The 72089-nt window shown below is 39.5% G+C and overlaps 1 protein-coding gene across 1 annotated transcript; it reads right to left on the bottom strand.

Moving 5' to 3' along the window:
- Positions 1–28125: 28125 nt before the first annotated feature.
- Positions 28126–47952, bottom strand: LOC149156406 (zeatin O-xylosyltransferase-like). The gene is made up of 3 exons (XM_089446051.1): positions 47409–47952; position 46315; positions 28126–29181 (listed from the first exon to the last, which is right to left on the bottom strand). The coding sequence occupies exons 1-3, from the start codon at positions 47814–47816 to the stop codon at positions 28181–28183; spliced, it is 1410 nt and encodes a 469-aa protein (XP_089302177.1). The 5' UTR covers positions 47817–47952; the 3' UTR covers positions 28126–28180.
- Between the last annotated feature and the right edge of the window lie 24137 nt (positions 47953–72089).

The following is a 72089-nucleotide window of genomic DNA, read 5'->3' as shown; positions in this document are numbered from 1 at the left end:
GAGCATCAGATTGAAATTTTGTATAAAGGTAAAGAAATAGGGAGGCTTGTAGTTTTTGGTGTATAATTTTCAGGTCTAAAGGTTGAAACTGTGATATGTGGAACTTCGTACAAGTTCGCTCTACTGAACCAGTCTATAATAAGGTCATTGTGGGAGATTTGGAATAAATCTTTCTTGAATAATACAATATTGATCAGACTTACAGGGTTGGAACAAGGACTTAGAGGGATACCTTATGAGCCTAGGTATTGCAACAAGAATGTTGCAACTCCCAGGGCTACCAGCTTTACTTATGAACCTAGGGTTCGTACAAACTTGAAGGTGACAGTGCTATATGCACAAGTAAAAGTGAAGGTCCTGCCTGTTGTCACTGCTCATCTGGCAAGAGACACTAGGGGTTCTAAGCGAGACTTCTATAGGGTCATAAGAAGCTTAATTCTTTGATGGAATAAGAGAAAATATATTCTAAGAGAGAGCTACTCTACTGCAGTATTGAAGAAAACAACATGTATTTCTAACCCACAACATAACCTAATTAACTAATTAAACAGCTATGCTAATAAGAATTGCTAAATCAATCAGTAACCTAATGCTGCTATCTAAGTTGCAGAAGTAAAGAGCTTCAAAACCAGACGAAGGTGTAAGAAAGGAAACTAAGCTAAATCAGTTTTCAAGCAGAAAAGTAGTCAGAGATCGAAATTGGTGAAAGCAGGACATAAGGACATAGTAGTGCATAGGGACTGTTGGATCAATCAATGAACAGAAGATGGATGGGGGAGATCTTATCACGAGGGCTTAAGTGAATAGATGGATGAATAGGGTTAACGAATAGGATGAATGACGAAGATCTTATCGCGGGCGATTTAGTGAATAGGTGAACGAACAGGGTTAACGAACAGGATGAATGACAAAGATCTTATCACAGGGAACTAAGTTAATAGATGGACGGACATGATTAACGGAGAATGGATGGTAGAGATCTAATCACGGGAGAAACATGAGGAAATGATGGAGTGGGTTTTTAGAGGCAGTAAGCAGTTTCTCTCACGCCCTCAATGATGTAAGTTGTATTTCTAAATTTCATGCAATTCGTGTAACTGGCGACACGTAGCATGGGAAAACTACTTTTCTTGCGTGCTCTCAGTCGGATAACAGTCGTACAAGAATCTCCATGAGATTGCGTGATAGCCGTCGAATCAAGCAACGTAGATCAACGGTGGAGGTTGGCCAAGTTAGTTGGCGAGCGGGTGATGCGATAGCTGTCAGATCAGGCGAGGCTGATCAATGATGGGGATTTAAAGTGTATAAATTAGGTGGAAGACTTCACGCGAGGTGTATGTTTGATAAACTAATGAATCAGATGGTGATTGGTCAAGTTTGTTGTGGATCAGACGGTAAGGAAATTATGCATGAAGAACTTGTTGAAGGAGGTTTCAATGAAAACGATAGAAACACTAGTGAGGGTGAGGGTGGACCGAGAGTGAGGGAAAATGATGAAAATGAAATGAAACAAGTAACTGCATCAAACAACAAACTTCGAAGCTCATGCGAGAGCTAGAGACCTATGCTTTTTGGGTTGCTGAGGGGTCTCTTCCTCAAGTCATGATCCCAGAGAGAGGAGGTGAGGCCGAGATGCCTGTGGACAACCTTATGGTGATCTTCTTCTCCTAGCTAACATGTTAATTGAAAGAAGGCGCAAATGGAAGTAATCTAAAGCATAAACGATCTACTCTACACCATTATAATGGGAATGTAGCTACTTAATAAAAAGAACAATTAAGCCATGAATTATCTACGGTATACTGCTGTAATGGAAATGCAACTAATTAAGCAAATGAATAGTTAAACCATGAATCGTCTATGCTATACTATTGTAATGGAAATGCACCTACTTAAGCAAATGAACAGTTAAACCTAAATCATCTATAATATATTGTTGTAATGGAAATGCAGCTACTTAAGCAAAAGAATAGTTAAACCATGAATCATCTATGCTATACTGTTGTAATGGAAATGCAGATACTTAAGAAAATGAACGAAAAACTAGGAATCTATGCTATCATACATGTACAATAAAGAGGATATTTGGCTTCTCAGGTTGGTCCCTAACCCAAGAGCTTCATCCCTCTGAGTTAACTCAGTGCTAGCACAAAACGAAACTCCTTCTTATTATCAAAACCATGGATTACATAAAAAACTGTCACAAGTCTTGCAGCTCAAAAATAAAGTAGAGTTTTTCAATCGAAAATCCAAATTCAACTGAGGTCCTAAGCCTCTCTACTTATACATTTGAAGTCTCCAACAACTTCCTTCAAATTAGGGAGGCTTGGATCCCAACTCAAGATAAACTGGCTTATGTCACTTTCACTTTCTCAGCTATCTTCTAGTCCTCAAAGTGATGGTTGTTTACACTTGAAGATGATGGAGGAATATTTGAATGGAGGGGTAGTAAATGGGGAGGATTTACCTCCTATAATTCCTCTACCTTGTCCCATTCGATTTTTTACCAAGGTCTTTGCCACAGTTCCTTTCTTTTATCCTTTATTCCTCCTTTTTTCCTTGCTTTTATCCTTTGTTCCTGCACTAAATGCACATTAGAACACAAAGCAAAATATCCAACCCTAACTCATCTCATAAATAAAATATGATCAAAAGTATGCAATAATTTGTGAGAATAGTTGGTTTGATTATGCTAGGAGGTGAATTAAGGCCCATATTATCACCCAATGATGAGGCTCATCATCAGCCCCCTACTGAAAGTGTTGCTCATCCTCTAAGCAACTTAGTCAATGTCCATGTCCTTCATGGCTCTGGTAGCCTCTCTGACATCCCATGCTTCTGTTGTGGTCTCTTCTTCTTGTTCATAGAAGCCTGCTTTCCTTTCTACTTCTTCCCACTTCCTCTTTTCCTCTTCTTCTTTTCTCCCTTCTAGCATCCCTAGGGGTAGTGGTGGACTGAGTTTTAGGCCTATGCAATTGACCTTGAACCTTTGCATTGATTTCTTATACACAGCTGTCCTATTGAGTGCCTCTCTCAACCTTTGAGGGGAGTGATATCCGCTGATCTTCAAGCTCCGTGGCATTGTGTTCCATCTCCTTTGGAAGGCATGTATATTATCATCTCTTAGCAGCCGAAACATATCCTCAAAATGTGAAATTTCTTGCTCTTGGGTAGCAAGATATCTAGGAGCCAACTGAGGATCATCTGCAATTAGATTATGGGTGTTGATTAGGGCCATGGGATTTGATTGTTCAGTTCTAATGAAAAGAGGTTCATTTTGCTCTATGGCCAATATTATTTTCATCTCTGTAGCCCTTGACTTCTCATGGTTCATTGATGATGCCAAAGCCATTAATTGTAGATCTCCTAGTTCTCATCCTTGGGCCACCTCACGAGGTTTTCAACCAAAATATGGGACTCAGGCACCTCATGTAGGTTTTCACCTAAATCCTTATTCTTTTCTCTTTTTCAATGACCTGATGAGGGAGGAGTTGGAACTTGCTCCACCATCATCACTGTCTTATTGATATTGTCAATGAACTCTTGTTTTGATAAAGGCCTCTTGTACATTTTCAATCAGCGTCCATTAACAAGCAATGGAATGGCTTCTTCATCTATAGTTCTGATTTGCACTGAACCATTGTCATGGCATCTTTCCACCACATAAGGTCTGAGCCATCTTGTCCTTAGATTTCCCTTGAAGTATTTATACCTAGAATCATATAACAATTCCCAGTCTCCCTCTTAAAATTGATTATCCTTAATATGTTTGTCATGCCAGATCTTCCTCTGAAGCTGAACTATCTTAGTATGTAGGAGGGCCTTCATTTTGAATTCATCGAAACCATTCAAATGGAACAATATTTCTTTCTATGCATGAATGAAATTCAAATCTAGTTGAGTTGCCATCCTCAATGTGTTATATTCAAAATCAATGAACAACAAAGCCTTTTTCCCATAGACCAGCTCATAGGGTGTAAATATAGTGGTGGTCTTCCATGTTGTATTATAGGCCCAGGTGTCCTCAACTAGTCTCTCTGCCCAATCCTTCCTACTGCTCCTCACTACCTTGGATAGGATGCTCTCTAGTGCCATGTTGGTCACCTCCACTTGCCCATTAGCTTGTGGATGATAAGGAGTGGAGGTCTTATGCTTGATTTTGTGATGGCTAAGCAGTTCTTCAATCATGTTGGAGGTAAACTCACTGCCTTGGTCTGTGACTAGCTCTCTAGGGTACCCAAAATTGTAGAATACATTCTCCCTTAGGAGCTCAACCACCTTATCTTCTATTGTTGCCTTAATCACCTTAGTTTCAGGCCACTTAGTCAAATAATCAGTGCACATAATAATGTACTACTTTTTATTTGAAGGAGGGTTGATAGGCCCAATGAAGTCCATGCCCCACTTGTCAAATGGCTCGAAAGTCACTTGAAGTTGTAGGGGCATTTCATCTCTTGGAGTAGGCTTTCCCATCCTCTGGCACCGATCACACTGACTAATGTACTTTTTCACATCCCGATGAAGAGTAGGACAATAATATCTTGCTTGCAAAACTTTAAATGTTGTCCTATTTTCTGTAAAGTGACCTCCACAAGGCCGATCATGACAGGTCAGAAGGATGTAAAAGACTTCCTCTTCCCTTACACACCTTCTCAAGATTTGATCTAGGCCATGTTTGAATAGATTGCCCCCAATCCAGGTGAAGGGGGCACTTTTCCTAACTAGATCTTTTCTTTGGGGGGAAAGTTTGATGGGAACTGTGATGATACGAAATAGTTTGCTATATAAACAAACCATGGGGAGAGAAATGAAATAGCAAAGAAATGCTCATTTGGTAGCTGGTCATCCACCATTCCTTCTTCACCTGCAGGTAGATTCATCCTTGATAGAAAGTCTGCAACAACATTTTCCTTACCAGGCTTATCAGTAATAGTTAGATCAAACTATTGTAATAAAAGCAACCATCTTATAATTCTAACATTCACATTTGGTTTGTTCATTAAATATTTGATTGCAGCATGGTTAGTATGCACAAATGTCTGATAGCCTATAATGTAATGCCTAAATTTGTTTAATGAATGCACACTAGCCAGGAGTTCCTTTTTGGTCATAGTATAATTTATCTCAGCCTTTGACAGGTTCTTACTGGTAAAATAGATGGCATAGGGAAATTTCTCCTCTTTCTGACCTAACGCTGCTCCTATGGCTTTATGTGAGGCATCAACATGAATATGAAAAGGGAGGGCCTAGTTTGGGCCTTGAAGAATTCGTGCAGTGGTTAACTTATCCTTTAGAATATCTACGGCCTATTGACAGCTCTTTGACCATATAAACTCAGAATCTTTGGCCAACAACCCAAACAAAGGAGAGGCCAACTTGCTAAACTCCTTTATGAACCTTCAGTAGTATAACCCCAAGAAACTCCTGGCATCACTCTACTTTTTTGGAGGTGGGACCATTTGGATGACTGCTATTTTGTTTGGGTCCACTTGCACTCCTTGCTGAGATATTGAATGACCTAGCACAGTCCCTTCAGCCATTAAGAATTCACATTTTTCTAGACTGAGAGAAATATTCATTTCAATACATTCGTGTAATACTCTGCCTAGGTTAGTTATGGCTTCTTGAAATTCATAGCCATAAGGTGTAAAATCATCTATATAGATTCCCACAACATCATGTAGTAATTCAACAAAAATACTCAATATTGCTCTCTAGAAGTGGCAGGATCATTGCATAGGCCAAAAGGAAGGAACCTATAGGAAAAATTACCCCAAGGAGAGGTGAATGTGGTCTTATTCTAGCCTTCTGGGCATATTAGATTTGGTTGTACCCACTCAATCCATCTAGGAAGGAAAAAAACTTCTTCCCTGCTAGGCCATCTAGCACTTGGTCAATGAAGAGTAGGGGAAAATGATCCTTCTTTTTGGATTTGTTAAACTCCCTATAATAAACACAAATCCTCCACTTACCATTTTTCTTGGGAACTAACACTAAAGGAGAGACCCACTCACTGTTTGAGATAGGGTAAATGAATCCTGCATCTAGCAGTTTTTGCAGTTCTTCTTTGACTATGTCTTTAAGAGCTGGATTCATCCTCCTTTGTGGTTTTCTGAAGGGCTTGCAACCTTCTTTGATCTATATGTGGTGAGTACACACTGAGGGGTGTGCTCCATTCATTTCCTTATAACTCCAAGCGAAGGGTTCTAGGTTTTCTCTCAACATGATGCATAGCTTTTCCTCTTCTAAAGCAAAAAGAGATGGATTAATTTTCAAAGTTTTCTCTGGGCCAAATTATATGGTTTTGACATGGAGTGGGTTGGAATTGGCCAAGCATAAGTCAATTGGATGATTGTTCTGGGTTTCCCTTACTTCTTCTTCTAATGGTAGTGAACTAGGAGTTGGACTTTGGAGCAGGTGTTCAATTAAGTCATCCTCATCTTGTTGTCCTCCGCCTATGGTTGCTTCCAAAGTATAAACTTAGGTAGAATAAACCTCATCTTCTTCCTCCTTCTCCAACCATAAAGGTAAATCATGCTCTAGAGTAGGTTGAGCAAGAGGGTATAGGACTAACTGTTTGTACATATGCCCATTCTTGATGGTCATATTCCTAGCTCTACAACTAATGTAAGCATCAGTTGTGGCCAACCATGGCCTCCCAAGGATGAGATGGTAACCAGTAAGCTTAGCCTTAGGCTGGAGAACTAGAAAATCTGTAGGGTACTCCCAGGAGTCAATGGAGACCATCACATCCTCCACAATTCCCTCAGGGGTGACTGTGGAATGGTTTGCAAGTTGCATAACTGTTGTGGTCTTCCTCAATGACCCTTGTAGGTTGAGCTTGAGCATGGTGTCCTTGGTCATCACATTAATGGTAGCCCCAAGATCAATCAAAGTGTGTGGGACAATGGTGTCATTGATGTGCACATCTACTATAGGGCTTCCAGGGTCCAAATATTTTGGACATATTACCTGCCCCGGCATTAAGTCAGACAACTGCCCAATGACATTAATGGTAAGAGCATCCCTTTTTCTTCTTCCTGGATGCTTGAAGCACTTCTCCTTAATAAAATTTTTGTAAATGGGAACATCTTTGATTGCCTGGAGAAGGGGGATATTTACACATAGATTTTTCAATTCTCCCAGAAGTTCAGTTTCTTCTGGGGTAGGTTGGAGTGGTTAGGCTAATCTCTCAGGAAAGGGGTGGATTTAGTTTAAGGTTCCTTTCCTCTCTTTCTTCCTCAACCTCCCTATGTGGAGAGGGAGGTTGGTTATCAGGGAGAATTCTTCGAAACCTTAGGTTGATCTCCTAGATTTCTACATCATAAGTTGGGTATGATGTCTCTCCCCTGTATACTTGTTGAGCCTTCCTATTGTTTGGGTTCAAATTTGGCTGGGAAGGCATCTGGGGTTGCTTGGGTGGAGCAGAGTGCAGGAGTTGTGGTTGGGTAGCTGGTGGAGGCAATAGGGCTGGAACATTGTTGAATTGTGGCCTCCACCCCTCGAGTGGGATATTCCACTAATGTTTTGGCTGAACATAAGGTTGAAATGACTAGCTAGCTGGATGGGAATGATTCTAAGATGTATAGGACCAAGGAGGGTGTGTAGACCAGGAAGGATGAGTAGGGGGTCCCTAAGAAGGTATAGTTGTGGTTTGGTTGGAATTGTAATATGCATGGGATGGCCCTTGCATACCTTGATGGTATGGTCTAGGCCCAGGAGGTCTCCTCTGGTTGATTTAGAAAAGCTACTCAGTGACCCCTTTAGCTCCTTGATATATAGCTTTGAGTCCAGGAAAAGAAGGGCACTTGTCTGTGCAGTGGTTTTCTTCACAGACTGAGAAAATCTTAATACAGTTCAATGGACATTCATTCCTAGGATGCCTCCTGGTCTATCTAGGACAATATATGGTTAGGGCTCTTTCTTCTTCCTCTTGATTCCTTTTGATGTTCATGATGTCCAATTTCAAGGCAAGGGTTTGCAGCATATCACTTTTGAAATCTTCCATCATATTTCCAATTTCACCCTTGATGGATGAGTTTGAGGATGATGTACTGGCCATAGGTTGACTACCCCTACCCTTTTTCCTGGTTTCCCTATAATGGTTTTTAAAGACAGTCTTAATATCATCATAGGGTAATTAGTAGATATCTCCTCCTGCTATCATATGTAAGGTATCCAAAAGACCCTCCCTTACTCCTCTAAGCAGGACCAACCTTAGTGACTCAGGGTCGAGTGTGCACCTGGCCCTTTTGTAACTGAGCTGGAATCTTTCGTCATAGTATTCTAAGGATTCGTTGTGGCCTATGATCATCCTGAAAATCTCTTTTTTAGTGTCCTTTTGACCTACATTAGTCCCTATATTTGTTGTTAAAATCCTGTTGCATCTGAGCCCAACTTGTGATGTTATATCTACGTAAACCCTCAATGAAACTATGACCTATCATGGGGGCTTCCCTCAATGAAACTGTGACCTATCACGTGCATTCATGGAATATTAAAATATACCCCTAATTTGACTACATATTGGAAAATAACCCTAAAAATCACATTATTTAAACCTGTAACAATATGAACACAATACACCTTACCAATTTAAAAATCCCCTACTTCCACTAGATAGGTATATGTTTTTCATGAACTTTTTTTACACCCCTTTATATTTTTTCGTTAACTTTGAACTCCATTTTTTTATATTTGCCAATATAAAAACCCTCAATATATTATGTCATTTTTTCCTCAATATATATCCCCCAATATGAACCCATGTGGTATGGTATTGCTCCCCTAATGAAGCCATCATGTCTACATATTAACAAATAGGCATAGTGAAAAATAATATATAAAGGATGAAAATACATAATTACTAGTACCATTGCATGGGGTGTTGACATGAAAATTATATTAGTGTATGAAACAACACTAAGGCACTCTACTTCAAGTTTTCTCTTTATGTCATCAATGACTTGGAACCTGACTCAATCGAGGATTTGGAAATGCATGTTTATTGTTGGTATTTTATTAATGATTGTTGCATTGCCTTTTACTATAGGTGTTTGTTGTGGCCACACCACCACCCTATTAAAATTTGCACTGGTAGTAATTTTGAATGGGGTCCCCCTAAAAGTTGATCTTTCAGCCATCTGAATGATCTGTGCTATCCCAGGATTTTAACTCTTTGTCAAGTCAAATATTCAATGCCTAACGGATAAGCCCCTTGAATAAACCTCTCCTGAATAAACCTCTCCTGCATGGTTCATTCATGACACAGCCTAGTCCTTCGTTCATTCCCTCATCGGGACTTTTCAAATCTTCAAAAACATTCATGGTACATTACATATAATCACTCCCACCCTTATTATAATTGTTTGTGTGCTTGACCCAAAAAATATTCCATCGAGTCTTTATTCCCATCATAACTCTTTATAATCAGAATACTACGCAAAATACACATAACATTCCTTTTCACTTATCGCATGCATCATTGGCGCGCAGTGCATACCATGAGGCATTGGACCCGACAATGTTATAAACCATAATTCATATATTTTGGGTCCAGAGCCTGTTGCATATCGTAATCAGCGGTGTCCATGGCATGAACATAAAGCGTAGTCCAATATGGCAGACCCGACGGGGCTATTAACCTCAGCACATATGTATTTCGGGTCTGCCTCCCCAATCACTTATCGCAATCGGCGAAACCCGGGAATCATATATAAAATAAAATGCAATATGGCAGACCTACCGATCCTATTAAACATAATATATATATTATCGGGTCCGTCCTACCCATCACAAATTACTATCGGCGGAGTCTAGCACTCATGCATAAGGTGCGACACCATATGGTGGACCCGACGATGGTTATAGATCCAGTACATAATTTTTGAAGTCCGTTATACGGCCTGGCCATGGGGTATTTCCATGTTTTCCTCTGTATTCGAAAAATTCTGTGGCCGTGGTTTTTAATAAAAAAATCCCATATGGCAGACCCGATAGGGTATAGGTTCCCACCTATAGTCTTTCGAGTCTAGATTTCGGATCTGATTATGTGTTAGGCCATGATTTTCAATGTAAATCAAATTTACATTCACGGGACTTAATTAGTGCATAAATTAAAAAGAAGGGGGGATTCTTTCACATTTGATGTTATAAACGAAATATTCATGTTTTGTAGGCATGTTTTCCATATTTCTCATAGTCATAGCTGATATGAATTATTTTTGCAGGCAAATTTGAGCACACTTGGTAACAAATAAATGTGAGTTATATCAAGATGACACCTCTGCTCCACCAGTGTCAGTATTGCAAAACACTCTCTGCTAAAGAGAATACGGGCTGCCATAGTGCATGATGGAGGCACTCTCTGTATTCAACAAAAGCACTCACGACAGCAATGATCCATCAGGGTGTCATTACTTCCAAACACACCTTCAGTCATGCCAAATGTGGGATGATGAGCGTAGTGTTTTCAATTGGGAAAACGTCCACTCTACATAGGTGCGAAGAGATGACACGCGGCCATTCTCTTTCAATCAGCATCAATTCATTCCCTAGGAAACGAAGCACTCCAAAAGATATACCCTTCACATGTCAATTGTTACACTGACTGTGCTACGTCAGCACATTTTGATTTGTATAATAAAAAAAAGGGGGAATTGAAGAGCTCGTGGGGAAGACAAAGGGTCAGGGCCTAAGGCATAAGTATTACTTCTAGATAGGAGAGGAGGGATTTTTGTTTGTAAAGAACAGCTTTGATTATTGTGAATAAAGACAAACTGTTTAGCTCACTAAGGAGCCGGTGTTTTAGATTGATTTTCCTCTTTTATCATGTTTTTTGATCAAGATGTTGTCGCTGGTATAAATGCGAATGTATATATTTTTTGTGCATATTGATAAATTACAATTCATGGTTAGGCCTGGTTATTTGAATATGATTCAATATCATGGTTAAATCATGAAAGGTTGCTAACTCAAAACTCTGTTGGACATTAGTTGCAAGCTTTTCTTCCATAAAATGGAATGTGTATTATTGTATGAATGATTGGATTGTAATTAAGAATTAAAGAAACCTTGTTCTTATGAGAACCAATAATCGATTCACTTATACTTGGTATTCATATATGATTTTTAACCTCTCTTTTTTCATGCTCTTGTAGGATAGATTATGATAGTTAAGACATAGAGTAGAGTAGTTAAAAGAGGTGTAGATAGGATTCAATACATAGAGGTTAGTTGTTTTATTTAGTTGATTTAATTGAAGTCTTCTTCTTGGAAGCAATCTTTCAACTCATTTAACAGTTACAAGGTCCCTTAAAACCCGTTGGAACTAGCCATTACAAACGAAATCAGGCCTAATTGGGGCTTGCGATCAAGTTAGTTCCCCTTGTTGGTATAGCGAAAACTCGCCTTGTCAACAAATTGGCGCTAGAAGGAGGGCCTGAACCGCCTTCCACAACTTTTCAAGATTACACCTATAACTACCACATATGGATTCAAAAGGATTAATGTATGGATTGTAAAGGTCAAAAAGGTCATTCTGCCCATTTGAAAGAGCCTCATTTTGATGAAAAAGAGGCCCTTCTCAGTCCCGTGTCTGAGTCATCCAAAGAAGAAATATTGTGGGAGTATCCTGTCACTTAGGAACAACCAGTCAGAAGACTTACTCGAGCTTACGCTCATTCCCTATCACAGCTCCCTATTTTTCAGTCTTTACCTCCAACAACAGAAAGGAAGCCAAGGGTCTATCACATAAATGAAGAGACATTTGCAGCCCCTTCTCTTGAAGATATTGTGATCGATTCTTTGTGAAGTATCGACTCTCCTTGGGAAGAAATTCCCGAGGATTCCCTTTCTGAGGGAAATCCCTGGCCTGATTTGGAAAAACCTAATGAAGAAACCCTCAACCAGAACCTCTGTATACATAACATGGCTAACGTTCCTCCTCCAGGTGGGAATCAACCTCTACTTCCCCCTCCTCTAGGTGGGAATCAACCTCCACCACCTCCTCCAGGTGGGAATCAACCCCCACCTCCTCTAGGAGCACTCCCTCCTTAGCTTGCATAGGATGTCCTAGCGGTACCTGGACAGTAGCAGGCCTTACCCAAGAATGTAGAAAGAGTACTGCCTAAATTCGACGCCAAGCGGGGGGACACTGTTGATAACCATATTCACTCTTTCTTCCTAGCCGTTTTCATGTTGGGGGTAGCTGATGAGGATATGGTATGTCGCTTGTTCCATTTTACTCTGATTGGTTCGGCTTCCACTTGGTACTTTAGCTTGAGAATAGGATCAATCACCTCATGGGTTGCCTTTCAGCAGGCCTTACTAGACAAGTTCAGAGATGAAAAAACACCTACGGCCTTAGTTTTAGAGCTATCCCGTTTGAAAATGGACACCAAAGAGAGGGTGAAAGATTTTAACATCCAGTTCAATACTTTGTTCAATAGAATCTCGGCTACCACTAGACCTACTGATGAGGTGCTCATGGAAATTTACATCTCTACTCTTCCTGTCCCTACTGCGATGTGGGTCAAGAGAAGTAACGCACAAACCTTACAAGGTGCTATCGATGAAGCCATAAAGGTAGAAAATGAAATGATCAGTCTCACAACATGTCATCATACGACTGAAGGAAAGAAAGCCTCTCAGTCATCCAAGAAGAATAGTGGGAATGATAACAAAGTGGCTGAGGGCAAAGAAAGGGGAACACCATGGATGTGGAAGGCTTACATAGGATCATTAAGAAACTAACAAACATAGTCATCGATATGAAAAGGAATGCTGGAGAGAGTGGAGAAGAGTAGAACAACAGAAAACCCTTCAAACCTTTCTATCGCAAGAAGACGAAAGGTGGTCATGGTCAACTTGCATTACCTGCTCCACCCAATGAAGGGAATTTAAACATGGAAGTGTTGGCTCTTATTGGGTCGCTCCTTAACAAAGAAGAACCTATAGTGGAGCTGGAGCCAGAATAAGAAAATGAGGAAGAATATCTAGTAGAAGATCCCTTGGATGAAGAGTCTCAAATCAATGTACTGTAGGATTTCCATACAAATGAGGATGATGATGATGAAGAAGATAGCACGATTGAAATCCACACTAATGAAATCCACACATGAAGTAAAGGGCCACTTGTAGAAGTGATGAAGCCTGTAGACCGGACTAAGAAAGATGTTCACCCTCTAAAGGCACCTGCTCCCAAAGTTCCAGTTGAGAAGGGTAGGCGTAGTGGGCAGTGCAAGAATACCCTAGTTGCAGACCATCCAGAGAAAGACAATACATCTCCCACTACAACAAAGGTGACTCAAAATGGTAAACTCCCACCTAAGAACAACAAAACTGGTATGTTTACTCTACCCTATGCTATTTATAACATTGATTACAATATTGTGGATGATCTTAAGAAATCTAGGGCTAACATCACATACTTTGATTGGCTAAACTAACGCAACAAAGAGATTTGTTGTTGAAAGCTATGAATGAATGGAATTGCAAATCTCCTACCATCTCGAGTAGCCAACCGAAGAAGTCGGTCTCTAGACCTATTAGTACCCCTAGTACAGCCCAAAAGCCAGCATCCATGGAAGCCACTCTATCAAAAATGAACCGAAACCCCCAAGATTTCAGTGCAGCCATGATAGGCAGGCAATCAAAATCCATGACTCCTCCTTTCCTTATCACATTGGAAATCCTCAACATGAACGTGCACAATTTCTTGGTAGATTCCGGTGCCTCATCCACTATTATGCCTTATGCTGTTGGTAAAAGACTTCATGCAGTACCCAAGAAAACTGGAACTCAAATTATGCAACTTGACAGAACAAATGTAAAGGTAAGTGGAGAGCTGAAAGATGTGCTGATTCAGATGTTTGCTAAACCACAGTACACACAAGTCATTGACATAGTGGTAGTAGATATACCATAGGCTTATGGAATGTTGCTTAGTAGGGACTGATCAACAAAACTAAATGGATATTTATCAACTAATTGGTCCCATCTCTTGCTGCCTCAAAAGGGAAAAGGTGATATGCTGAGAGTTGATCAAGAAAGATATATGAAGTATGTGGTAACGGAACTGAATGGTCTCAGTGAACCTGTAATGTTTGCGAACTCCATCCTTCGGAACTACAGTTTCAATGTTTATTCTACAGAAACCTGTTTTGGGGAATTCCAGGTAGAAATAATTGAAGAAACCTTGACATACACACAGTTGGAAGCTCCCTCCCATAATCCAACTGATGAACTATCCTGTATTATAGTAGATGATAGGACTAATTTCATAGATAGTAGTTCAATTGATGTAACATTAGATTCTTTATTTTGGACACTCTATTTTGATGGCTCTAACTGCCTTGAAGGTGCAGGTGTTGGGAGCATTCTCATTGACCCGCAAGGGAACCAACATTTGATGGCCAGACGGTTGGAGTTTGCATGCACCAACAATACAATAGAATATGATGGCTTGTTGTAAGGCTTAAGGAAAGCCATTGATATGAAGGTGAAAAATCTTAAAGTTTTTGGTGACTCACAGATAGTTGTGGATCAGGTAAGGAAAAGGATACACTGCAATTCACCACACCTGGTAAGGTACCAACATGAGGTATGGAGCTTAATTGACAGCTTTGATTCTTTCAATATCACATATATACCTTGAGGGAAAAACCAGGATGTTGATCTAATTGCTGGTATGACTACAAAAGTTTTCCTGATTTTAAATTTAAGAAGATAAATGTTATATTGAATTGATTTTCAGACCATCCATGCTTGATAGCATCTCAAATTGGTAGGTGTTCGAAGATGATAAGAAAATCCTTGAGTTCTTGCACTACAAGAAGACATTCAAGAATGCAGTCATTGATGAAAAGGAGCACGACAGGCTTATGAACGAAAGGGAATGTGAGTAAAAGGATAGCCCAATGTGATTCCCAAGACCGTTGCCAAGATGGAGCACTTGTATGACCTGCATGATAAATTCAGGAAGGCAACTAACTGTAAAATGCATATCTCATCCATGAAGTATGAATTGGTCAAACTTGGAACCAAAAAGGACCCAAAAAATTTCAATCTGGGCTTGGGGTGCTCTCCACAAGAAAAGGATGCATTTTTCAAGCTATTTAAAGAATACAAGGATGTCTTTGCATTAACATATGGGAACCTGAAAACCTTTGATACCAATGTTATTCAGCATGTAATTCCTTTGGAAAAGGAGGCTAGGCCCTACCAACAAAAGCTTCGTAAGATGCATACAAGCCTAGAACCGTTGGTGAAGAAAGAATTAAACAAAATGTTGGATGGTAAAATCATCTTTCCTATCAGACACACACACTGGGTAGCCAATCTCATGCCAGTAAGAAAGAAAAATTAGAGACATCAGGCTGTATATCGATTTTAGAAACCTAAACAAAGAATCGCAAAAGGATAACTATCCTATCCCTTCTATGGAACACATCCTTCAGTGTGTTTCTGGGTCTAAAATGTTGTCCCTGTTAGATGGGTTTTCAGGATATAATCAAGTGTTGGTATCTAGCGGGGATCAGTTGAAGACAACCTTCAACACTAAATGGGCCACTTACGCATATCGTAAAATGCCTTTTGGACTTATTAATGTGGGCGCCACATTCCAAAGAGCTATGGACATAGCTTTCCAAGGTTTGATCAATAGATTAGTAGTAGTGTACAGGGATAAAATCACTGTGTTTTCATATCTCAAGAGGGATTATATCTATCACCTGAAACAAATTTTCGAAATATGCCAAAGGTATGGAATATCATTGAATCCCAAGAAGAGCATCTTCACAGGCACAAAAGGGAAGCTACTGGGTCATATCCTCTCCAAAGAAGGGACTGTTATTGATCCTGAAAGAATAGAGACCATCATGCGAATACAACCCCCTCCAAATAAAAGGGCAATGAAATCTTTCTTTGGGAAGATAAATTTCATTAGGAAATTTGTCTCAGGTTTCGCAGAAATAGTGTGCCCCATGCAGCTAATGATGAAGAAAGATGTTGTGTATAAGTGGAGTGATGAGGCCAAGAAAGTGTTTCAACGAATTAAAGAGGCCATCGCAGAGGCCCCTGCGTTGGTCAGTCCCAATTTTGACAAGGAATTCCTCTTGTACACTTTCGCTTCTGATGTTTCATATGCCACAATCCTCACCCAAAGAAATGACGAGGGCAACGAAGTCCCTATCTCTTATATGGGCTCTAACCTTCAAGGGGCAGAACTGAACTACCCAGACGTGAAGAATCAAGGCTTTGCAGTTTTTAAGGCCATAAAACACTTCCGCCCTTACTTATTAAAAGTCAAGACTAAAGTAATTGTCCCCCATCGTGCTATAAGAGCTCTCTTCATGCTGAGAGAAATGGGTGAGCGGAGAGGGAATTGGATAACCGCACTTCAAGAATTCGACATCGAAATAAAGCTGGCAAAGATAGTTCGTGGGCAGGGATTGTGTAGGCTAGCAGTAGAAGCCTTGAAGGATAAAGAAGGGGAATCTAAAGAACCATAAATGTAGAGCATGCAAAATGAACAAGTAGAACTCAGGGAGGAGCCCCTATGGATTAATGAGACGTTTGTATATGAACACGAAACATCAGAAGCCCTTTTGGATCCTGAGTCATGGTATTACGACATACGCTTCTATCTGACACGGGGATCATGTCCAGAACACATGGATGCATCACAATGGAGAGCACTCAGATTGAAGTCTAATCAATATCATTTGGCCAACAACACATTATACAGAAAAAAAATTGATGGGATCTGGCTGAGGTGTTTGGAAAAAGATGATGCTGATCATGTTTTAAAGGAAATGCATGATGGCCCAGCAGGTGGTCACTACAGGGGAGATACCACTGCTCACAAAATATTGAGAGTTGGATATTATTGGCCCACAATGTTCAGATACTCACACACATATGCTTGCAAATGCAAGGTGTGTCAAACCACTGCAGGATGAGAAAGAAAGCTAGCTGTCCCCCTTAGGCCCGTTATGACTTACCACCCGCCTAGATGTCATAGGCGAGATCACTCCAAACTCTTCACAGCAACATAACTATATACTCACAACGACCGACTACTTCACTAAATGGACCGAAGCCATCCCGCTTCAGAGAGTAAACGAAGATGAGGTAATATCATTTATTGAGAGATTCATTATCAATAGGTACGACATCCTTGATGCTCTCATATTTGAAAATGCTTCTTATTTTTCATCACTGAAACTGACTGAATTTGCTATCGATAAATTAATTCACATAAGGTATGCATCAAACTATTACCCCCAGGGTAATTGAGTTGCAGATTCCTCAAATAAGAACCTCATATGCATAATTCGTAAATCTGTCGCTGACAATTAGAGGAACTGGCACAACGCCCTATCAAATGCTCTTTGGCCCGATAGGTTCACCCCAAAAGTGTCCTTAGGAAGCTCCCCATACTTCCTTGTCTATGGATAGGAAGCCATCTTGCCTCCCAATGTTACTCTTCCCTCTCTACAGCTCTCCCAAGCTTCAAGAGGAACCCCTTTTGCCTTACTTCAAGAGAGGATCAACCAACTGATGAGGTTGGAGGAATTAAGAGATAAAGCCAGAAATAAATTCATGAATCACCAAATGATTGTAAAAATATGTTTTGATCATCATCTGGTAGGAGATAAAGACTCCAAGTAGGAGAGATAGTCCTGAAATAGGACAAGTTGAGTGAGCCAAAAGGTAAACACACGAAAATCCAACACTTATGGCTGGGCCCATTCCAAGTTGTGGAAAAAATTGGTCAGGGAACTTACAAATTGAAAACTTTACAGGGAGAAACTGAAAAACTCCCTGTTAATGGCTAGCATCTCAAAAGATACTTCCAGTAGCCACCATATGGTGGTTACCTCCTGAGCAGATTAGAATTCATTTTCATTTCTGTTGTTAGTTTAGTTACATTTCGGTCTTTTCCTCATTTTGTTTTTCTGCATAGTTCATTTTCTTTCTATTTTGAATGACAACCCTTTTTCATCCATTTGATTTTAGTCCTCCAGTCTTGTTTTTACCTTTTTCAGGTTGCCTTGATTCGCCACCTTCAGCTCTTTCCTCCCTCATTAACCTGTTGATGAGTCTGCTGATCCTAAGTCCATCATTACCTTGCAAACCAAAGAAATTTTCAATGAATCCATGAGAACTGGAAAATCATAGGTGGAATTCAAACCGAAGCCATTCATTAGCATCTGTTGGGAACTAAGTGAGATCTGTTGATGACTTGATATCTGGAGCATGTAGCTGGGTCATCTTTATAAAATAAAAAAAATTGTAGCTACAACTGGACTGGCATGGAGGAATGCTACATTTTTAAATAAATCCCACTCAGACCTAGCCTATACTTGCTTGTAAGGTTTAGAGTCATTCTCCATTGGTCCCATCCACCACACTAAATTGTCCAATACCTGTTATCTACAAGTAAACCTTCTTTCATGGGCTAAGCTCATTGTCATATACCCTGTGGCAAATCCAATTGTGCTCTAGTCCTTGTGCCTGAAACTAGAAGGACCTATTTAAAAGAAAATGAAATGTCAAGTCCTTGTGCCAATCTGGAAGGACAGGTTGTTTGGGAAACCAGTTAGAGTAGGGACTATTGTTTGGCTCAGAGTACTAGTTGACACAGCAAGCCCAACCTTGCTTAAGCGGTTCAAAAATATGGCAAGATCCATGACTATGCCCCATTCAATCATATGAAAATATAGCACTGAAATTATTATATGAAGTGTAGATAAACATATCTACATCAAGTCTGATGAGTAATAAAGAGCTGAAGTACACACCTAAACAAGTATTGACAGACCAGTGATGGCCTCGAAAGGATTGTTGAAAGTACGAAACAGGTAAAGGAAGGTCAATAAATTACATAACACTACCATTGGAGAATGCCTGTCAAAGCCCTATCAGTAAGTAGAAGCTATTTGTCTTTATCCCACCTGAAGCAATTAATGTTGAAGTGGAACCCATGCCTATCGATATATGCAGTTCGCATTTCAAGTTTATCTTAACACCCTAATTTTCTACTAATCCAAGGTTTATTTAGACACAGAGATAACTGGTTCACCAAACAATTCACCATTTTTTGTGGCCACAACCACCACCCTATTAAAATTTGCCCTGGTAGCAATTTTGAATGGGGTTCCCCTAAAAGTTGATCTTTCAGCCATCTGAATGATCTACTCTATCCCAGGGATTTTAATTATTTTCCAAGTCAAATTTTCAATGCCTAATGTTTAAGCGCCTTGAATAAACCTCTACTGCATGGTTCATTCATGACACAACCTAGTCCTTCATTCATTCCCTCATCGAGACTTTTCGAATCTTCACAAACATTCATGGTACATTTATGCCTGCACATATAATCACACCCACCCTTATTATAATTGTTTGTGTGCTTAACCAACAAAATCTTCCATCGCGTCTTTATTCCCATCATAACTCTTTATAACGGGAATACTTCGCAAAATACACATAACATTCCTTTTCTCTTATTGCATGCAACATTGGCCCGCAACGTGTACCATGAGGCACCAGACTCGACGTTGTTATAAACCATAATTCATATATTTTGGGTCCGGAGCCCGTCGCATATCACAATCGGCGGTGTCCATGGCATGAACATAAAGCGCAATCCGATATGGCGGACCCGACGAGGCTATTAACCTCATCACATATGTATTTCGAGTCTACCTCCCCAATCGCTTATCGCAATCAGTGGAACCTGGGAATCATATATAAAATACAATGCGATATGGCAAACCTGCCGATCCTATTAAACATGATATATATATATATATATATATATATATATATATATATATATATATATATATATATATATATATATATATATATATATATATATATATATATATATATATATATATATATATTATTGGGTTTGCCCTCACCCATCACAAATCGCTATCAGCAGAATCTAGTGCTCATGCATAAGGTGCGACACCATATGGCGGACCGGATGATGGTTATAGATCCGGTACATAATTTTTTGAAGCCCATTGTATGGCTCGGCTGTGGGGTATTTCCATGTTTTCTTGTGTATTCTAAAAATGCTATGGCCGCAGTTTTTAGTGGAAAATCCCATACGGTAGACCTGATAGGGTATAGGTTCCCATTTATATTCTTTCAAGTCTTGATTTCAGATCCGATTATGTGTTAGGCCATGATTTTCAATTTAAATCGGATTTACATTCACGAGACTTAATCAGTGCATAAATTAGAAAGAAGGGGGAATTCTTTCACATTTGATGTTATAAATGCAAGATTCATATTTTGTAGGCATGTTTGCCATATTTCTCATAGTCATAGCTGATATGAATTATTTTTGCAGGCAAATACAAGCAGACCTGGTAACGAATAAATGTGAGTTATATCAAGATGACATCTCTGCTCCACAGGTTTCGGTATTGCAAAACACACTCTGCTAAAGGGAATACAGGCTACCATAGTGCATGATGGAGGCACTCTCTGTATTCAACATAAGCACTCATGATAGTGATGATCCATCAAGGTGTCATTACTTCCAAACACACCTTCAGTCATCCCAGATGTGGGATGATGAGCACAATGTTTTCAATTGGGATAACGTCCACTCTACACAAGTGCGAAGAGATGACACACAGTCATTCTCTTTCAATCAACATTGATTCATTCCCTAGGAAATGAAGCACTCTAGCAGATATACCCTTCATGTCTCAGCGGTTACATTGACTGTGCTACGATGACACGTTCTGATTTGTATATTGAAAAAAAAGGGAATTAAAGAGATTGTGGGGAAGACGAAGGGTCAGGGCCTGAGGCAAAAGTATTACCTCCAGATAGGAAAGGAGGGCTTTTTTTTTTAAAATATCTTTTATTATTATGAATAAAGAGAGATTGTTTAGCTCAATAAGGAGCCGGTGTTTTAGATCGATTTTCCTCTTTTATCATGTGTTTTGATCAAGATGTTGTCACTAGTATAAATGTGAATGTATATTTTTTTTTATACATATTGATAACTTACAGTTCATGGTTAGGCCTGGTTATTTGATTATGATTCAATATCATGTTTAAATCATGAAAGATTGCTAACTCAAAACTCTGTTGGACATCAGTTGCAAGATTTTCTTCCATAAAATGGAATGTGTATTCCTATATGAATGATTGGATTGTAATTAAGAATTAATGAAGCCTTGTTCTTATGAGAACCAGTAATTTATTCACTTAGACTTGGTATTCATATATGATGTTTAACCTCTCTTTTGTCATGCTCCTACAGGATAGATTAGGATAGTTAGGACATAGACTAGAGTAGTTAGAAGAGGTGTAGATAGGATTCAATACATAGAGGTTAGTTGTTTTATTTTGTTGATGTAATTGAGGTCTTCTTCTCAGAAGTAATATTTCAACTCATTTAACAGTTTACGGGGTCCCTTAAAAGCCATTGGAACTAGCCATTCCAAACGAAAGCAGGTCTAATTGGGGCTTGTGATCGGGTTAGTTGCCCTTGTTGGAATAGCAAAAATTCGCCTTCTCAACAATGTCTAATAAGTGAGAAAAAAGGACATAAACTAGTTCTTAAATATAGAATTATTGTATCACAATGAATATTAAATATAAGCAAGTATTATATAGCATTCACCATAAAATTTATTTCTATCATAAAAATAATAATAATTTTATGATTTAATAGTTTTTTATATTATTAATGATAAATTTTTCATCCATAAAAATGATCTATATTTAATATATAATGTTAATGTTTTTGTTATATTATATATAAAATGAAATGATATAAAGTAAGAAATTTGTAAAATAGATAAAAGAATACACGTAAGAGGAAGATTGACTAGCTTCAACTTTCAAGTAATAAAGCAATGGACAATACGGTTCAATAATGAAGCAAAGGACCAAGGTGATCTAGGATATTTAATACAAACAAGTTTTATATTTTTCTCTTTCAAAGGTAAAAGGACAAAATGTTTTTCCTTTTGAAATAGGAACAATACTCTAGGAAGAATATTCGAAAAAAGGAGTAGGCAAAAATGGTTGAAAAATCTACATTTAAATTCAATTGTAATTGTGGGCAACATAATATGTTATGAAACCAGCTCACAAAAAGATAGAAAAGATAGATGAAAGCTTTATAAATAAGCCTCTTTGAGGGGGAAGCCTCCTTTTCATTACAAAAATGGACAATTCTTAAATGATACAAATCACAATACCTCCTTTCTATATATAGGAGTCTAAGGGGTCATAATATAATCAAAGCTGACATAACAATAATAATGTAAGGACACAATAATAACAATAGTGGGCTTCTATGGGGCACAATAATAACAATATGGGGACTACATGGGCACAACAATATAATAAGGGGGTTGTACTAATAACAATAAGGGATTACACTAGTAGTATAGGGACCTAACATGCCCCTCTCCTTCAAAAAGTGTTGTCCTCAACGTTTGAGTAGTTCTTGATGCTTCTATATAAAATTCTCATCCTTCCATGTGGAATCTTCAGCAAGTAAGTTCTTCCACTTGATTAGATACTCTGAAACTAATGGATTATATAGCTATCGACTTCTCAGTTCTGTGAATGCTTCAGGCTCCAATATGATTTTTCCTTCCTTTTCAAGATCTAACAATATTGTTTGAACTAGATCTTCTGCGACTTTTGAATGAGCGGCCACACTTCTTCGTCCTTCTTCCATTCATCCCTTGCTTCATTTATCGAATCTGGTTGGATAATAGAAATAGCACAAAACAATGCTTCCACATGCTCATCCTTTTTTGAGACTGCATCTGCAAAAAAATTTTGCTTCCCTTTTCTGTAGATGATGTTAAAGTCATAAGCCAACATATTTGTGACCCATTTTTTCTGTTCTTCTAAAGATAATATTTGTTCTAAAAAGTATTTAAGACTATCATGATCCATTTTTACCTTGAAATGTCTTCCCATTGGGTAAGGTCGCCATTTCTTAAGTGCATGTAGTATTGCCAACATTTCCTTCTCATAAATAGCTTGCCTGAGACATAACCGTAAAAATACCCAATCACCTACATCAAAACTTTTTTCACTGCGATGTTGATATACTTGTTGTTTCATTCGATTATGCGCCAAAGTGGCTTTATCCTGTAAAAGTTGGAGAACTTGTTGTTGATGCTCGATGTGATCCTTCACTACTTGAACCTTTTTCTTCTTGATATGTCCTTCTATCTTGAAAGTTTGAAGAGTGGTAATTTCTTCCAATGCTTTACAAAATATGGTCGGATTCATTTCTTGATGTTCGATGTGATCTTTCACTTCTTGAACATTTTTCTTCTTAATATGTCCTTTTATCTTGATAGTTTGAGGAGTGGTAATTCCGACCAATGCATTACAAGATATGGTTGGATTTATTTCTTCTTTCTCGATGTGATATTTCACTTCTTGAACCTTTTTCTTCTTTATATGTCCTTCTATCTTAAGAGTTTGAGGAGTGGTAATTCTTGTCAATGCTTTACAAGATATGGTCAGATTCATTTCTTCTTTCTCTGGGGTTGGTTCCTAGTGTATGTCCTCTTATTTTGATGTTTCTTAATCATTTTCTTTCTCCTCTTCATAATCTATGTAAAATAATTTCCTCTCAGCACACTTATGACCTTTAGTGCATTTTCTATCACAATTGTAACAAAAGCCCTTTTTCTCTTTTTTCTTCCAATTGTTGTGGTGTAAACATTGTAGGTTGTGGAAGGCTAGGAGAAAAAACACTTCCATAATTATAGTCGTGAGTGGTGGGATTCCTTGTTTCCATAATTTTGCTTTCAATTTTTCTTGCCAACCTGAATGCCTTCTCCAATGAATCAAGTTCCCAAAGACGAACCTCATGTTGAATGTTATCCTTTAAAGTCCCTATGGAGAAATCAATCCTATACTTCTCTGGAATATCGTTTTCCCTTATATTCAATTTTTGAAAGTCCTCAATGTGCTCTTCCATTGAACACTTTTGTTTGAGATTTATCAATTGGCTAAAGAAGGTGTTTCTCTTTGTATCCTCATAATTTGCTATCATTTCCTCCGTGAAAATTGACAACGTAACAAGTGGTTTACGAAAACAAAGCCCTTTATACCATAAAAATTGTTCTGGTTCTAAATACGAAGATGCAATACATACCTTTTGTAATAGTTTCACTTCATGTAGATCAAATTATTGGTCCATATGTAGTATCCAATTTACCAGATCCTTTCCATCAAACTTCCTCATATTGCCTTTTCTTGATTTTAGGAGCTCGATCTTGAAATGATTGTAACTTTGTACTTTTAAATCTACAAGTTTTGAAATTGTCTATTACATTAGCCCTCTGAGTCCTCTTTCTAACCCCACAAGTCTTATCAGAATTTGATTCTCCAAGAAAGAGTTATGCCCAATCTCCTATGATGACCTAATTATATAATGTTTGAGTAGAGCGAACTTATACGACGTGCCACGCGTCACTGTTTTGACCTTTAGATCTGAAAAATGTACACGCAAACTACAGTCTATCCTATTTCTGTAACTTCTTACGAAATTTCAATTTGTTGCTCAGAGAGACAGTTATAACGATGTTCCCAAGGTTACCTGTTTAAAATGTAATTCGGGAGTCTACAAAAACCTTAACTTCCTCAGATTACATCTATGAACATATAGCAAAACAAGATCTGAGATTCGTGTTCGAGTGTCACCAAGCTTTCGGCCCAAATGGGTTTTAATTTTAGAATCTGAACCTTCATAGAAAAAATATTATGGCGAAAATTCCACGATGACCTGTTTGAAATGAAATTCTAGAGCTTGCAAAAACCGTAACTTCCTCAGACCATATCTTCGAAAATACAGTGACGCAACATTTGAAATTTGGACCCGAGGTTCATACTGATTCCTTCTCAAATGGGTTTTTGTTTTAGCTACTGAAACTTCATAGATAAAAATTTATAGCAAAAATTCCACAATGACCTGTTTCGAGCAGTGAAACCCTAGAATCCAAAGCTCTAATACCAAATGTTATGAAACCAGCTCACAAAAAGATAGAAAAGATAGATGAACGCCTTAGAAATAAGCCTCTTAGAGGGGGCAACCTCCTTTTCATTACAAAAATGGACAATTCTTAGATGATACAAATGACAATACCTCCTTTCTATATATAGTAGTCTAAGGGGTCATAATATAATCAAAGCCAACATAACAATAATAATGTAAAGGCACAATAATAATAATAGTGGGCTTTTATGGGGCACAATAATAACAATATGGGGACTACATGGGCACAACAATATAATAAGGGGGTTGTACTAATAACAATAAGGGGTTACACTAGTAGTATGGGGACCTAACATAATAAATATTAAAAAAGTATTAAATCAATTATAAATTATAATAAAATTGAATGATTAAAAAAAATATTAACATTTGTCACCCTGATTGGGGTGTGTGTCGGAGATTGGCAAGGACGACGGATAGTTATGAAGAGTAAAGACAAGGTATCACCCACCAACCCCCATATGCTCAAGGCGATGGGTACGGTGGCCCTTCGCATGAGTACATGCAAGGGTAGTGGGAAAGGTGGAAGGCATGACAAGGACGAAGAGGGAGGCGCAACAGTTAAGGCAAGACAGATGAGGGGCAATTGTATTATGGTTTGCGGAGTTTGGAGCTAGAGCATTAGAGCAGGAAGTCACCAACACCATTAACAACATCCGAGGAGCGAGAACGAGTATGTATCCTGGCCCTGCACCCCTCTTGCAATGGCGACATGGCTTGTTTTTTGTTGGAGGGATCGAGAGAAACTTGGGAAGGGGAATTGGGGGACATGTTGGGGAAAGTGTCACAGGCACTGCATGGTTCTTGTTTGGTTCTGCATTCTCACGATAAGGCATCCGAGTATTGATTTGGTCAGTGGCCGTGAGGCCCCTTCTGAGTGGGGCATTGAGACCTCGAGCGTTACTTGGGGTAGAATGGGAGAGGCTGGGTATTGATTATGGGTATATTACAACCTAAAAATAGAGGCTCGGGATAATCAATTAAATGTATGGGTTGTTGGGGAGAGCAATGGAGGAAACCCTGGAAATACTTAGGGAACGGGGAGTAGCAGACATGCAGAGAGACCTATTAGGATCCCAGGGGGAGGAATGGGTATAATAAGAGCAGAGGAGCATCGCAGGCTAACTAGCAGAGGGGAATGGGAAGGCTTATCAGAGCATCTGGATACTTGCATGGCTGAGAGAGGGGACTGCCAACGATATAGGGTATGAGCAGCACCGAGAAGGGAGAAGAGAGAAGCCCAAAAGGATAAGGAGACTGGCCTCCTCTTACAACTGAGATGTCACCCAACCTATGCCTTGTTCCGAGAATAATTGGGTTAGGATAAGGAATAGGGAGAATTTCGAAAATAAGAACCAAAGACGGAGGTTAACACCTCTTTTATGTGAACAAGTTTCGAATAGAGTGGAGATGGATCGTCCAGTGAGAGGGGGATTGCGGTGGACGAGCGAGGAAGTCTATAAAGGCCAAAGATCTGAGCACATCGGAACTGTGAAGAGGAAGAAAATCTGCCGAACACCTCATTAGTGAAGCCACCGCAACTTACCAGGAGAGAATGAAGGTAGGAATCCGTAATCTGTTGGAAGAATGGGAGGAAGAAATTAAGAAAAATAGTGAGACAGAGGAAGAGATAGAGAACTGGAGGACATTAGTCCCGAATCCTGGGAATACCAGAGGGAGGATAACTCGATTCAAATAGACCTTATATCTCTACTGGCTTATGAAAAGCCTACTGGGAAGGCCATGGAACGATCGGTAGGGATGGCTCTGACCCTCCAAGAGATGCCCAAGTACAAACATGATTTGCAGCAAGTCCAATTCCAACTCCACAAGCAAGACATCCGACTGGATAGAATTCAAAGGCACATCCCATGCATCATTGAATTGACTAAGATGCTTGGGGAAACTATCAAGGATCCGGCACTGATGGAATCAGCATCAAAAGAGCAGCAGGAGTAGTTAGTTAATCTAGATTCTTTTTCTCTTTATGTGGGTTGCATTTACTTTACATTATGCATGCTTATGATAGATAGACTTATAACGTCTTGTCATGAAACTGAGACATACTTAACTTGATTAGAAAAACTAAAACTTCATTGTTTTTGGATGGGTTATAACGAAGATAAGTGGCCAACATACTTGATTTCCCATTGAACAAGTTAGAGCCACCTAGCATATATATGTGGTGTAAATTCTCCGTTTATAAATAAAAAATAAAAAATCCTTCCAAACTTAACAAAAAAAATATTAACTTTATTTAATATAAAATATATTAATACAAAATATTATATATTATTTAATGTTACTCCATACATTTTTATTATAGATTTTATATTTACAAATATTTGCTCATACATTAAAAATAATTAAATCGTATGTCAATACATTAATGATAATAAAAAATTTAATTTATTAAAAGATTTATATATATATATATATATATATATATATATATATATATATATATATATATATATATAATTTTGAAAATCAATTTTCTTTTACTACCACTATAATATCAAAATTAAGGAAAAAAAACTTTATGAATACCAAAAATACATTCATCAGGAAAGAAAAAGCTCTTTTGTTATAGACTTACTCAACCCAACATATCTCAGAAATTAAACCAAGATGAAAAAGAGCGCAAATGCTTTTCCTCACCATTCAAAGTAAGCCCAACATATCTCAATGATTGAACCCGGATGAAAAAGATCACACATTCTTTTCCTCACCATTCAAACTGAACCCAACATATATCTCAATGGTTGCAGCAGGATAAGAAATATCACATACTTTTCCTCGACATTCAAACTAAACCCAACATATCCCAAATATTGAACCCTGATGAGAAAGATCAGGAATACTTTTCATCACTATTCAAAGTCAGTCCATTACAAAAGGTTACTGAAGTCAAACGAGTTTGACTCATGGCAAAAATACTACAGCAACTGCTTTGGGAAACAAGATGATACTGGTAAAATCATGGCGAAATACTATAGCCACTGCTCCGGCAGACAGGCCAATACTAATAAATATCGTATATTCACTGCCCATTAAAATGGGTCATTTAGGATTAAATTCAATATGCACATTGGATAGAATTCATACCTGTAATGAGTATTGAATGAATGATTCCAGCTTTTTCCAAGCGGCTCCACCCTCATAGGAGAGGGCAGAAACGACAGCTTTACTCACCGCCTTCACCCTCCACTTTATCTCCATTCCCTCCTCCCCGGCCAATAAACGCAGTACTGCGCTCTCAACCTCATCCCGTCTAGCAACCCCGTCGGCCATCTTCATTTCCAACGCTACTTTTGCTCCTCTCGCAAAAAGCAGAGCATTAGCCGGCTGGTCCGTCTGCAGCGGCAACGCGATTAACGGAACCCCCGCAGCCATACTTTCGAGGCACGAATTCCATCCACAGTGGCTGATAAAGGCGCCCGTCGCTTCGTGCGCCAAGATGGCCCCCTGCGGCGCCCACCCGGTCTCGATCAGGCACCGTCCCTGTACCCGCCGTTCGTAGCCCTCGGGCAACAGGTCCGCTTTCCAATCCTCAGCCGACGAGGACGCCGGCGGGCGCAGTGCCCACAGGAAGGGCTTCCCGCTGGTCTCCAAACCCAGAGCCAGCTCGGTCACTTGCACTCGAGAAAGATTTGACTCCATTCCGAAAGACACATAGACGACAAATCCGGGCGTCTGGCGGTCCAACCACGCCAAAATCTCGGCATCCCGGGGCCTCTGGGTTTGATCCCCGCGAGGAACATCAATGACCGGCCCAACCGTCCAGAACGGTTTACCGCCACCAACACCCACACTTTCCAGGTATCGGATAATTTTCTCCATCTCTTGGAACGTATTAAGGAGAACCCCATCTGCGAGGCGAGTGAAGGCCATGTGCCTGCGGCCCTGCAACGCCACAGAGTCCGCCAAACACAATTTCTCGACGGCCTCTGCAACTTCCGGCAGCAGCAGCGCCTTCGCCCGGTCCCAGAATATGGCCTCCATACACAGCCACATGTGCACGCTGTTCGAGATGAATATAAACGACCGTATGCCGAACTTGGCCGCTACAGGGGCGGACCAGCCCATGAAGAAGTCGAAGACTGTCACACCCAACATATATTTATACATAAAATAAAAAATAATTAAAATGAAATGAATGGTAACTATATGATAACATACGACCCCCTTATACCCTACTGCACGTTGGTTTATATGCTGCAAGTTAATTTATATGCTGCATGGTAAATGTTGATTATGGTTTTGCACTTATGTTAATTGTATTCAACCCTAAGGCTCATCGACTCGTTTGTATGTGGCGTGTATTAAATTGGCAACGGTGATTTTTGGTCCGACCCGCAGCCTCTGCCGGCGCCGAGTCATTAGCTGCATTTATGTTCCTCGTCCACACTTTGGCAGGTGGCATAGCTCACCCACCTGGCCATGTGACACCTCAGGTTCCGTCCTCTCGACCTTCCCGCTCCAGCTTCCCGCACTGCATCAACGGCCGAGATTCATTCCTCAGATCGGAGGGCTGGGGTAAGTTCAAGGGTTTTGGGTTAATACTTAAGCCCGCGGAAGCAAGCATGGGGTTCATTTGTTCCTTAAGGCCCGCTCGGCTCCTCTCTGGTTACTCAAACACCGGTTCGATTCCACCAGCGCCGTCCTTGAACCCTGTTGACATCACCGAGGCCATGGGTTTGCCCATCAAGAGCTTGCACAGGTAATGCATTTCTGTTTGCTCGCATGTTCTTCCGCTTTTTACCTCTGTTGTTTCGCGCTCAGAGTTATGGTTGTTCACCTGTCTGAATGCTCATACTGATCATCGTTTTTCTTTCACTGGAAGTGTATGTAGATGGGCTCGATACAAGCCCCTTTACCAACGGCGGAATGTTAGCCTCGGCGCCTCGGTTCTCTCGGCAACTTCCAGGTATGAGGTCGACTCTTGTTTCCGGGTGCGAGGGCTCTAAGGCTCCTCTGACCATAATGTACCAAAACTTGTGATTATGCAGTCTATTTTCTGATGTTGGTTTTCCTCTCGTTACAGTCCTGTTGAGGTATTTCCTGAGGGGATCCTCACGGCTTGTATGTATTTTTAATCTCAGGGCTTGTAACCTCAACCTGCTCTGGTGAGATATGAGATACGGCAGATCTTCTGTGTTTCAGTCTCATTCGGCTGTGGATTTGCTTCGGGCAATCTTGCCCTTTCGGGATTTTTGGGCTTTAATGCCTCTGTGTGTAATTATAAGTGCAGACTGTAAATAGGCTGGTCATTATGCCAAACTTGTTGGTTAACGCTTTCTCAAGTCTGGACAAGTCTACATATTTTGTTTCGGTTATATAAAAATTTTTTTCCAAAGTTATATTATCAGAGCTTCACTCTAATCTTTGCATTCGGTGTTTGTTGTTCTATCTGAGCCCTTTCTGGGTTGCTTGCATTGAACATTAATGTTATGGTTCGCTAATGTCGTTGCTCGTTAATATTGTTACTCACCTTCGAATATGGATAAGGCTTGTCCGTCTCTGTGACGGCACGGTTCTTTCAAGTTCACTTGTATTTATATTAACAGTTTTGTTGTAAATGATGTTATCAGCTCTATTTAACTATGCCATAGAACAGATCGTTTGTTGATGTCACCGGCTCGGTTTAACTATACCTTAATTAGTTTTCTGACATGCAGTAGCGCCGTGTTCTCTTTCAGTTGGAAAAATTGGAATATAACCTATGTAGGAAGTTTGCTTTGAAGGATGCACAGGTACATTGTTGTTGTTATGGGTTATTCCGGAGGGTTTCCGCACAGCCGTGCTCACAGTTGCGGTTGCATACCCTCCGAGTTGTATTAACCCTAGCATGATTACTTATGGATTTTGCATTTTCGGTAATCTGCATTTGTTTAATTCCTCTGTTGGTTATAAGCTTTGCACATTAATCTTAACAGCAACAGTGGTATCTGGTCTATCGTATGGTTTCACCATTTCTTCCAATCACAGAGTTTGTTTCTTTTTCTAAAGATAATGTGTTAAATTTCTGAGATTCAACAGTCTTTTGTATTTCAAGTTTCGATTATCACTTTTCGGTCGGAGTTCAAAGGGAAAGATTTACAGCCCGGCATTCCTTGTACAGGGCTTGAAATGTCTATGTCGCTTGTTCTCGGCACATTAGCAGTTGTTACGTACTACGGTATTCTGGATCGCTTATCTTATTATATGTTTTCTTTACTTGGGGCTACCCATATCACTCTGCTTATTTCTTTGTTATGTCTACCAATAACTAGTCTGTCATTTAAGGTAGGACTACCCGCCTGTTTTAACTATATTAACAGCATAATAGTAATGAGAGATAAGGGACACACAGTTTGTTTCTCAACTACTGTAAACCCACTGTGTAATCAGCATTCATTACTTAATTAAATTCTCTGCAATATGAACTTGTACCTGGTTCGCCAGTGTCGTGAATAGGCACTTCAGTAAGTTCACCTGCATTCCAAATTCGCTCTTACCACCCAACCATGAGATCCATCTATAAGACTGGATTCTCCCCCCGATCTATCTTGCAGGCCTACAACCCTCAACAAGATACATGCACAGTGTGCCTGGTTATCTGGTCCTCACCAGACTTAACCAGTTTCTTGTGTTTTCCTCTTTTTCCTCTTTCCTGGAAAAAAGATCCCTCTGTCTGTCCCAACAGCACAGAATTTCCCCCCACTCTCAGGATTTTTCCTGTTTGGGAGGGTGGTTTCAATCAGTTATCACAACTGACTTTCTTTCTTTAAAATCCTCCTTTAAGAGGCTGCCAGCATTTCAAGAAAATATTTAAATTTCTCAATAAAGTAGTATATTAGAGTTTTGTTTTTTTTGTAAAATAAAAACAACAACTACCACACTATCTTTTACCATAGTAAAGTTCCACATTTACATCTTCCGGGGTCATTACATCTCCCCCTCCTGTGATTGGACATCGTCCCGATGTCTGTTTCCTCTAAACAAGTTCGGGTAAGCTTCTTTAAGGAGTTCCTCATCCTCCCAAGTGGCCTCATCAGGCCCATAGTGCTGCCACTGCACTTTAGCTTGGGTAATAACCCGCTTCCGCAGCCGCACTTCTCTCCGGTCGAGGATGTTCAGTGGTTCGACCAGAACCTCGCCTTCCGGCTCGACCTGCAACCAACAACAATTCTAATTATTTCTCTGTCTGAGGTCAAAGCTTAGCTAGAACAACCAGATTAATTCTTACCCGAACATCCTGCCATTTGATCACATGTTTAGGATCGTAGACGTATTTTTTTAGTACAGAAACGTGGAAAACATTGTGGATCTTAATATGACTTGGCAGGGCGAGTTGGTAAGCTACTGGCCCCACTCTTGCCAAGATTTGGAAAGGTCCAAAATAGCGAGGAGCAAGTTTGGCACACCCACTCCACTGCAAGGTACTCCTTCTGGCTTGAATTCTTACAGAAACATGGTCTCCGACCTGAAATTCTTTGAATCTTTTTTTCTGGTCTGCAAAACTTTTTTGTCTGTCCTAGGCAACCTTTAAATTGGTACGCACCTTTTTCACCCTGTCTTCCATTTCCTTGAGCATTTCTGGGCCAAATCTTAATCTATCCTCAGGTCCACCCCAGCTTGAGGGTGTGCGGCATTTCCGCCCATACAAGACCTCGAAGGGACTCAGCTGTGTTGACGTGTGATACCCATTATTATATGCGAATTCAACCAGGTGGAGATATTCCTCCCATTGAGTTGGTTTCAGCATTACACATGCTCTCAACATGTCCTCCACCACCTGGTTCACTCGCTCCGTTTGGCCATCGGTCTGGGGATGATAAGCTGTGCTGAAGTTCAGCTGTGTTCCCAGTTCAGCAAACAATGTTCTCCAAAAAGTTGATGTGAACTTAACATCACGATCAGATATTATTACCTTCGGAAGTCCATGCAGTTTGAACACATTTTGCATGAAAATATGAGCAATTTGTACAGCCTTATACGTGGACTGCACAGGTATGAAGTGTGCTGCCTTACTCAGCTTATCTACCACCACCATAATGGAATCATTGTTTTTCTTTGTTCGAGGTAACCCGGTTATAAAATCCATGGTAATAGTTTCCCATTTCCATTCTGGAATGGGTAAAGGTTGTAGCAGCCCTGCTGGATGCAAATGCTCTGCCTTAATCTGTTGACATTCCAAGCACCGTGCCAGGTATTCAGCTACATTCTTTTTCATTCCTGGCCAATAGTATTCTTTTCGAAGTGCAGTGACCATTTTTTGGTATCCTAGGTGCCCGGTATAGTGGTTGATGTGAAATTCATCCAGAATCAGATTTCTAAGACCATCTTTGTTAGGTACATACAACCTCTTATTAAAGTACAGCATTCCGGCATCATCTAATTCATATCCCTGCTGTGTTTCCCTACCAGAAAGTTGTTGTACCTGCTGTTTAATTTGCTGATAATCAACATCTTGATCAGCTGCTATTTTTATCTTTTCTAGTAAGGTATTCTGCCATTTACTGACCAAAATTTTGCACAAGCAATGCACCTTTCGACTCAACGCGTCAGCTACACGGTTCTCCTTCCCTTTTAAGTGTTTAATTTCAAAATCAAAACCACTTAGGAAATCCGCCCAACGAGCTTGCCTCGTATTTAAGGTGGGTTGGCTGAAATAGTTTGTTAGACTATGATGGTCTGTTAACAACAGAAATTTCCTTCCCAAGAGGTAATGTCGCCACATCTTCAGTGCATGAATAACAACTGCCAACTCCAAGTCGTAGGCAGAGTATTTCTGCTCATGTTCCTTTATTTTTCTTGATTCGTATGCAATTACTCTTCCTTCCTGCATCAGTACTCCTCCCACACCCTCTTTACTTGCGTCAGTACATACCACGTAATCCTTATTAGGATCAACTATACTCAAAATGGGTGCAGTGGTGAGTAAATGTTTAAGCTGCTCAAAGCTCCGCTGACACTCCGGAGTCCATTTGAATACCTTCCCTTTCTTTTGTAAGGAGGTGATAGGGTATGCTACCCTTGAAAAACCCTCCATAAACCTTCTATAATAGCCAGCTAGCCCCATAAAGGACCTAATATCTGCCACGTCCTTTGGTATGGGCCATTCCATTATAGTCCTTATTTTTTCAGGGTCTACTGCAATCCCTTCCTTGGTGATTATATGGCCTAAGTATTGTATCTCTTCCCGGAAGAAATCACACTTACTAAACTTAGCATATAACTGATGTTCCCGCAGAGTTTGTAGTACCACTTTAAGATGTTCCTCATGCTCCTCCCTTGATCGGGAATAGATCAGAATATCGTCAATAAATATCAACACAAATTTATCCAAGAACCTGTGAAACACACTTTTCATCAAACACATAAAGGTAACAGGTGCATTGGTCAAACCAAAAGGTAGCACTACAAACTCATAATGCCCATACCGTGTTCTGAAAGCTGTCTTAGCGATATCTTCCTCTTTGATTCTAATCTGGTGATAACTAGATCGCAAATCAATCTTAGAGAACACTGTTGCCCCCTTCACTTGATCGAAAAGTTCATCAATCCGAGGCAAAGGATATTTATTTTTGATCGTGAGCTTATTCAGCTGACGATAGTTGATACACATCCGAAGAGTTCCATCTTTCTTTTTGACAAATAACACTGGGGCTCCCCATGGTGATACGGTGGGGCGGATGTAATTTTTGTCTAGCAGCTCCTGCAGTTGCATTTTTAATTCTATTAATTCTGGTACGCCCATTTGGTAAGGTGCCCGCGACACTGGTGCTGCCCCCGGGGTCAGTTCGATGGTAAAGTCCACATCTCTTTTAGGTGGTAATCCCGGTATTTCCTCTGAAAAAACATCTGCGAATTCTTGCACTACTGGAATGTTGTCCAACGTAGCTGTTTTATCTTTCTGATTTGCGTAGCCCACTTGAATAGCATAAATCTGACATTTCTTTTTGATGCATTTAGCTAGCTGGGATGCTGTAATGGGTAGGATCCGCACGGGGTGCTTGATCCCTTGCAGTTCTTGATGCTCCCCAAGGTTATCCTTATAGTAGATGGTTTTAGTCTTGCAGTTTACTAATGACCAGTGTTTCTCTAGCCAATCCATCCCAATCAGGATGTCATATGAACCCAACGGTAGTACATTCAGATCAACTACTATTGGCTGTCCTGCTACGGTTAAAGAGCAATTATTTATTTTTTCCAAGACCCGTCTCTTGGCTCCCATAGCTAGTTGTTCCAGCCATGGATTTCTGAATTTTTCAGATTGTAACTTACATTGTTCTACTATCTTTGGGCTAATATAACTTAAAGTAGCTCCTGGATCAATGAGAACAGCTATAGAAAGGTTTGAAATTTTACCTTCAAATTCCACCATAGTTGGCTGGTATTCCGCTTGACGATCATCCAAGGCTGTGTTAATCCTTGGTACACTACGTGCCACATCCCCAACGGTCAATGCTTCGTGAATCTAGGATATCTGGTCCGCACTCTTCCGCTGTGGGCAGTTCTTGACATAGTGGGGTCCTCCACAGCCCCAGCATTGAACTGGAGGTCTGGCCATTCCTTCACCCTCCAGCCTAATAGGCTGTTCGCTTACTCTGATCTCACTTGTTGGCCTAGCCCGGGGTGCACTTCTTGCTACAGTTCTGCTGTTCAATCCTTTACCAGCTCCCTTACCACCATTACTGCGACTTCCTTTGCTATTTCTGACAATCCGACTACCCCTTCTTTCATTCCATCTTTTATTTGGAGCATCCCCCTTCTGTTTATTCTGCTGGTAACAGATTCTAGCTTTGCGGATAGCTTCATCCATTGTCCTAGGATTGTCAAACTCAATCCTTTCTCTTATATATGAAGGTAAGCTGCTCACAAACCTTTGCACCTTGGCTTTTTCCTCCTTAATATAAGGTACATAACGAAGCAGAGAAGTAAAACGATTAATAAATTCGTCCATAGTCTGTTGTCCCAGCCGTAAATCATGGAATTCTCTTGCCTTTTCATCGTAAAAGCGCTCGGTCAGATATCTCTCTTTGAAGTATTTCTGAAACTTTTCCCATGTGATGGTCCGTTCACTTACCCCCTTGACAATCTTGATTTCCTCCCACCACAGGGTTGCTTTACCTTGTAACTGGAAAATAGCCAGTCGCGCCTTCAAGTTATGGTCATACTCGTACAACTGGAAATATTTGTTCATGTTAATTAACCATGCTTCAACCGCTTCTTCCTGTTCCCCATCAAAATGTGGGGGTTTAATTTTTTGAAATTCTCCCTGCAGCTCCATCCTCTGACGTTTTGAAGTTTGCTGTTCAAGTACATTATCAAAATGATCCTCCTTACCTTCTGAATTTTCAGGTCCAGTTTGATAGTTTTGTTCTTCTGTCATCCTCTGCTGTTCCGCACTGGGATTAGCTAAGGGTGGGTTCTTCCTATCCGAAAAACTCTTCAGAATTCTCTCTTGTTCCACCGTCAAGCGCGTGTTTTCCTCTCGTAACCGTGCCATCTCATTCTTCAACTCCTGAACAGTTTCCAGTATTGCGAGATTTGTACTACGTGTTTCCTCGCCCAGCTGTACCCATAGCTCTGGGTTTTCCCGAGGGGCGCTGTCGACTCCCTGCATTTCACTTCTTTCTTTTTCCAGTTGACTATCAGCTGTTGTGTTCCTGTATCTCACCCCTAAAATAGGCAGAAACAGCAGTTAGTTGGTTTATTAACTCTCTATACATATGTATGAAGTAATTTTCCGCACAGTGGGACATGTCGTTCCTGAGGCCACAGTGTTGAAACTGGGCTCTGATACCAATTTGTCACACCCAACATATATATATACATAAAATAAAAAAAAATTAAAATGAAATGAATGGTAACTATATGATAACATACGACCCCCTTATACCATACTGCACGTTGGTTTATATGTTGCACGTTAATTTATATGCTGCATGGTAAATGTTGATTATGGTTTTGCACTTATGTTAATTGTATTCAACCCTAAGGCTCATCGACTGGTTTGTACGTGGCGTGTATTAAATTGGCAACGGTGATTTTTGGTCCGACCCGTAGCCTCTGCCGGCGCCGAGTCATTAGCTGCATTTATGTTCCTCGTCCACACTTTGGCAGGTGGCATAGCTCACCCATCTGGCCATGTGACACCTCGGGTTCCGTCCTCTCGACCTTCCCGCTCCAGCTTCCCGCGTTCCATCAATGGCTGAGATTCATTCCTCAGATCGGAGGGCTGGGGTAAGTTCAAGGGTTTTGGTTTAATACTTAAGCCCGCGGAAGCAAGCCTGGGGTTCATTTGTTCCATAAGGCCCGCTCGGCTCCTCTCTGGTTACTCAGACACCGGTTCGATTCCACCAGCGCCGTCCTTGAATCCTGTTGACATCACCGAGGCCATGGGTTTGCCCATCGAGAGCTTGCACAGGTAATGCATTTCTGTTTGCTCGCATGTTCTTCCGCTTTTTACCTCTGTTGTTTCGCGCTCAGAGTTATGGTTGTTCGCCTGTCTGAATGCTCATACTGATCATGGTTTTTCTTTCGCTGGAAGTGTATGCAGATGGGCTCGATACGAGCCCCTTTACCAACGGCGGAATGTTAGCCTCGGCGCCTCGGTTCTCTCGGCAAGTCCCAGGTATGAGGTCGACTCTTGTTTCCGGGTGCAAGGGCTTTAAGGCTCCTCCGACCATAATGTATCAAAACTTGTGATTATGCAGTCTATTTTCTGATGTTGGTTTTCCTCTCGTTACAGTCCTGTTGAGGTATTTCCTGAGGGGATCCTCACGGCTTGTATGTATTTTTAATCTCAGGGCTTGTAACCTCAACCTGCTCTGGTGAGATATGAGATACGACATATCTTCTGTGTTTCAGTCTCATTCGGCTGTGGATTTGCTTCGGGCAATCTTGCCCTTTCGGGATTTTTGGGCTTTAATACCTCTGTGTGTAATTATAAGTGCAGACTGTAAATAGGCTGGTCATTATGCCAAACTTGTTGGTTAACGCTTTCTCAAGTCTGGACAAGTCTACATACTTTGTTTCGGTTATATATAAAAAATGTTTTTTTTTTCCAAAGTTATATTATCAGAGCTTCACTCTAATCTTTGCATTCGGTGTTTTTTGTTCTATCTGAGCCCTTTCTGGGTTGCTTGCGTTGAACATTAATGTTATGGTTCGCTAATGTCGTTGCTCGTTAATATTGTTACTCGCCTTCGAATATGGTTAAGGCTTGTCCGTCTCTGTGACGGCACGGTTCTTTCAAGTTCACTTGTATTTATATTAACAGTTTTGTTGTAAATGATGTTATCAGCTCTATTTAACTATGCCATAGAACAGATTGTTTTTTGATGTCACCGGCTCGGTTTAACTATACCTTAATTAGTTTTCTGACATGCAGTAGCGCCGTGTTCTCTTTCAGTTGTAAAAATTGGAATATAACCTATGTAGGAAGTTTGCTTTGAAGCATGCACAGGTACATTGTTGTTGTTATGGGTTATTCCGGAGGGTTTCCGCACAGCCGTGCTCACAGTTGCGGTTGCATACCCTCCGAGTTGTATTAACCCTAGCATGATTACTTATGGATTTTGCATTTTCGGTAATCTGCATTTGTTTAATTCCTCTGTTGGTTATAAGCTTTGCACATTAATCTTAACAACAACAGTGGTATCTGGTCTATCGTATGGTTTCACCATTTCTTCCAATCACAGAGTTTGTTTCTTTTTCTAAAGATAATGTGTTAAATTTCTGAGATTCAACAGTCTTTTGTATTTCAAGTTTCGATTATCACCTTTCGGTCGGAGTTCAAAGGGAAAGATTTACAGCCCGGCATTCCTTGTACAGGGCTTGAAATGTCTCTGTCGCTTGTTCTCGGCACATTAACAGCTGTTACGTACTACGGTATTCTGGACCGCTTATCTTATTATATGTTTTCTTTACTTGGGGCTACCCCTGTCACTCTGCTTATTTCTTTGTTATGTCTACCAATAACTAGTCTGTCATTTAAGGTAGGACTACCCGCCTGTTTTAACTATATTAACAGCATAATAGTAATGAGAGATAAGGGACACACAGTTTGTTTCTCAACTACTGTAAACCCACTGTGTAATCAGCATTCATTACTTAATTAAATTCTCTGCAATATGAACTCGTACCTGGTTCGCCAGTGTCGTGAATAGGCACTTCAGTAAGTTCACCTGCATTCCAAATTCGCTCTTACCACCCAACCATGAGATCCATCTATAAGACTGGATTCTCCCCCCGAGCTATCTTGCAGGCCTACAGCCCTCAACAAGATACATGCACAGTGTGCCTGGTTATCTGGTCCTCACCAGACTTAACCAGTTTCTTGTGTTTTCCTCTTTTTCCTTTTTCCTGGAAAAAAGATCCCTCTGTCTGTCCCAACAGCACAGAATTTCCCCCCACTCTCAGGACTTTTCCTGTTTGGGAGGGTGGTTTCAATCAGTTATCACAACTGACTTTCTTTCTTTAAAATCCTCCTTTAAGAGGCTGCCAGCATTTCAAGAAAATATTTAAATTTCTCAATAAAGTAGTATATTAGAGTTTTGTTTTTTTTGTAAAATAAAAACAACAACTACCACACTATCTTTTACCATAGTAAAGTTCCACATTTACATCTTCCGGGGTCATTACATCTCCCCCCCCTGTGATTGGACATCATCCCGATGTCTGTTTCCTCTAAACAAGTTTGGGTAAGCTTCTTTAAGGAGTTCCTCATCCTCCCAAGTGGCCTCATCAGGCCCATAGTGCTGCCACTGCACTTTAGCTTGGGTAATAACCCGCTTCCGCAGCCGCACTTCTCTCCGGTCGAGGATGTTCAGTGGTTCAACCAGAACCTCGCCTTCCGGCTCGACCTGCAACCAACAACAATTCTAATTATTTCTCTGTCTGAGGTCAAAGCTTAGCTAGAACAACCAGATTAATTCTTACTCGAACATCCTACCATTTGATCACATGTTTAGGATCGTAGACATATTTTTTTAGTACAGAAACATGGAAAACATTGTGGATCTTAATATGACTTGGCAGGGCGAGTTGGTAAGCTACTGGCCCCACTCTTGCGAAGATTTGGAAAGGTCCAAAATAGCGAGGAGCAAGTTTGGCATACCCACTCCACTGCAAGGTACTCCTTCTGGCTTGAATTCTTACAGAAACATGGTCTCCGACCTGAAATTCTTTGATTCTTCTTTTCCGGTCTGCAAAACTTTTTTGTCTGTCCTAGGCAGCCTTTAAATTGGTACGCACCTTTTTCACCCTGTCTTCCATTTCCTTGAGCATTTCTGGGCCAAATCTTAATCTATCCTCAGGTCCACCCCAGCTTGAGGGTGTGCGGCATTTCCGCCCATACAAGACCTCGAAGGGACTCAGCTGTGTTGACGTGTGATACCCATTATTATATGCGAATTCAACCAGGTGGAGATATTCCTCCCATTGAGTTGGTTTCAGCATTACACATTCTCTCAACATGTCCTCCACCACCTGGTTCACTCGCTCCGTTTGGCCATCGGTCTGGGGATGATAAGCTGTGCTGAAGTTCAGCTGTGTTCCCAGTTCAGCAAACAATGTTCTCCAAAAAGTTGATGTGAACTTAACATCACGATCAGATATTATTACCTTCGGAAGTCCATGCAGTTTGAACACATTTTGCATGAAAATATGAGCAATTTGTACAGCCTTATACGTGGACTGCACAGGTATGAAGTGTGCTGCCTTACTCAGCTTATCTACCACCACCATAATGGAATCATTGTTTTTCTTTGTTCGAGGTAACCCGGTTATAAAATCCATGGTAATAGTTTCCCATTTCCATTCTGGAATGGGTAAAGGTTGTAGCAGCCCTGCTGGATGCAAATGCTCTGCCTTAATCTGTTGACATTCCAAGCATCGTGCTAGGTATTCAGCTACATTCTTTTTCATTCCTGGCCAATAGTATTCTTTTCGAAGTGCAGTGACCATTTTTTGGTATCCTGGGTGCCCGGTATAGTGGCTGATGTGAAATTCATCCAGAATCAGATTTCTAAGACCATCTTTGTTAGGTACATACAACCTCTTATTAAAGTACAGCATTCCGGCATCATCTAATTCATATCCCTGCTGTGTTTCCCTACCAGAAAGTTGTTGTACCTGCTGTTTAATTTGCTGATAATCAGCATCTTGATCAGCTGCTATTTTTATCTTTTCAAGTAAGGTATTCTGCCATTTACTGACCGAAATTTTGCACAAGCACTGCACCTTTCGACTCAACGCGTCAGCTACACGGTTCTCCTTCCCTTTTAAGTGTTTAATTTCAAAATCAAAACCACTTAGGAAATCCGCCCAACGAGCTTGCCTCGTATTTAAGGTGGGTTGGCTGAAATAGTTTGTTAGACTATGATGGTCTGTTAACAACAGAAATTTCCTTCCCAAGAGGTAATGTCGCCACATCTTCAGTGCATGAATAACAACTGCCAACTCCAAGTTGTAGGCAAAGTATTTCTGCTCATTTTCCTTTAGTTTTCTTGATTCGTATGCAATTACTCTTCCTTCCTGCATCAGTACTCCGCCCACACCCTCTTTACTTGCGTCAGTACATACCACGTAATCCTTATTAGGATCAGCTATACTCAAAATGGGTGCAGTGGTGAGTAAATGTTTAAGCTGCTCAAAGCTCCGCTGACACTCCCAAGTCCATTTGAATACCTTCCCTTTCTTTTGTAAGGAGGTGATAGGGTATGCTACCCTTGAAAAACCCTCCATAAACCTTCTATAATAGCCAGCTAGCCCCATAAAGGACCTAATATCTGCCACGTCCTTTGGTATGGGCCATTCCATTATAGTCCTTATTTTTTCAGGGTCTACTGCAATCCCTTCCTTGGTGATTATATGGCCTAAGTATTGTATCTCTTCCCGGAAGAAATCACACTTACTAAACTTAGCATATAACTGATGTTCCCGCAGAGTTTGTAGTACCACTTTAAGATGTTCCTCATGCTCCTCCCTTGATCGGGAATAGATCAGAATATCGTCAATAAATATCAACACAAATTTATCCAAGAACCTGTGAAACACACTTTTCATCAAACACATAAAGGTAACAGGTGCATTGGTCAAACCAAAAGGTAGCACCACAAACTCATAATGCCCATACCGTGTTCTGAAAGCTGTCTTGGCGATATCTTCCTCTTTGATTCTAATCTGGTGATAACTAGATCGCAAATCAATCTTAGAGAACACTGTTGCCCCCTTCATTTGATCGAAAAGTTCATCAATCCGAGGCAAAGGATATTTATTTTTGATCGTGAGCTTATTCAGCTGACGATAGTTGATACACATCCGAAGAGTTCCATCTTTCTTTTTGACAAATAACACTGGGGCTCCCCATGGTGATACGGTGGGGCGGATGTAATTTTTGTCTAGCAGCTCCTGCAGTTGCATTTTTAATTCTGGTACGCCCATTCGGTAAGGTGCCCGCGACACTGGTGCTGCCCCCGGGGTTAGTTCGATGGTAAAGTCCACATCTCTTTTAGGTGGTAATCCCGGTATTTCCTCTGAAAAAACATCTGCGAATTCTTGCACTACTGGAATGTTGTCCAACGTAGCTGTTTTATCTTTCTGATTTGCGTAGCCCACCTGAATAGCATAAATCTGACATTTCTTTTTGATGCATTTAGCTAGCTGGGATGCTATAATGGGTCGGATCCGCATGGGGTGCTTGATCCCTTGCAGTTCTTGATGCTCCCCAAGGTTATCCTTATAGTAGATGGTTTTAGTCTTGCAGTTTACTAATGACCAGTGTTTCTCTAGCCAATCCATCCCAATCAGGATGTCATATGAACCCAACGGTAGTACATTCAGATCTACTACTATTGGCTGTCCTGCTACGGTTAAAGAGCAATTATTTATTTTTGCCAAGACCCGTCTCTTGGCTCCCATAGCTAGTTGTACCAGCCATGGATTTCTGAATTTTTCAGATTGTAACTTACATTGTTCTACTATCTTTGGGCTAATATAACTTAAAGTAGCTCCTGGATCAATGAGAACAGCTATAGAAAGGTTTGAAATTTTACCTTCAAATTCCACCATAGTCGGCTGGTATTCCGCTTGACGATCATCCAAGGCTGCGTTAATCCTTGGTACACTACGTGCCACATCCCCAACAGTCGATGCTTCGTGAATCTAGGATATCTGGTCCGCACCCTTCCGCTGTGGGCAGTTCTTGACATAGTGGGGTCCTCCACAGCCCCAGCATTGAACTGGAGGTCTGGCCATTCCTTCACCCTCCGGCCTAACAGGCTGTTTGCTTACTCTGATCTCACTTGTTGGCCTAGCCCGGGGTGCACTTCTTGCTACAGTTCTGCTGTTCAATTCTTTACCAGCTCCCTTACCACCATCACTGCGACTTCCTTTGCTATTTCTGACAATCCGACTACCCCTTCTTTCATTCCATCTTTTATTTGGAGCATCCCCCTTCTGTTTATTCTACTGGTAACAGATTCTAGCTTTGCGGATAGCTTCATCCATTGTCTTAGGATTGTCAAACTCAATCCTTTCTCTTATATATGAAGGTAAGCTGCTCACAAACCTTTGCACCTTGGCTTTTTCCTCCTTAATATAAGGTACCTAACGAAGCAGAGAAGTAAAACGATTAATAAATTCGTCCATAGTCTACTGTCGTAGCCGTAAATCATGGAATTCTCTTGCCTTTTCATCGTAAAAGCGCTCGGTCATATATCTCTCTTTGAAGTATTTCTGAAACTTTTCCCATGTGATGGTCCGTTCACTTACCCCCTTGACAATCTTGATTTCCTCCCACCACAGGGTTGCTTTACCTTGTAACTGGAAAATAGCCAGTCGCGCCTTCAAGTTATGGTCATACTCGTACAACTGGAAATATTTGTTCATGTTAATTAACCATGCTTCAACCGCTTCTTCCTGTTCCCCATCAAAATGTGGGGGTTTAATTTTTCGAAATTCTCCCTGCAGCTCCATCCTCTGACGTTTTGAAGTTTGCTGTTCAAGTACATTATCAGAATGATCCTCCTTACCTTCTGAATTTTCAGGTCCAGTTTGATAGTTTTGTTCTTCTGTCATCCTCTGCTGTTCCGCACTGGGATTAGCTAAGGGTGGGTTCTTCCTATCCGACAAACTCTTCAGAATTCTCTCTTGTTCCACCGTCAAGCACGCGTTTTCCTCTCGTAACCGTGCCATCTCATTCTTCAACTCCTGAACAGTTTCCAGTATTGCGAGATTTGTACTACGTGTTTCCTCGCCCAGCTGTACCCATAGCTCTGGGTTTTCCCGAGGGGCGCTGCCGACTCCCTGCATTTCACTTCTTTCTTTTTCCAGTTGACTATCAGCTGTTGTGTTCCTGTATCTCACCCCTAAAATAGGCAGAAACAGCAGTTAGTTGGTTTATTAACTCTCTATACATATGTATGAAGTAATTTTCCGCACAGTGGGACATGTCGTTCCTGAGGCCACAGTGTTGAAACTGGGCTCTGATACCAATTTGTCACACCCAACATATATTTATACATAAAATAAAAAATAATTAACATGAAATGAATGGTAACTATATGATAACATACGACCCCCTTATACCCTACTGCATGTTGGTTTATATGTTGCACGTTAATTTATATGCTGCATGGTAAATGTTGATTATGGTTTTGCACTTATGTTAATTGTATTCAACCCTAAGGCTCATCAACTGGTTTGTACGTGGCGTGTATTAAATTGGCAACGGTGATTTTTGGTCCGACCCGCAGCCTCTGTCGGCGCCGAGTCATTAGCTGCATTTATGTTCCTCGTCCACACTTTGGCAGGTGGCATAGCTCACCCATCTGGCCATGTGACACCTCGAGTTCCGTCCTCTCGACCTTCCCGCTCCAGCTTCCCGCGTTGCATCAACGGCTGAGATTCATTCCTCAGATCGGAGGGCTGGGGTAAGTTCAAGGGTTTTGGTTTAATACTTAAGCCCGCGGAAGCAAGCCTGGGGTTCATTTGTTCCTTAAGGCCCGCTCGGCTCCTCTCTGGTTACTCAGACACCGGTTCGATTCCACCAGCGCCGTCCTTGAACCCTGTTGACATCACCGAGGCCATGGGTTTGCCCATCGAGTGCTTGCACAGGTAATGCATTTCTGTTTGCTTGCATGTTCTTCCGCTTTTTACCTCTGTTGTTTCGCGCTCAGAGTTATGGTTGTTCGCCTGTTTGAATGCTCATACTGATCATGGTTTTTCTTTCGCTGGAAGTGTATGCAGATGGGCTCGATACGAGCCCCTTTACCAACGGCGGAATGTTAGCCTCGGCGCCTCGGTTCTCTCGGCAAGTCCCAGGTATGAGGTCGACTCTTGTTTCCAGGTGCAAGGGCTCTAAGGCTCCTCCGACCATAATGTATCAATACTTGTGATTATGCAGTCTATTTTCTGATGTTGGTTTTCCTCTCGTTACAGTCCTGTTGAGGTATTTCCTGAGGGGATCCTCACGGCTTGTATGTATTTTTAATCTCAGGGCTTGTAACCTCAACCTGCTCTGGTGAGATATGAGATACGGCAGATCTTCTGTGTTTCAGTCTCATTCGGCTGTGGATTTGCTTCGGGCAATCTTGCCCTTTCGGGATTTTTGGGCTTTAATGCCTCTGTGTGTAATGATAAGTGCAGACTGTAAATATGCTGGCCGTTATGCCAAACTTGTTGGTTAACGCTTTCTCAAGTCTGGACAAGTCTACATATTTTGTTTCGGTTATATATAAATTTTTTTCCAAAGTTATATTATCAGAGCTTCACTCTAATCTTTGCATTCGGTGTTTGTTGTTCTATCTGAGCCCTTTCTGGGTTGCTTGCGTTTTGAACATTAATGTTATGGTTCGCTAATGTCATTGCTCGTTAATATTGTTACTCGCCTTCGAATATGGTTAAGGCTTGTCCGTCTCTGTGACGGCACGGTTCTTTCAAGTTCACTTGTATTTATATTAACAGTTTTGTTGTAAATGATGTTATCGACTCTATTTAACTATGCCATAGAACAGATTGTTTGTTGATGTCACCAGCTCGGTTTAACTATACCTTAATTAGTTTTCTGACATGCAGTAGCGCCGTGTTCTCTTTCAGTTGTAAAAATTGGAATATAACCGATGTAGGAAGTTTGCTTTGAAGCATGCACAGGTACATTGTTGTTGTTATGGGTTATTCCGGAGGGTTTCCGCACAGCCGTGCTCACAGTTGCGGTTGCATACCCTCCGAGTTGTATTAACCCTAGCATGATTACTTATGGATGTTGCGTTTTCGGTAATCTGCATTTGTTTAATTCCTCTGTTGGTTATAAGCTTTGCACATTAATCTTAACGGCAACAGTTGTATCTGGTCTATCGTATGGTTTCACCATTTCTTGCAATCACAGAGTTTGTTTCTTTTTCTAAAGATAATGTGTTAAATTTCTGAGATTCAACAGTCTTTTGTATTTCAAGTTTCGATTATCACCTTTCGGTCGGAGTTCAAAGGGAAAGATTTACAGCCCGGCATTCCTTGTACAGGGCTTGAAATGTCTCTGTCGCTTGTTCTCAGCACATTAACAGCTGTTACGTACTACGGTATTCTGGACCGCTTATCTTATTATATGTTTTCTTTACTTGGGGCTACCCCTGTCACTCTGCTTATTTCTTTGTTATGTCTACCAATAACTAGTTTGTCATTTAAGGTAGGACTACCCGCCTGTTTTAACTATATTAACAGCGTAATAGTAATGAGAGATAAGGGACACACAGTTTGTTTCTCAACTACTGTAAACCCACTGTGTAATCAACATTCGTTACTTAATTAAATTCTCTGCAATATGAACTCGTACCTGGGTCGCCAGTGTCGTGAATAGGCACTTCAGTAAGTTCACCTGCATTCCAAATTCGCTCTTACCACCCAACCATGAGATCCATCTATAAGATTGGATTCTCCCCCCGAGCTATCTTGCAGGCCTACAGCCCTCAACAAGATACATGCACAGTGTGCCTGGTTATCTGGTCCTCACCAGACTTAACCAGTTTCTTATGTTTTCCTCTTTTTCCTCTTTCCTGGAAAAAAGATCCCTCTGTCTGTCCCAACAGCACAGAATTTCCCCCCACTCTCAGGACTTTTCCTGTTTGGGAGGGTGGTTTCAATCAGTTATCACAATTGACTTTCTTTCTTTAAAATCCTCCTTTAAGAAGCTGCCAACATTTCAAGAAAATATTTAAATTTCTCAATAAAGTAGTATATTAGAGTTTTGTTTTTTTGTAAAATAAAAACAACAACTACCACACTATCTTTTACCATAGTAAAGTTCCACATTTACATCTTCCGGGGTCATTACAAAGACCAGAATGAGGCGGTCAGGAGGCGGCAGGCCCGTGGATTCATAGTATTCTCTGCCATTGAGCTCCCTCATCAGACCCTCCAACGGATCGCGCATTTTTTCGAGTAGATCGAAGCGCGAATTGAAAATCTTGGGCATTCTGTTGGTGTTCTGATGGTCCGGGGGCACAGGATCTTCGGTGTCAGTGATCGTTAACTCCTGGAAATAGAGGGGAAATCCATGATCGTTCCATTCTTGTCCTTCCACTAGCGGGCGGAGAGTTTCGAGGGCTGAAGGAAGGCTCGCGTAGATGACCGCTACGCCTCTGGTCGCCAGCATTCTGGAAAGCTGTAACCATACATTAAAGTGACTTTGGGCTAAAAATGGGAGCATCACTGCGTAGAGTTTTCTGCTGCTCTTGCCTTCTTCCATGGCGGGCCTCTGCTTTTCTTAGAAAATGTTTAATCAAACAAATAATGTTAGAACGGGAGGAAATTAAACAAATAAATTCAGATGCAAATACCAGAAGAATCATTAGCACATTGTAGAATCATTTCCGAAAAGGCTACAAAATGAAAATAGTAGAATGATACATAGTGGTGGGTACATCCACATTCATTTATTTATATCAATGGTGGATGGTGTAGGCCCATAAAACTGAGTGATTTAACCCTTTAAACAACCACATTTACAAATCTTTAAGACCATTATTATTACATTGTCTCTCAAATTCAGTTGATTAAAAGAGTAAACTCAAAATTTTGAAGTTAAAATAATTTTAAACTTAATTAAAATTCTTAATATCAAAGAACATGTATTTTTTACCGCACTTTAATCCATAAAGTTGCTTCGACTCACTAAATTTATCGAAACAACAAGATAAGATACATTTATTACCCTTTTTTCACGGGAAAAGTAAAAAAATTATATTTATTTACTTAAGGTAAACTAAAAATAAATTTGATTAAAATGACTAGAGTTTGTGATTGTAATTTGGTTAAATTCCCATAAGAAAATTCAATGTTGAAACTATTTCGGCCAACTACAAGGAATTTTAGACAATTAATAGTTTCTTCCAAAGTAATTTTAGTTATACATATCAATTTGTGTGGTGTCACTTTTATATATTTGTACACATAAACAATAAACAAAAAAATTGTATTTTAATTTAAAGAGAAAAAAAAAAAAACAAAGAAATTATTAAAATATAAATTTCTAAAATATGAATATTGACATTTATTTCATAAATATATTGCAGTTATGTAGTTGAATTTATTTTGTCGGTCGATTTGGAAAATATATTGAAATTTGAAACTGGTAAATTTTGAAATTATTTAAAATTTAATTAATAAAAATGTATTCAATTTTATTAGAATTCAAAATATTTATAAAATTTAAAATCAAAATAAAAGTAATTATAATTATTATGTATAAAACTTTATTAACAAATACTTTTTACTACTTTAAAGTTATTTTACTACTTTAAAGTTAAAATATTTGTTCAATTATAACAAATTGAGGTAATGAGTTAACTGTGAAAAACCATCCACCTTTAGTCCAAATTAAAGAATTTAAACCATATTCTTCCCTCTTGTAGCAGTAATACATCTTTATTCGTTTAAGTCACATTGTCAATATTGTTCTAGTAAGAAGAGGTATGGCTATAAAGATAGAGTTTAATTTTTATTAATTAGATGAGTCGAAATTTAATAAACTAGTTTCATTTTAATTAATACTTGATTTGAATTGAATATATATTTAATAAAAAAGTATAGAGATCAAGTTTATAACAAATTCTATAGGTAAATTATTAAAGAGAAACAATGGTAGAAAATGTAAATAGTACATTATTGGAATTAAAATGTATCACACAATATTATCTTAATCAAATTGAATAACCCCCCAAAATTGAACCATATAAGAATCAAAAGAAAATTAGACAAAAAATATGACCAACCAAAAAATACATAGTATTTTCAAATTTTGAAAAAGAATACATCTATATGTGTGGACCAACAACTATATGAATCCAATATATTATAAATAAATATGTGAAAGATTTTATCAATAATATAGAAAGTATGAGTGCATATAGCGCTAATTCCAAAACATCTTCAATAAAAAGGCTCCAAATTTCCTTCAAAGTTCAAAAGTAAGCATAACACCAATGAATGACTTTAGTGACATAGTCTAAAATATAGAATCTAGGATCTACAATATCATTATATAGCTCTAGTAAATACTGCAACATGGAATCATCAAATTCCTCATTCTTCACATCTTTCTCATCCTTAGAATAACTAGAATTTATAGTAGGATTCTAGCTTGATTCCTTTGGATATAAAGGTAGTGGTACCTGTCATTGTACAAGTGAGCCCAAATCCATCCAAGAAAGGTATTCATTCTCAAATGTTGGTGCAATTTGGGGAAATGTATTGATAACCTCTTAATTTTATATTTAACATAAACAAATTATAAACAAAAGTTACATGGGCTCCCCGGTACAATATGTCTTGTTATTCCTTGTTTCACCTATGTTAGTTGTTTTTAAATTTTTGTCTAGGAATTTGATCAAAAGATTTTTTAGCAATAATAATTTCTTTGTTTACCAAAATCTAGAATGTAATAGTAAAACTTACCTAGCATGAGTTTTTCTCCCCGTGTTTTTTTCTTCCCTATCATAAAATGCATTCACATGTTGCTCCAATGTGCAGAGACCAATCACATGGATTTCTTAGAGTGACCAGTCGCACATAGTTCTCAAAGTGGAAAGGAAATGCACATATCTTTGCCTTGGTATTATTGTAGTATCTTTGTGAATGAAATACCTTATAGTCATTTTTTTTTATTAAGCCTTCGGAAAATATGTAGCTATGGGGTAGAAATACCTCATAGTATTTTTATTTTTTTAAAGTATTCCTATTTTTTAAAGGAAATATGAAACATAATGAGACATGAAATTCCTATCTCCATGGGGTGGCAGGAGGGGGAGGGATTCTCTTGAATCTTGAGGAAAACCAAGACATAAAGTATTCCTAAGGTCTAGGAAATAGGATGAATAATCTAACTAAAATGTATGGGCTCTTATTTCGTCTTCAATTAGCTAAATATCATAAAATCTCCATCATAACAATCCTAGGATATTCTATTATCATCATTCGACATTTATAAAATGTCTCTCTCCCTAAGAATAATCATTATGTCTGTTGTTTCACAAAATTCTTAGTATATTGAATTCCTTCCCTAACAAGGCCTTTTATCACATCATGTGAATTCAAAACAGGGAAGCTGACGCATAGGTTAATCAGGCTTGTCTCTTAGAAGCTGGAAATATCATCATCAATTTGGATGGAAAAATATCTCATGAGGAACCCCATTTAGGTCTATTCATTGCTTCAATAATTTAGTGTTCATGGGTATGTGCACTTAGGAATTAAAATCTTGAAGGTCTTTATGAATTTCTTTTATAAGTCCCTTCCATCCTTCCACACTATGAAATATAAGATAGATGTTATGTGGTGTGGGCATGTTTCCATGGCTGAGTTGGTCAGTTGTGGGCATGCAGGTCACATGCCCCTTCAATCCTCGAATGTGTAAAATTCAATAGTAGGATAGTTCCTCATTTATTTTTCCTCCCTCGTACCAAGCACCATGAAGACTGATGCAGGAGAATCCAAACTTAGCCAGCAATGTGATTGTATGTTCACATGTGGTGGCTAACATGAGATGAATGTAACTGACCTGAGTGGTCAAAATCGGTTTTACTAAGAGAGGGTCGGATCTCTCAAATTGATCTTTATCTCAATTATTGTAATAATTGGATTATTGTATTATTTTTAGAAAAGGAGATAAGTTGTTAGGATAGGTGTGTATCAGAGCTTGAGAATAGGGATTTAATAATTGAGCTGATAAAAATAGAGATTGAGTTGTCAATGTTGTTAGGATAAGATTTGATCCATAAAAGAAAGGAAAAGAATGTAAGGAAAAAGAAGATGGAATGATAGAGTGAGAAGCAAGAAATTGAGAGAGAGAGAGATAGGATTTGAGAGAGAAACAGAGGTCAGGAAAATTGTTGTAATCGAGCCGAGAGGGCCAACACTATGCGATTTCTATTTTATTGAATAAATTGATTAAGTGTGGCATGGTGTATTATTCCTAGTGTTAAATTCTCTTGAATCTGCGAATCGACATTGTGGACCCTAACCAGGTATTAATTTCCGTTTATGTGTTTTATCGTTAATCATTGTCAATTAGCATAAGGCTTTATTCTTATATTAAGCTAAACCTCTATTAAACCGTGTTTCTTAAAGTTATGTATTTAGCACATGGGCAATGTTCCCTAGTGGTAAGCGGTATCTCATGCACTTAAGAAATGGTAAATGGTATTGTTCCAAGTCGCGCGATTAACCTAAGTTGGTGACATGTTGCACGAGAAAACCACTTTTCTCATGTGCTCTCAACCTGATATCGGTCATGCAAGAATTCACGCGAGATGGTGCGATAATCGTTTGATCAAACATGACAGATTGACGGTGGAGATCGTTCAGCTAGTTTGTGTGTGATATGACGTGATATTCATCAGGTCTAAGAAAGCCAGATCAACGGTGGAGATTGAAGCGCTCGGGGAGTAAGAAGTCAAGTGGGACCAGCTAAGATTAGTCATCTTAGTGGGACCCTCAAGGAAAATACATGTACAAATTATGTTTAACGCATAGCTGATTGGTTTTGGAAGTGAACCATTAGTCTAATCCTAGACTACTGAAGCAAATCTCGTAACCATCCACATCATTTAGTATCAGAGCCCAAGGATTACGTCTACTACAAAAAACATGCCACCTAGGAGAGGAGCTGGCGTAGGTCAGAGGAGACCTGTAGTGAATGCAGTTTTGCTGGAAGAGAATCGAAACTTGCGCACAAGGATGGAGACAATGGAAACTGATCAAACGAGAGCACCTGATGAAGGAGATGCCAATGCTGCAAAGGAATCTTCTGAGGAAGAAGAAGAGGATGAAAGTGAAGCTGCCAAAGTTCTCAGGATATTGGCTAAAGAAAGTGGAAGAACAAAGATGGAAATACCTTTATATGATGGGAATCCCAATGTAGAAGAGTTGATGGACTAGATCAGTTCATTGGACAAGTATTTCAACTATGAGGAGGTTCATGACAAAAAGAAGGTGAAATTTGCAGTTACCAGATTGAAGGGTCATGCAACTATCTAGTGGGATGAACTACAAACATCCAGAGCAAGAAAAGGGAATTACAAAATCAAACAACGGGATAAAATGGTGAGTAGATTGAAAGATAAATTTATGGCAAAAGATTATCAATTAAATATTTTCAGACAATTGCAAAATTTGAGACAAAAAGGAATGACTGTGAAAGAACATATAGAAGAAATTTTATAAGCTGAGCATTAGAGCAGGACATGCAGAGGATGATGTAGAAAAGGTATCCAGGTACATCAATAGATTGAGATATGACATACAGGATGAAATCAGCTTGCTGAGTCTGAAGACAATTGAAGATTCCTATCAAGCAACTTTGAAAGTAGAGGAGAAGATGATGAGAAAACAAAATCGGAGGAACAAAGGGAAAAGTTCAGCAAGAGGTAGAGGAACTACCAGATCAAGATTTCAGCACCCTCAGGGTGAAACAGGAGGTTCAAGTAGTAGACCACCACAGAGAGGAGACTTTAGTAGAGGAATATTTACGACTAGAGGAAGAGGCCGAGGAAGAGAAATTCGATGTTATACATGTGGAGAATGGGGACATGGATCATGGGACTTTCCTCATAATAAAGCAACAAATCAGCAGAATGTGAATGTGGCTGAGGCAAAGGAAGAAAAACCTCAAATTACAAATAAGGAGGAATCACCTAAAGTAGGAGAATCCTTTTTTATTGAAAAGGGTATTGCTTAAAGCAGAGAAAGATATAGGAGAACCATCTCAGAGAAAGAGTTTATTCAAAACTACATGCAAGTCCAAAGGAAAATGTTGTAAAGTGATAATTGACAGTGGAAGCACTGATAACCTTGTTTCTACATAAATGGTGGACAAGTTGGGATTAGTAAAAACCGTACACCAGACTCCTTACAAAGTATCATGGCTGCAAAAAGGACATCAACTTATTGTGACAGAACAATGCAAAGTAGAAATCCATATTGGTACTTACAAGGATGTGGTATTATGTGATGTAATTCGAACAGATGTATGCCATGTATTGCTAGGAAGACCTTGGAAATTTGATAGAAAATCCATTCATGATGGTAGAAGAAACACCTATACTTTGGAGAATAATGGAGTGAAGCATACATTGCTGCCATTAAAGGATGAAGCAGATAAAGGAACAACTGGAAATAGTGTTATGCTGATGAGTGGAAAGGAGTTGTTGCAAGAAGTTGGAAAAGGTGAAGAAATGCATTTTGTTGTCATAGGGAGACCTAAGGTAATTTTGACTTCTACAAACTTGGATGATTTACCTAAAGAAATCAAAACTCTGTTAAATGATTTTGCTGATATTATTGTGGATGAGTTTCCAAATGCATTTCCACCAATCAGGAGTATTAGTCATCACATTGACCTGATACCTAGAGCAAGTTTGCCAAACAAAGCAGCCTATATATTGACTCCTCAGGAGAATGCAGAAGTTGGGAGACAAGTGCAAGAACTGATGGATAAGGGATTAATCAGAGAGAGTCTTAGTCCATGTGTTGTGCCAACAGTGCTGAGCCCAAAAAAAGGTGGTGAGTGGCGCATGTGCACAGACTCTAGAGCCATCAATAAAATCACAATCAGGTATCGTTTTCCTTTACCATGAATGGATGATTTGATGGATTGTTTAAGTGGGTCAAAGTATTTTACTAAAATAGATTTGAAGAGTGGATACCATCAAATAAGGATTAGAGAAGGATATGAATGGAAGACTGCATTTAAGACAAACAATGGTTTGTATGAATGGTTAGTGATGCCTTTTTGACTCACTAATGCACCGAGAAAATTCATGAGGTTGATGAATGAAGTCTTAAAGGAATATGCTGGCAAGTTTGTCATTGCTTATCTTGATGATATTCTAGTTTTCAGTAGAACCAAAGAAGAACATCTGGAGCATCTTATGTTGGTTCTAAGAACTCTGCAGAAAGAGAAACTGCTAATAAATCTGAAGAAATGTAGTTTCATGAAGGAAGAATTAATCTATTTGGGGTTTGTAGTTTCTAAAGAAGGCTTGAAAATGGATCCAAAGAAAGTCCAAGAAATTTGGAACTGGCCTATTCCAAGAAACATATTTGAGGTAAGCTTTCATGGTCTTGCAAGTTTTTATAGAAAATTTATCAGAAGTTTTAGTTAGATTTTTGCACCAATTATTGAAACAATCAAAGAGACTAATCAACCATTCAAGTGGACAGAAGAAACATACATAAATTCTAAGTTGCCGAAGAAGAAAATTACAGAAAAACCAGTTTTAGCTTTACCTGATTTTGAAAAAGTTTTTCAAGTTGAAACTGATGCTAGTGGAGTTGCAATTGGAGCAATTTTAAGTCAGGAACAGAGACCAATAGCATACTTTAGTGAAAAACTAAATGAAGCTAAGAAGAAATATTTGTCTTATGACAAAGAATTTATGCTATTGTGCAAGGTTTATAAAAATGGAGACACTATTTGCTACCAAAGGAGTTTGTATTGTATTCTGACAATCATGCATTACAATTTATAAACAATCAACCAAAATTGAATCAAAAGCATGCCAAGTGTGTATATTTTTTACAGAGTTTTACTTTTATGATCAAACATACAAGTGGTAAGTTGAACAAAGTTGTTGATGCTCTAAGCAAGGTAAATTTCATTATGCAATAATTAAGAGTTGGTGTTGTAGGATTTGAAGAAATGGTTGATATGTATAAAGATTATGCAAAATTTAAAGATATTTATGCAGTTGTACAAAATCCAATAGTTCATAATAGAAGCCAGTGTTTAGATTATCTTATCCAAGGAGGTTTACTATTTAAAGGTAACAAACTATGCATTCCCAAATGTTCTATGAGGGAAAACATAATCAAGGAGAAACACAATGGAGGGTTATCTGGGCACTTTAGACAAGACAAAACCTTTTCTCAGGTAAATTCTTTTTACTATTGGCCAAGGATGAAAACTATGTTAAGAAATTTGTTGAGAAGTGCAGCATATGTCAGCATGTTAAGGGGAGAAGCCAAAATACAGGATTGTACCAGCCATTACCAATACTAGACCGACCATGGGATGCAGTTAGTATGGATTTTGTTTTTGGATTACCTAGAACCCAAAGAAGAAATGATTCCATTTATGTTGTGGTAGATATATTTTCTAAAATGGCGCATTTCATTGCATGTAAAAATACTAGTGATGCAACACATATTGCTAATCTATTTTTTTCAGAAGTTATAACGTTGCATGGATTACCTATAAGTATTATGTATGATAGAGATACAAATTTTGTTGGTCATTTCTGGAGAAGTCTTTGGAAGAAACTAAGTACCAACCTTAGTTTCAGTTCAGCATATCACCCTCAAACAGATGGATAGACCGAAGTGGTAAACAAAATCTTGAGAAACATATTGAGAAGTCTAGGTTATCAAAATCCTAAGTAGTGGGATTTAGCACTTTCTCAAGTTGAGTTTGCTTATAATGACACTCAAAACCAAAGTATTGGGATATGTCCATTTCATATTGGTTTTGGGATGAATCCAAGAGGTGTGTATGAGCTCAAAAATTTGAGCAAAAAGGAGACAAGAAGTGGAAAGGCTGAAGAGTTTGCAGAGCAGATGCATAGACTACAAGAAGATGTCAAAGGCAGATTGTAGGAAAGTAGTGGCAAATACAAACAGAGAGCTAATATGAAGCGAAAGGAAAAAGAATTCCAAGTGGGTGATCTAGTGATGGTACACTTGAGGAAAGAAAGGTTTCCTGTTGGGACTTATAATAAATTAAAGATGAAAAAGATAGGGCCATGCAGAATTGTGAGGAAGTTTTCAACCAATTATTATGAAATTGAGTTGCCAAAAGGGATTGGAATATCACCTATCTTTAATGTTGTAGATTTATATCCATACAAGGAGATAGAGACAGAGATACAGAATGAACCTGCAGAAGATGAAGAACAGACTGTACATTGGGAAGAACAAATGCCTAAAACAGTCAAGAAGGAGGTGGAAGTTGTTCTGGAGAAAAGAGTAACTAAAAGAACCAGAGGACAGGTTTATTTTAAGTATTTAGTCAAATGGAAGGGACAACCAATAGAGGATGCCAGTTGGTTGACAACAGTAGAGTTGCAAAAGTATGGAGTAAACCCTAAAAGTCTGATGGATGATTCTTTTCTTCCCCAGGAGTTTGATGCAGGAGCATCCAGACTTAGCCAACAATTTGATTGTATGTTCACATGTTGTGGCTAACATGAGATGAATTCATTAACTTGAGTGGTCAAAATCAGTTTTAGTAAGAGGGTCATATCTCTCGAATTGATATTTATCTTAATTATTGTAATAATTGGATTATTGTATTATTTTTAGAATAGGAGATAAGTTGTTAGGATAGGTGTGTATCAGAGCTTGAGAATAGGGATTTAATAGTTGAGCTGATAAAAATAGAGATTGAGTTGTCAATGTTGTTAGGATAAGATTCGATCCATAAAAGAAAGGAAAAGAATGTAATGAAAAAGGAGATGGAATGATAGAGTGAGAAGTGAGAAATTGAGAGAGAGAGAGAGATAGGATTTGAGAGAGAAACAGAGGTCAAACAAATTGTTGTAATCGAGCCGAGAGGGCCAAGACTCTGTAATTTCTATTTTATTGAATAAATTGATTAAGTGTGGCGTGGTGTATTATTCCTGGTGTGAAATTCTCTTGAATCTGCAGATCAGCATTCTGGACCCTAATTAGGTATTAATTTCCATTTATGTGTTTTATTGTTAATCGTTGTCAATTAGCATTAAGGCTTTATTCTGAGATTAAGCTAAACCTCTATTAAACCATGTTTCTTAAAGTTATGTATTTAGCACGTGGGCAGTATTCCCAAGTGGTAAGCAATATCTCGCGCACTTAAGAAATGGTAAATGGTATTGTTCCAAGTCGTGCGATTAACCTAAGCTGGTGACACGTCACACGGGAAAACCACTTTTCTCGCGCGCTCTCAACCTGATATTGATGGTGGAGATCGTTCGACTAGTTAGTGTGTTATACGACACGATATTTGTCGGATCTAAAAAATCCAGATCAATGGTGGAGATTGAAGCGCTCGAGGAGTAAGACGTCAAGTGGGACCAGCGGAGATTAGTCATCTTGGCAAGACCCTCAAAGAAAATACATGTACAAATTATGTTTAACGCACAGCTGATTGGTTTTAGAAGTAAACCATTAGTCTAATCCTAGACTACTGAAGCAAATTTTGTAACCATCCACATCAAAGACTCTAGGGGGGTGTGAGTTAACCAAATTCAAGGCTGATGCAATTTTTGTGGCATGTGAATTTTCTAGCCCTGAGATTATATTCATGGAGGGTGGTATGATGATCAATATGCAGGATTCTAGTTTTTGGTGTTTGTATAAGTGGCTCATTATCCTTTTTGGATGCCAAGGAATTCTTAAAACTTGCAAATTCTCCGGAGGGGTTGAGATATTTTTCAGTAGCAATGGGTTTTGGTTCTGTGTTACAAAAGGCATCTGGTTTGGAATTTCCAGATTTTGAGGTTTCAAGCTTCTCTTGCATGGTTTCATCATTGAAAAAATATGTTTCTTGGAAGGGGGTCAAGATTTTTTATTGTTAATCTCGTTGGTGATATGTCAATTGGTTCTTTTGGAAAATTTTAAGGACCTATCCATTGTCGTTGTTGAAATTGGGGCTTCTCTGCCACTCTATACATTCCCATCCCCTTCTCTCTAGAGGTGATTACGTCGGATGGAAGTTATCGTATCAGAGTCTTCATGCCATTTTCGGCTCACCAGTTTTATGTAGGTACCCATCTTTTAGTTTCAAATTTAATTTCAATTATGCTCTTTTTCTTGTCCTTCTTTTGCAATTCGGTTGGGTCAGCAGCTATGCTTCCTCCTATTTGAAGCATCTATTGTGCTTAGACTGATCTTGGAATTTTTCTATAACCCTTTTTTTATGAGACTTCAAAAACTAGAACTGTACCCATGTGGAGCCGAACATGTCGTGAACTTCATGTAAGAATTTCAGTTCTTGTTTCGCTATATTTGATGAGATATATGCCGAAGAATTTAGGGTTTCTACATGCTCCACAATTCAATCTTAAACACGTGACCAAGGTAAAAATGTCATAACTTTCTCTTAAAACATCAGATTTGAATTTCGTAAAAAGTCACAAAAAGTGAACAAAATGTAGTTTCTCTTGTATGAATTTCAAGGCTGAAAGTTGACACAATGACACATGGAATTCCATACAAGTTCTCTCTATTGAATTAGTCCATAATCAGGTCATCATGGAAGATCTGACATAACTTTATCTTGAAAAATCCAATTTTGATCTGACTTGTGGCATTGGAAATAAGACTGACAGGGTTACCAATGGATGAATTTTTCGACATTTAAGAGCCGAAATTTCAAAGATACAACAATTTCAATATTGAGCTCCTAGAAACAAAGAAAAGGTTGTGTATTTTTTTTATTTTTATTTTTAATTTTGCATAACTTTTGTTTGAAAAATTAGTTTGAAAGTGATCTAAAATTCATAGTGAAGCATAGATATCATTGTTTGATTCCAAAATGCCTCAAAACAAAAAAAATGGACACACGTATTAAGAAACCAAAAATTTCTACTATGGCACATGAAGAAGAGGAAGAAATGCAACATGATATATCTAAATTACGAGACCCAGTGAAAAACAAAATTCTTTCACAAAGAGTAACCAAAAATGAATTGGAAGCAATGAATGTTAATATGGATGGTTTAGAAGTAAAAATAAAAAGGCACATGATCGGTTTGAAGGATGGTGTAAAAGCAGACGTGCAAGCAATGATGAATGTCAAGATGGAAGGGTTGAAGGAAGATTTGGCAAAGTTCCTAGAAGAAAGGTTTCCCAATGGTGACAAAGTAATCCATGAAAATCATGATGAGGACAAAAGAAATATGAATTATGATTTTAGAGACTCCAATGTTGGGTTTAAGAACCACCACATTGCAAAGATCAATATGAGGAAGTTTGATGGCAAGGATCCAGTAACATGGATACTACAGATGGAGCAATATTTTGATCTCCATGATGTGAAACACATGAAAAAGGTACGTATTGCATCTTTATATTTAGAACCTAATAATTTTGTATGGTATTGATGGATTTTTTCTCATAAACCACTTATCACTTGATTAATTTGTATGGAGGAAATGATAGCACATTATGAGGATACAAAGAGAAACACCTTCTTTAACCAATTAATAAATCTCAAACAAAAGGGTTCAATGGTGAAGCACATTTAGGACTTCCAAACATTTAATATCGGGGTAACTGATATTCTAGAGGAGCATGGGATTGATGTCTTCATAGGGACTTTAAAGGATAACGTTCAACATGAGGTTCGTCTTTGGAACTTGATTCATTGGAGAAGGCATTCAGGGTGGCATTAACTTTGAGCTACATTTTGTATGTAGAACATATAAAAACCCTTTACCTGCTATTATATGCTCAATATATTATGTCATTTTTTCCTCAATATATATCCCCATGGTATTGTTTCCCCAGTGAAGCCCCTTGGTCCGAATTTAAACAGGAATGCAATAAATTACAGATATAACCATAAATACAAAGATGCACCAGAAATAACACTTCCTTTCAGTAATATTAAATAATGAAATATGCTTACAAACAAAATGGAAATGAGAATAGCTCGGGCAATGGTAGCTTATCTCTAAGAAGAGATGTGGCCGATACATGCCTTTGAACTGAGTTACAATGAAGGTCAAGGGCCTTTTTATTATTGAACAATAAGACAAAACCCTAAACAACCAAAACCCTAAACCGAGGAGATGTAACACCAAGAGTTTATGGGCCCCATTAGGGTTAGTTAGGTGGGGTCATAACTTGGTCATATTATCTTTGTTTGATGTGCATGATACCTCATTGGAAAGATCTGTCCAAGGAATACAACTAAAAACATGATTTCAATGAAATATCCCAAAGGAATATTTCCAAAAAAACGTCGTTTAGGGCCTCTAAATGGCTCCAGAATTTCATGACCCGAAAAACTGCCAAAAATAATAAACGGTGCTACAATTAAGGAAACTAAAAAAAAAACTCACAAAACAATGGTGGGGATCCAAGTAGAATAGGTGGGTGGCCACCAATATCTACCTGGATCATTCCTCCCCCCTTAGGAAGAAATGGTCTCCATTGTGTTCAGTTCCTCCATGAGATGAGGAAACTTCTGCCAAGCTTGGTCCCTAGTGAGCCATTTTCCTTGGTGTAGGAGTTGGTCGCCTTTGACAACTTGATAGAGTTGGATCTTCTACTGGCGAGTGTTCTTGATCTGTGCTTCCATGATCCGATCAGTTGTAGCTTGTTCCATGTAGTCTAGATTTTGTTGAACATGGAAACAAGAAATGCTAAAAATAGCATTGCTATAAATAGCATTTTGGGATATATTCCAATTTTAATTAGTCCCTGAATTAAAATTGAGAATTAAAATTTGAATTTGGTCTCAACAGCTATTTGAAAAATAATTAATTAATTCATCTTGAGTTAATTAGTTGGAGAAAATCAAACATGAAGTCTTTGTGAAGACATGCAACTAGTGTTCTCCAAATAACTGAATATTCTCTCATAAATAACTCATGCATGTTAGTTCAGAGAAAGACATAGTTGAGATTAAAGGAAGTGACAATGTACTATCAGTTGGAGGAATTTTCCTATATAGGAAACTCATCCATGCAGAAGGAATTATCTCCTTCAGGATTGTGTAGTTATTTCAGAGGTCAGAGCAGTGTGTGGGCAATTATTACACACATGTGGCAGCTTAAGGACCCAAGAGAAACTGCGCAAGGAAATAGGAGGCTTGGAGGACCGAAGGAAGGCATATGTGTTGTCTATTCTATCTATGAGCAGCAGTGAGGGATTGTAATGAGAGCTGGATAGCTTGTGAGCTAAAGATTTGTCTAATCCTGAGATATTTCCGCCTGTATGATAATACAGATAGCGGGGTTTTTAGCTGAGGCCTTCCCCTGAGCATTCTTTTGTGTTTCATATGTATGATTTCTTCTTCTCTTTTATATTTGTTCCGATTGATCTTGCTCAAATTGATTAAGCTTCCACAAAGTTTGATAGTAGAAGTAGATCAAGTATTTTGCTTTAGTACATTGCATTATCAGGTGATCTACGGTGAGAATTTCTACATGGTATCAGAGCTAGCTGATCAATAGAGAAATTTCTACATGGTATCAAAGCAAAGGTGATCAAAGTGGAGAACAATATACAAAGAAGGGAGACGTTCAAAGTTTGAAGTTCTTGATTGTAGGTACAAAAGCAATTTCTTATCACATCTCAAAGTTCACCAATGGCGTTCAATGGCTGGAGACTCGAGTATGCCTTGGATGGCAACTCGAATTACATAGCATGGAAGGATTGCATGGAGGTAGTATTAAAGGACAATGGTTTGAAGGACTTCATTGATCAAGAAGTCCCCAAGCCAGCAACAGCTAATGCCCAAGAATTGGTGGAATGGGTGAAATGTGTGGCGAGAGTGAGCAGGATTCTTCTAGAGGGAGTTTGAGACCATATTGTCTCGAGTCTCCATGGGAAGGAGACTCTATTTTCAATGTGGAAGACATTGAAGGATGTATATCAGAACAACAACGACCAAAGGAAGCTGGAGTTGAAGGACAAGCTTCAGAAAATCAAGTGTGAAAAGGGCGACACTACATATCTAAACAAGATCACCACCTACAGAGATAAGCTTGGAAGTGTAGGAATCATGACATCTGATGATGAGATGGTGAGTCTTTCTCTCCTCAGTCTTCCTAAGAGCTGGCATAGCTACCAAGACTCAATGAATGGAAGAGAGAAACTGTCGGATTGGGAATGACTGCGATCAGATCTGATGCAGGAGGAGATCAGGAGGAGTAGCAACAATGGTTCTTCATCCAAGGATGATGAAGAAAATGTAGCCTTAGCTAGGAAGGCAATGAAAGTGAAGGAGAAGGATTCTCATCCCAAATCGAGTTCTTCTCATGGAGGGAAGAAGATTGACGAATCTAAAGCGAGATGCTTTAATTGTCAAGAGGTGGGCCACTATGCAACTAATTTTCCATTGAATAAATCCAAGAAGGGATCCTCAGAAGGATCTGAAGGTGAGGCATTGGCCTCTTAGTTCGAATTGGATTTTACCCTCATCACATGCATGTTTCATTGATGATGGGTTGTGGTTGGTTTCTTGACAGTGGAGCCTCATTCCACATGACCGGCGATAAGAGTTTGTTTAGTACCTTGGAGGAGAAAGACCTCAAAATACTCATAGAGATGGGTAATGATGACAAGTATAGTGTTTCAGGAGTGGGCATGGTTTCTTTTCAGAGGGAGCATGGAGATCGTATTACCTTGACAGATGTGAAGTATGTGCCAGGACTGAAGAAGAGCTTGGTATCGATCACAATGCTGGAGGACAAAGGCTATGATGTAGTCTTCAGTAAGGGAAAGGTTTTCCTTAGACACATCACCACGAGAAAGGTGAAGTAGATCGATTCACGAGTCAATAACCTGTATTCTTTTGAGGTTCAAGATGCATGCAAAGCCTTGAGGAGTAAGGAAAATGTTGGAGACTTGGTGGTTGAGAGGGAGAGTACATTAACTGTCAACATGCAACGCCAGAAGAAATCTCAGACAATTGTGAAGGAATCACAATTGGTGAAGCAGCTTCAAGAGGTTGTGGAGTAGCCACAACTAGAGAAGCCGAGAGGAGACCAAGTGGAGGCATCCACTCATGCAGAGACCTCCAGTAGGGGGAAATTTCAAGCCAAGTGGGCAGAGGGATCACATGCATCCATACCTCCACGTGTGAGGTGGGGCGATGTGAAGTGATAGTCCCAAGAAGGCTGAAATAGGGGTAGGATCCTTGAGGTGCCTAGCCTCTTTGATTATACCTTGCTACAGGAGCCCCGATGAGGAGTAGCAGGATTGGCTTAGTGGGTAGAGACAGATGCGGATGGAGCGGCAGAGGAAGCTTCAACATTAGGGGGTGTTTCTAGCCCAATAGGGAGGTTAGTTGGGAGATCAGTCACTTACTTCTCAGTAACTGAGTTGCAGTGCAGCAGTGGACAGCACGATGCAACATGAGGAGAGGAGGTGTAGTGCAGATGAAGTGTTGGGAGATAGGAACAACAACAGCATGGATGCAGTAGGAGGAATTAGTGTGATTGATGCAGTCAAAGATCAAAGTCATAGAGGCTAGAGTAGTCAGATACTGAAGAGAACAGAGGTGCAGAGTTTTCAGTCGACAGAGGCAATAACAGTCAGTGGCTTTGATGACAGAGGCATCATTTTGATTCAAGTTGGATATTTTTTGTTTCTGGAGTTGCTGGAGCAACATCACTTGGGAGAAGTGTTGCATGCAAAACATCCCAAAGGTTCAGGATCGGGTTCAAGTTGAATGCCTTTCTTGTTGAGAGGGAGTGTTGAAAATGGCAACAAGAAATGCTAAAAATAGCATTGTTATAAATAGCATTTCAGGATATACTCTAACGCTGTTGGAAATAGAAAAAAACAGGGATTCTATAAATAACGTTTCGGGATGTATTCCAATCTAATTAGTCCCTGAATAAAAATTGAGAATTAAAATTCAAATGTGGTCTCAGCAGTTGTTTGAAAAATAATCAATTAATTCATCTTGAGTTAATTAGTTGGAGAAAATCAAACATGAAGTCTTTGTGAAGACATGCAACTAGTGTTCTCCAGATAACTAAATATTCTCTCATAAATAACTCATGCATGTCAGTTCAAAGAAAGACGCAGTTGAGATTAAAGGAAGGGATAGTGTACTATCAGTTGGAGGAATTTTCCTATATAGGAAACTCATCCATGCAGAAGGAATTATCTCCTTCAGGATTGCGCAGTTATTTCAGAGGTCAGAGTAGTGTGTGAGGGATTATTACACACAGGTGGCAACTTGAGGACCCAGGAGAAACTACACAAGGAAATAGGAGGCTTGGAGGACTGAAGGAAGGCATATGTGTTGTCTATTTTGTCTATGAGCAGTAGTGAGGGATTGTATTGAGAGCTGGATAGTTTGTGAGCTAAAGATTTGTGTAATCCTAAGATATTTCCACTTGTATGATAATACAGATAGCAGGGTTTTTAGCTGAGGCTTTCCCTTGAGTATTCTTTTTTGTTTCATTTGTATGATTTCTTCTTCTCTGTTATATGTGTTCCGATTGATCTTGCTCAAATTGATTAAGCTTCCGCAAAGTTTGATAGTAGAAGTAGATCAAGTATTTTTCTTTAGTACATTGCATTATCAGGTGATCTACGGTGAGAATTTCTACATGGTATCAGAGCTAGCTGATCAATAGAGAAATTTCTACAGATTTAACTTTGTTGGTGTGAGTTGTTCTGTAATGTCAGATGTGTCTAGTAATGGTGGAAAGTATGGTCGAAGGCAATCCACATTGAACATTGGGTGCAGGCCAAGGAATGGGGGAATGTTGAGCTCAAAAGCATTATCTCCCACAACCTTCATGGTGGTGTATGGCCTATATCAAAGAAGGAGAATCTTGGAGTGGGGCCTAGCGAGGTGCTCCTTTTGAAAATGTAGCCAAGCTTTGTCGCCCACCTGGAACTTGTGTGACACTCGATGCGAATCATCCCGCTGCTTGTACCTATCATTGGCTTTGTCCAATATGTCACAGACATGTCGGTAGATGTGTTGAATGTGCTCAATGAAGCTATTTTCCTTGTCGGCTTCTGACTCAACATGAATGGAATCTACTTGAGTCACTGCAAATGGTATGGCCACATCAATGGGACATAGTGGCTAGAATCCCAAGCCCCCCTGAAAAGGGCTATGGCCAATTGAGCTGTGGAGAGCCTAGTTGTAGCTGTGCTAGACATAGGGGAGGCGCTCATCCCATGTGTGTGGATGCTTTGAGTTTTACATGTGCAGAATGTGTACGATCATCTTGTTGATGACCTCTGTCTCACCATCAATTTGGGGATGGAAAGATGTGGACTTAGTGAGCTTGGTGTCTAGTATCGAGCAGAGATTGGACCAAAATGTACTGAGGAACCCATTGTCCCGATATGAGATGACAGACTGTGGGATGCCAGAGTGTACCCACACTCGTTCAAACAAGAGTTTAGCAGTGGCTTATGTTGTGATACTCTTCTTGCAGGCCCTCATAATGGCCATCTTTGAGAATTTGTTGATGACCATAAAAACATAGTCATTTCCATGCTTAGTAGAAGGAAGGCCTCACATGTAATCCATGGAGATGGATTCCCAAGGTTGACTAGGGGTAGGCAACGAAGTATAGAAACATTGCTTCTTGATGGCCAGTTTAGTAATGGTGCGGGCATTGCAGGATCTGATGTACTTCCTGACATCTTGTCGAAGATTCGGCCAACAAAAATACTTTTGCAATAGTGCCACTGTTTTCTCGACCCCGAAATTCCTAGTGGCCCGACTATAGTGTGCTTCCCAAATCATCTTTGCACGCTTGATTGAAGGAACACAAAGGTGTCCCAGATGGCATAACAGAGCATCTTGGAGGTAAAAATATGGAACTTGCTAACCCTCCAAGAGCATATGGTATGTGTGGCTGAATTTTGCATCGCTTTTGTAGAGAAGTGGCTAAATAGAAGTCTCGTGTCCACAAGAGCTGAGCACAATGGTTAACACCATGATCGATGGTCGATTGAGGCAGTATGCAACATTATTTGTGTTGCCATTCTTATCCTTGATATTCAAATGGAACTGTTGTAGGTATGTGGACCACTTCTGATGGCGATCATTCAACAACTTCCCTTGCATCTGTATGAACAACAGGCGTTAGTGGTCTGTGTGGATGACTGTTTCCTTCCCCAAAATGTAATGCTTCCATTGTCGATAGGCCTGCACAATGGAAAACATCTGTTTGTCATAAGTGGGATATTTTCATATTGTGTTTGAAAGTGTCTCATTGTGATATGACACTGGATGCCCTGTTGAGTAAGGACTACCCTAATAACGTAGTCAGAGACATTTGTCTCGATCTCAAATGGTTGTTCCAAGTCTAGTAATATGAGCACTGGTGCAAAGTAGAGGCGATGTTTCAAATCTGTGAATGTCTTCTATTGATATTCAAACCAAAAGAAATTTTCTTTCCCTCCTCCTTTGGTGACTTGACTCAAGGGCCAAGTGATATGAGAGAACCCCAACATGAACCTACGGTAGAAATTGGCAAGACCCTGAAAGCTGTGGAGCTCTGTCAAAGTGGTTGGGGCTGGCCAATCCCAAATGATGTGGATATTTACTAGATGCACATGCACCCACCATTCATCAATAATGTATCCCGGATATTGAACCTGGGTCATGCCAAAAGTGCATTTCTCCAAATTGGTGTGCAGCTTGTGTTGCCGTAGTGTTTGGAGAACCTGTCGGATGTGGTGGAGGTGCTCTTCCCAACTCTGGCTAAAGATCAAGATTCCATCCAAGTATACCACTATAGATGATTTGGTTAATGGACACAATATGTCATCCACCAGCCTCATGAAGGTTGCAGGATCATTTGTCAACCTGAAAGGCATAACCAACCATTTTAAAAGGACCTCCTTGGCTTTGAAGTCAATCTTCTGCACATCGGAGGGTTCGATTCATACCTGGTGATATCTAGACTTCAAGTCAATATTGCTAAAATATTTTTCACCCTTGAGTTGGTCCAGAAGGTCATCAATCTGTGGTATTGGGTACCTATTCTAGATAGTGATCTTGTTCAATGCCTGATTGTCAATACAGAGTCTCCAAGTCCCATCCTTCTCTTGTACCAACACGATCAGGTTCCCACAAGGCAATGAAATCGGCTGAACGTGACCTTTCTGTAGTAACTCCTAAATTTTCCTCTTGATTTCATCGTTCTCTAGAACGAATCATCAATAGATTGGTCCATTGGGTAACGACGCACCTGGGGTTATATCGATGGAGTGCTTGAACTGACAATGCAGAGGCACCCCTGTGGGGGAGGTGAAGATGTCCTCATACACCTCCACGACCTTGTCCATCTGTTGTTGTCATGCAGTGGGGTCCTATCTGGAGGTCATAGTCATTGTCTTCTTCTTTCCTTGAGGGTGTATCATCAAGAAAACAAATTTCGCGGTTTTTGAAATGAGCTTACTACATTGTTTTGCAGTAACCAGAGACATGGCGATAGGCGGTGCTACCTTTTCTATCTTGTACAACTTATTTTCCATTGTAACAATAACAACGTGAGGCGTTGACTCATACACAACATGTATCTTCCGCAAGTATGGTTGACCTAATAATACATCACAACCATCAAGGGGAGAAATGTCACATAATACCTCATCTGTGAATGGCTTGATTTTGTACGGAAGGAGACATTGTTGGCTCACGCGTAGATACTGTACTTGGTGAAGCCACTTGATGGTGTATGGTTATGGGTGTGCTATGGTCGGTAAGCCCAGTCACTTTACGACCTCTGCTGTAGTGAGGTTCTTTTGGCTCCCACTGTCGACAATGAACTATAGCGGGGAACCCTTTACCCACATCTAGGAGTGGAAGAGATGCTCCTCCTCCTCTCGATCTTCAAGTTCCTCCTCCTGAACCTTTGTGGTGCCGATGGCGGTGTTGGGCTCTGCGTCAATAATCTAATTTCCATTGTCATTCCCCTTGTCGGGTTCCGACACAGAGTCAGAACATGCATATAATTCTAAAGCCTTCAGCTCGGCCACTAGTGACTGCTTGGCCCGACACTGGGTGGAACTCTGATTGAACTCACACCACTTTCCCGTGTCCTTCGGCTTCGCAGTGTTGTCCTTTACTTGTGGCCTTGGCGAGTTGTCCTGGGTCATCCCACCTTGGCTTTGTCCTTTGTTCTGCAGTTTGGTGGCTCCTTTCCCTTTCTTCTAATTCGTAGATCCAAAGTCTTTCTTCTTTTGTTTAAACTTCTGCTCAATCTTGATGGCATATTAGTATGCCATGCCGAGCGAGGAGATGTCTAGGAACTCCATCTTGTCCTAGATGTATATATGTAGGTAGCCGCAGTTCTTGAGTACTAAAAGTTTCTTAGAATCCTTGATACCCAACTTCGTTCGAATGGTATGAAAAACATTGGTAAACTCTGGCACATCTTGGTCCCTTCCCTGCTGCAGTGTGGCCCACTTTATGTATTTTTCCTCATATCTCTTGAAAGGGTAGTACTACTCCTTGATGACATCCCGGAATAAATTCCAAGTGGGAGCGGATAAAACTAGTGAGGTCGTACTTTCATCCTTCTTCTCACAATAGGTTTCCCACTAGTCCTTGATGTGGGGGGTGCCTTTGAAAAAAGAAAAAGTAATCTTTTCTCGACTGGAAAAATCATGAATAGAAAAATATCCTTCTAGTAGATTCAACCGTTTATCTACGACGTCTACATCTATTTAGCCCTCAAATATGGGAATAGAAAAGTTTGCTTGTACCTTAAAAGGTTTGGAGCCTCTAGAGTGGCTATTGGATGTGGATATGTTGCCGGTGGGCAACCGTTGAAGGATCTAGGCAAAGTTATCCATCATCGCATTCCTTTGTTTCTCGAGGGCCTCATTGAGCAATATTTTGATAGGATCTCCTGCTCCCTCATATTTCTCTTATTCCCCCATGGGAGGCCTTCAGGATTTACGAGGCTAGTCTTGTAAAGGTTCGACCAGTTTGAGCCCTAACTCCTTATATAATGACCTCGTTGGGGACATGCAAAGAAAAATAGAGAACGAGCAGACCGCTCTGATACCACTTATTCGAATTTAAACAGGAACGTAAAAAATTACAGATATAACCATAAATACAAAGATGCTGTAGAAATAACACTTCCTTTCATTAATATCAAATAATGAAATATGGTTGAATTGAGGCTTCTATGATCCATAACAATTATAAGAAAAAATTTCGGTGTAAATCACATGCAGAAAATCTTTGTCGACACGTTTCAAACTAGCTAGTGTGGTTCATCGTTAGGACAAGTTGAGGAGTCAGATCATGGCTGCATATTAAATAGGGAGAGCAGATCCTCCAAATGGCTCTGAGCGAAGACCTGGATGACAGTAGAATCTCTGCATCTTTTCAGAAAAGCTAGATCTGACTTCAACTTCGAGACCTGCAAGCGTGCCCATTCAAAATTATGAACCTTAGATGAAATGGCTTTACCATGCAGGGAATCAATGAAATATGCTTACAAACAAAATGGAAATGGGACTAGCTCGAACGATGGTAGCTTATCTCCGAGAAGAGATGTGGTAGCTACATGCCTCTAAACTGAGTTACAATGAGGTTAAAGGGCCTTTTTATTATTTAACAATAGGAGAAAACCCTAAACAACCAAAACCCTAACCCAAGGAGATGTAACACCAAGAGTTTATGGGCGCTATTGGGGTTAGTTGGGTAGCCAACTTCCAATATTGTAACTTGCTCTATATCTGTTTGACGGCATGATACCTCTTTGGAAAGATATCTTTGAGGACTACAACCAATAATGTGATTTCAATGAAATCATCGAAATAAATATTGCCAAAAAACGTCGTTTAGGGCCTCAACACAGCTTCGAAAGTTCAGTACCTGAAAAACTACCAAAAATAGTAAATTGTGCTATAATTAAAGAAACTGAAAAAAAAATTGACAGAACAGTAGTGGGGATCCAAATGGAATAAGTGGGTGGCCACCAATATCCACTTGGATCACCCTCGTGGATGGACCATGGTGTATGTGTCTGGATTATATGGAGCTCAATAAGCTCACTATTAAAGATAAATGTTTCATTCCTGTCATTAATAAATTGTTGGATGAATTACATGGAGATATTTACTTCACCAAGTTGGATCTTCATTCAGGATACCATCAAATTAGAATGAAGACTGAAGACATTTTGAAAACAACATTCAGAACTCATGAGGATCATTACGAACTTTTGGTCATGTCATTTGGCCTTACTAATGTGCCTTCCACATTTTAAGATTTGATGAATTCCAATTTCAAACCATTCGTTAGAAAAAAAAATTAGTATTTTTTGATGATATACTAATCTACAGCAAGTCTTGGAAGGATCATGTCCAACATGTTGATAATATGCTCAAACTATTGGAGGAGAAACAATTATATGCAAATACCTCCAAATGTTTCTTCATAGTACCAGAGGTGGAATATTTGGGTCATACTGTATTGCATGAGGGTGTTAAGGTAGACTCTAACAAAATTAAAGACATTAAGGAATGGAAAATCCCCACAACCATAAATCATCTTCAAGGATTCCTCGGGTTGACAAGGTATTATTGTAAGTTTGTTAATAATTATGGGAGAATATTAGCGCCTCTAACAACATTACTAAAGAAAGATGCATTTTATTGGACTTCGGAAGCAACTAAGGCCTTTGAACATCTTAAAGAGGAAATGTGCCAAGCACTGGTCTTAGCTACACCAAACTTCACAAAAACCTTTATTGTGGAATGTGATGCCTCAGGAAATGGAATTGATGTTGTTTTAATGCAAGAAGGAAGACCCATTTCTTTTGAAAGTCGTCCAATCAAGGGAAAGTATTTACAAAAAGCTATTTATGAGAAGGGAATGTTGAAAATACTACATGCAATAAAGAAATGGTGACCTTACCTAATGGTAAGACACTTAAAGGTAAAAAAAAAATCATGATAATCTTAAATAATTTTGGAACAAAGATTATCTTCAGAAGAGCAGCAAATTTGGGTTACAAAGATGTTGGGTTATGACTTTGAAATCATCTACAAAAAAGGGAAGGAAAATGTTGTTACAAATGTACTCTCAAGAGAGGATGAGGATGTGGAAGCATTTTTCTGTGTCATTTCTATTATCCAACCTGCTTGGATAACCAAAGAAAGGGGTGAATGGAAGAATGACGAAGAGGTGTGTACACTCATTCAAAAGTTGTAGCAAGATCCAAATACATCTGATACATTTAGCTGGGAAAAATATTCATTATAGTACAAATATCGCTTATATCTTTGTAAGAATTCCCAACTCAAGCAAAAGATTCTTTTGGAATTGCACACCTCCCACTTAGGAGGTAACACATGATTTTTAAAAACTTACCACATGGTAAAGAAGGATTTTTTTGGGATGGTCTTAAATCTGATATTCAGAAGTTTGTGGCAGAATGTTTGGTTTTCCAACAAAATAAAGTTGAGACAATTAAGACCCCAAGTATGTTACAACCTTTAGCCATTCCAAGTCAGCATTGGGAGGAGGTATCAATGGATTTTATCACAGGTTTACCCAAGTCTGAAGGAAAGAGTGTCATCATGGTGGTAGTTGATAGACTTACCAAGTATCCACACTTTTGTGCTTTATCTCATCCTTTTAAATCCAATACAATTTCTACTACATTTATGGAAACAATTCAAAAGCTACATGGAAACCCAAAGATTATTGTAAGTGATGGAGATCCCATTTTCACTGGAAATTTTTGGATGGAATTATTTTCTTGTTTTGGTACTCAATTAGCTCATAGCTCATCTTATCATTCTCAAT

The sequence above is a fragment of the Pinus tabuliformis genome, chromosome 9 (genome assembly GCF_031772625.1).
Source record: "Pinus tabuliformis cultivar Carrire ecotype Pingquan chromosome 9, CPIR1, whole genome shotgun sequence".
Taxonomy (NCBI): domain Eukaryota; kingdom Viridiplantae; phylum Streptophyta; class Pinopsida; order Pinales; family Pinaceae; genus Pinus; species Pinus tabuliformis.
Note: the sequence above shows the minus strand (reverse complement) of the source record. Positions and strands in the feature narration are given on the sequence as shown.

Excerpts from the sequence above, each read along its gene's own strand:
- LOC149156406 (XM_089446051.1), bottom strand. The coding sequence starts at position 47,816 with ATGGAAGAAGGCAAGAGCAGCAGAAAACTCTACGCAGTGATGCTCCCA.